General features: G+C 45.5%; 2 protein-coding genes across 2 annotated transcripts in view; both read left to right on the plus strand.

Annotated features, from left to right (window-relative positions):
• The first annotated feature begins 29284 nt into the window (after positions 1–29284).
• Positions 29285–57729, plus strand: LOC143288313 (solute carrier family 15 member 4-like). The gene is made up of 9 exons (XM_076596667.1): positions 29285–30058; positions 33973–34153; positions 35463–35604; positions 37487–37661; positions 40446–40583; positions 42344–42599; positions 48071–48166; positions 50336–50766; positions 54826–57729. Exons 1-9 carry the CDS (start codon positions 29426–29428, stop codon positions 54862–54864), a joined length of 2091 nt encoding a protein of 696 aa, XP_076452782.1. The 5' UTR covers positions 29285–29425; the 3' UTR covers positions 54865–57729.
• A 7462-nt stretch (positions 57730–65191) lies between these two features.
• The window catches only part of LOC143288314 (NADPH--cytochrome P450 reductase-like), a 51774-nt gene continuing 44876 nt past the window's right edge, over positions 65192–72089 (plus strand). Inside the window, exons 1-2 of the mRNA XM_076596668.1 lie at positions 65192–65290; positions 71929–72089. The exon at positions 71929–72089 is cut by the window's right edge and continues 7 nt beyond it. Coding sequence (XP_076452783.1) covers positions 71951–72089 — 139 coding nt within the window. The 5' untranslated portion in view covers positions 65192–65290; positions 71929–71950. The remainder of the gene's footprint in view (positions 65291–71928) is intronic.

Genomic DNA, 72089 nt, shown 5'->3' on the forward strand with positions numbered 1-72089 from the left:
CACTCTCACAACACACACACACACAAAAACACGCACACATTCACAATACACACACACGCACACCACACGCACACATAGAGCCACGCACACATAGAGCCACACACACACACACACACACACATACATCACATGTACACATTGAGCCACACACACACACATTACATGCACACATTCACAATACACACATGCACACACACCACACGCACACATTGAGCCACATACACACACACACACACAACAAACACATGCACACACTACAAAAACACACACACGCGCACGCACACACCACAAACACACACACACACACAGATGCCATCAGCTGACACGACACAGTTCAGACAGCGCACCTTGCCGGTCACCATGTTGTTGTTGCTGATGTCCAGGCGCTGCAGCTGGTCACAGTTCTTCATCAGCCACCACAACCTGCACACCGCCGTCATCATCATCATCATCATCATCATCATCATCATCATCATCATCGTCATCATCGTCATCATCATCGTCATCATCATCATCATCATCATCATCGTCATCATCGTCATCATCATCATCGTCATCATCATCATCATCATCTTCTTCATCAGCCACCACAACCTGCACACCGCCATCATCATCGTCATCATCATCATCATCATCGTCATCATCATCATCATCATCATCATCATCATCATCATCATCATCGTCATCATCGTCATCATCATCATCATCATTATCATCATCTTCTTCATCAGCCACCACAACCTGCACACCGCCATCGTCATCATCATCATCATCATCATCATCATCATCATCATCTTCATCATCAGCCACCACAACCTGCACACCGCCATCATCATCATCATCATCATCATCGTCATCATCATCATCATCTTCATCATCAGCCACCACAACCTGCACACCGCCATCATCATCATCGTCATCATCATCGTCATCATCATCATCATCATCATCATCATCATCATCCACAACCTGCACACCGCCATCATCATCATCATCATCGTCATCATCATCATCATCGTCAGCCACCAGCCCTGCTCATCTGTCTTTTCAACAGCCGACACAAACCATTATGTCGCTGAGGATATGTACCCTATCTCATAGAGGTCGCAGTTTTTCAGGTTTATGTCTTTTCAACAGCCGACACAAACCATTATGTCGCTGAGGATACGTACCCTTTCTCATAGACGTCGCAGTTTTTCAGGTTTATTTTCTGGAAAAGAAAGAAAAGAACGATACAAATATGATGGGCTGCACAACTTCAAAAAAAAAGATCAACAACAACAAAATACACAAATAAAAAAATAGAACTAAAACACTCTCAAACACACTGGCAGGCACACACAAACACACACGCAGACAGAGACACACACATACACAGACACACAAACACACACACACAGACACTTACAGACACACACACACATACATACACACAGACACATATACAGACACAGAAACACACACACACATACATACACACAGACACATATACAGACACAGAAACACACACACACACACACACACACACACGTACACACACTCACTCACACAGACACGTTCACACACACACACGCACAACACACCCATAACACACACACAACACACCCACCAACACACACACACACACAACACACCCACGAACACACACACACACACATAACACACCCACCAACACACACACACACATAACACACCCACCAACACACACACACACACAACACACCCACCAACACACACACACACATAACACACCAACCAACACACACACACACATAACACACCCACCAACACATACACACACACAACACACCCACTGACACACACACACAACACACCACCCACCAACACACACACACACAACTCACCCACCAACACACACACACAACACACACAACTCTTCCCCCAACAAATTTCCTCCCTCCTCACACATACCCCCACCCCCCAACAACTCCCCATTCACACACAACTCCCCCCCCCCCAATAACTCCCCTTCCCCCTCCATACACCTCCCTTTCCCCTCCCCACAACTCCCCCCACACACACCTCTCCTCCCTCCATACCCTCCACCGCAACCCAACTTTCCACCCCTCCCCACACCCACACCTTTCCCCCCTACCAACTCCGCCCCCCAACACACACACAACTTTCCCCCCTCCCCACAACTCCACCCCCCAACACACACACACAACTTTCCCCCCTTCCACCAACTCCGTCCCCCAACACACACACAACTTTCCCCCCTACCAACTCCACCCCCCAACACACACACACAACTTTCCCTCCTCCCCACAACTCCACCCCCCAACACACACACAACTTTCCCCCCTACCAACTCCACCCCCCACCACACACACAACTTTCCCTCCTCCCCACAACTCCACCCCCCAACACACACACACAACTTTCCCTCCTCCCCACAACTCCACCCCCCAACACACACACACAACTTTCCCTCCTCCCCACAACTCCACCCCCCAACACACACACAACTTTCCCCCCTTCCACCAACTCCGCCCCCCAACACACACAACTTTCCCCCCTTCCACCAACTCCACCCCCCAACACACACACAACTTTCCCCCCTTCCACCAACTCCACCCCCCAACACACACAACTTTCCCCCCTTCCACCAACTCCACCCCCCAACACACACACAACTTTCCCCCCTTCCACCAACTCCACCCCCCAACACACACAACTTTCCCCCCTTCCACCAACTCCACCCCCCAACACACACACAACTTTCCCCCCTTCCACCAACTCCACCCCCCAACACACACACACAACTTTCCCCCCTTCCACCAACTCCACCCCCCAACACACACACAACTTTCCCCCCTTCCACCAACTCCACCCCCCAACACACACAACTTTCCCCCTCCCCACCCCCACCACACACACACAACTTTCCCCCCTTCCACCAACTCCACCCCCCAACACACACACAACTTTCCCCCCTTCCCACAACTCCGCCCCCCAACACACACAACTTTCCCCCCTCCCACCAACTCCGCCCCCCACCACACACACAACTTTCCCCCCTCCCCACAACTCCGCCCCCCACCACACACACAACTTTCCCCCCTCCCACCAACTCCGCCCCCCACCACACACACAACTTTCCCCCCTCACCCCAACTCCGCCCCCCACCACACACACAACTTTCCCCCCCTTCCACCAACTCCGCCCCCCACCACACACACAACTTTCCCCCCTCCCACCAACTCCGCCCCCCACCACACACACAACTTTCCCCCCTCCCACCAACTCCGCCCCCCACCACACACACAACTTTCCCCCCTTCCACCAACTCCGCCCCCCACCACACACACAACTTTCCCCCCTCCCACCAACTCCGCCCCCCACCACACACAACTTTCCCCCCTTCCACCAACTCCGCCCCCCAACACACACACAACTTTCCCCCCTCCCACCAACTCCGCCCCCCACCACACACACAACTTTCCCCCCTTCCACCAACTCCGCCCCCCAACACACACACAACTCTCCCCCCTTCCACCAACTCCGCCCCCCCAACACACACACAACTCTCCCCACAACTCCACACACACACACACACACTTCTCTGCTCTCCCCTCAACTCCCCTTTCACCCCTCCCCTCCTCCCCGTCCCCCCACACAACTCCCCTCCTCCCCCGTCCCCCCACACAACTCCCCTCCTCCCCACCCCCCACACAACTCCCCTCCTCCCCGTCCCCCCACACAACTCCCCTCCTCCCCCCCCCACACAACTCCCCTCCTCTCCATCCCCCCACACAACTCCCCTCCTCCCCCCCCCACACAACTCCCCTCCTCCCCCCCCCACACAACTCCCCTCCTCCCCCCCCCCACAACTCCCCTCCTCTCCGTCCCCCCCCACAACTCCCCTCCTCTCCATCCCCCCACACAACTCCCCTCCTCCCCCCCCCACACAACTCCCCTCCTCCCCCCCCCACACAACTCCCCTCCTCCCCCCCCCCCACAACTCCCCTCCTCTCCGTCCCCCCCCACAACTCCCCTCCTCTCCATCCCCCCCCACAACTCCCCTCCTCTCCATCCCCCCACACAACTCCCCTCCTCCCCCCCCCCACAACTCCCCTCCTCTCCATCCCCCCACACAACTCCCCTCCTCTCCATCCCCCCACACAACTCCCCTCCTCTCCGTCCCCCACACACAACTCCCCTCCTCTCCGTCCCCCCACACAACTCCCCTCCTCTCCCCCCCCCCCCCCACACAACTCCCCTCCTCCCCCCCCCACACAACTCCCCTCCTCTCCGTCCCCCCACACAACTCCCCTCCTCTCTCCCCCCCCACACAACTCCCCTCCTCTCCCCCCCCCCCACACAACTCCCCTCCTCTCCCCGCCCCCCACACAACTCCCCTCCTCTCCCCCCCCCACACAACTCCCCTCCTCTCCCCCCCCCCACACAACTCCCCTCCTCTCCCCGCCCCCCACACAACTCCCCTCCTCTCCCCCCCCCACACAACTCCCCTCCTCTCCCCCCCCCCCACACAACTCCCCTCCTCTCCCCGCCCCCCACACAACTCCCCTCCTCCCCCCCCGCACACAACTCCCCTCCTCCCCGCCCCCCACACAACTCCCCTCCCCCACAGGCATTCAGCCCCACCTTGAGGTTCTTGACTCTGCGGGACAGGCTGGCCAGCTCTGCATTGGTCACCTTCACCTCGGCCACGTCCAGGCTGGTCAGCTGGGGGCAGTGCAGCCCTGGAACACCGTTGGCCCACCTGGTCACTCTCTCCTGTCCCTCAGGGAATGGGTTCCCACCCCTCCCCCCCTCTACCACACTCACTCTCCTGTCTCTCAGGGATTTGGTTCCATCCCCCCCCCTCCCATCATCACTCTCCTGTCTCTCAGGGACTGGGTTCCACCACCACCCCCCTCCCATCATCACTCTCCTGTCCGTCAGGGACTGGGTTCCACCCCACCCCCCCTCTCCCACCCTTCTCTCCTGTCCCTCAGGGACTGGGTTCCCACCTCACCCTCCCTCTCCCGTCATCACTCTCCTGTCCTTCAGTAACTGGGTTCCACCCTACCCCCCCTCTCCCACACTCACTCTCCTGAATCTGACTTTAAAGAACTGAACTGAGCGTCCAGTCGTTCGGATGAGGCGACAAACCAAGGTCCCGTGCGCGGCACACACTCGGCGCACTGGAAAAGAAGCCATGGCAAGGAGAGTGCTGTCCTTTGGCGGCATTCTGTAGAAGAACTGCACTCTGATTTGTATTTTGTATTTGTATTTCTCTTTTTATCACAACAGATTTCCCTGTGTGAAATTCGGGCTGCTCTCCCCAGGGAGAGCGCGTCGCTACACTACAGCGCCACCCTTTTTTTTGTATTTTTTCCTGCGTGCAGTTTTATTTGTTTTTCCTACCAAAGTGGATTTTTCAACAGAATTTTGCCAGGAACAACCCTTTTGTTGCCGTGGGTTCTTTTACGTGGGCTAAGTGCATGCTGCACACGGGACCTCGGTTTATCGTCTCATCCGAATGACAGGTACACAAGTACATACGCATGCACTCAAGGCCTGACTAAGTGTATGGGGTTATGCCACTGGTCAGGCATCTGCCTAGCAGATGTGGTGTAGCGTCCAGGGATTTGTCCAAACGCAGTGACGCCTCCAGGAGAAACTGAAACTGAAACTGAAGCTGAAAATGATACTCGCTGTTGCTGCTCACACAGAAAACTGAAAATGATACTCGTTGTTGCTGCTCACACAGAAAACTGAAAATGATACTCGCTGTTGCTGCTCACACAGAAAACTGTAAATGATACTCGTTGTTGCTGCTCACACAGAAAACTGTAAATGATACTCGTTGTTGCTGCTCACACAGAAAACTGTAAATGATACTCGTTGTTGCTGCTCACACAGAAAACTGAAAGCCAGCTTGCGGGCTTGGAAGAACGGTGTCTCCGTCAAATCCTCAGACTAGCCTGGGTACACCGTGTCACCGACAAGTCAGCAGACACACTGACATCAACAACACCGTGTCACCGACAAGTCAGTCAGCAGACACACTGACATCAACACCGTGTCACCGACAAGTCAGCCAGCAGACACACTGACATCAACAACACCGTGTCACCGACAAGTCAGCAGACACACTGACATCAACAACACCGTGTCACCGACAAGTCAGCAGACACACTGACATCAACAACACCGTGTCACCGACAAGTCAGCCAGCAGACACACTGACATCAACAACACCGTGTCACCGACAAGTCAGCAGACACACTGACATCAACAACACCGTGTCACCGACAAGTCAGCAGACACACTGACATCAACAACACCGTGTCACCGACAAGTCAGTCAGCAGACACACTGACATCAACAACACCGTGTCACCGACAAGTCAGCCAGCAGACACACTGACATCAACAACACCGTGTCACCGACAAGTCAGCAGACACACTGACATCAACAACACCGTGTCACCGACAAGTCAGCAGACACACCGACATCAACAACACCGTGTCACTGACAAGTCAGCAGACACACTGACATCAACAACACCGTGTCACCGACAAGTCAGCAGACACACTGACATCAACAACACCGTGTCACCGACAAGTCAGCAGACACACCGACATCAACAACACCGTGTCACCGACAAGTCAGCCAGCAGACACACTGACATCAACAACACCGTGTCACCGACAAGTCAGCAGACACACTGACATCAACAACACTGTGTCACCGACAAGTCAGCAGACACACTGACATCAACAACACCGTGTCACCGACAAGTCAGCAGACACACTGACATCAACAACACCGTGTCACCGACAAGTCAGCAGACACACTGACATCAACAACACCGTGTCACCGACAAGTCAGCAGACACACTGACATCAACAACACCGTGTCACCGACAAGTCAGCAGACACACTGTCATCAACAACACCGTGGCTTCAGTTTCTCAAGGAGGTGTCACTGCATTCCGACTGTGTGCTTCATGCGTTTCCAGTTCACAGGACAGATACAGGGAGGAGCTGTCTACTGATGGTTGATCTGATAAATGTCCACACATATCAAATGCTAAGCCCCCCCAAAAAACATATATTTTCTATTTGGATAAACAAAGATAGAACCTGGAAATAATGTCAACAAGAACTGACATCTCTCTAACAAGGGGAGGAAACAGTCAACTGTTTCTTTACATTTCCCATGATGTTTTCAAGATAATGACTAGAAAACACACATATATACACACTCACAAAAGTAAAACAACAACTTTGCATTTTCAAACCTCGTCGTCAATGTCTTGTGTAAACCTTTCGGTGCAAAATTCTGAGTACAAACATACCCTCACACACACACACACACAAGCATGCTCACACATACAAGCACCACACCACATACACAAGCACACACATACCAACACTCCCATTCCCAAGCACACACACACACAAACATACACACCCATCCACACACACAAACAATCACCCACACATATACACACACTACCCCCCCCCACCCACCCACACACAAACACCCAAACACTACCCCCCCCAGCCCACCCACCCCCCACCCCCACCCCCACAGGTACCTATGATGGTCAAAGGACAGATGTTCCTGTCGTAGAAAGGTCTCCACTGTCCCAGACACAGACTTTTCAAACTCTTTCCACAGTGACTCAGCACCCTCGTGAGCACCATCTGGGAGTACACTGAACACATCAAAACTGAAGGTTAACAAACCAACAAACAAACAAACAAACAAAAAAAAGAAAAAAAGATGAAACCAGAAAGGACCCAAACTTGTCAGTGTCAGGTGTCATTACCCAGGTCACAGTAAACAAACTGCCCCCCCCCCTCCCCCCCAGACCTGTCACATTGTCACAGTGTTAGCTGTTATAACTTTAGTCACAGTAAACAAACTGCCCCCCCCCCTCCCAAACCTATCACATTGTCACAGTGTTAGCTGTTATAACTTTAGTCACAGTAAACAAACTGCCCCCCCCCCCCCAAACCTATCACATTGTCACAGTGTTAGCTGTTGTAACCTAAATCACAGTAAACAAACTGCCCCCCCCCCTCCCAAACCTATCACATTGTCACATTGTTAGCTGTTATAACCTAAGTCACAGTAAACAAACTGCCCCCCCCCTCCCAGACCTATCACATTGTCACAGTGTTAGCTGTTGTAACCTAAGTCACAGTAAACAAACTGCCCCCCCCCCCCTCCCAAACCTATCACACTGTCACAGTGTTAGCTGTTATAACCTAAATCACAGTAAACAAAATGCCCCCCCCCCCCTCCCAAACCTGTCACATTGTCACAGTGTTAGCTGTTATAACCTAAGTCACAGTAAACAAACTGCCCCCCCCCCCCCCCAGACCTGTCACATTGTCACAGTGTTAGCTGTTATAACCTAAATCACAGTAAACAAAATGCCCCCCCCCCCCTCCCAAACCTATCACATTGTCACAGTGTTAGCTGTTATAACCTAGGTCACAGTAAACAAACTGCCCCTCCCCCCCCTCCCAAACCTATCACATTGTCACAGTGTTAGCTGTTATAACCTAGGTCACAGTAAACAAAATGCCCCCCCCCCCACTCCCAAACCTATCACATTGTCACAGTGTTAGCTGTTATAACCTAAGTCACAGTAAACAAACTGCCCCCCCCCTCCCCCCCAGACCTGTCACATTGTCACAGTGTTAGTTGTTATAACTTTAGTCACAGTAAACAAACTGCCCCCCCCCCCCCTCCCAAACCTGTCACATTGTCACAGTGTTAGCTGTTATAACCTAAATCACAGTAAACAAACTGCCCCCCCCCCTCCCAGACCTATCACATTGTCACAGTGTTAGCTGTTATAACTTTAGTCACAGCAAACAAACTGCCCCCCCCCCCCCCCCACTCCCAAACCTATCACATTGTCACAGTGTCAGCTGTTATAACCTAAGTCACAGTAAACAAAATGCCCCTCCCCCCGCCCTCCCAGACCTGTCACATTGTCACAGTGTTAGCTGTTATAACTTTAGTCACAGTAAACAAACTGCCCCCCCCCCCCTCCCAAACCTATCACATTGTCACATTGTTAGCTGTTATAACCTAAGTCACAGTAAACAAACTGCCCCCCCCCCCTCCCAAACCTGTCACATTGTCACAGTGTTAGCTGTTATAACCTAAGTCACAGTAAACAAACTGCACCCCCCCCCCCCCCAAACCTGTCACATTGTCACAGTGTTAGCTGTTATAACTTTAGTCACAGTAAACAAACTGCCCCCCCCCCCTCCCAAACCTATCACATTGTCACAGTGTTAGCTGTTATAACCTAGGTCACAGTAAACAAAATGCCCCCCCCCTCCCAAACCTATCACATTGTCACAGTGTTAGCTGTTGTAACCTAAGTCACAGTAAACAAACTGCCCCCCCCCCCTCCCAGACCTATCACATTGTCACAGTGTTAGCTGTTATAACTTTAGTCACAGCAAACAAACTGCCCCCCCCCCCCCCCACTCCCAAACCTATCACATTGTCACAGTGTCAGCTGTTATAACCTAAGTCACAGTAAACAAAATGCCCCTCCCCCCCCATCTCCCAGACCTGTCATATTGTCACAGTGTTGCTGTGTCTCTCCAGTCCATCTTTTGACTCTTCCTGACTTCAAAATTCACGGTGAAAGTGTGCTAGTGTTCACTGTTCATGTTTTTCCCCATCCAAAGTTCCCCATGGCCTCAACATACACGTACACGAAGCATTCATCTGATCGCACTTACTCAGATAACTTCCATCATGCCGGAAACAAAACCCAGTGCTTACAATGCAGCTTTCAAACTGAAGGCCATCAAACTGGCCATTGAGAATGGAAAATGAGCTGCTGCCCATGAATTTGGAGTTGGAGTCTGTGACTCATAAACCACCACACCTTAAGTGTGAATACATTCCCATTTAAATCTTTAAAAATAATTCAGGGGATGTGGCTTATATATAATGATGCACTCAACAACGCAGTTTTCATGGTGGTCAGCCCAGTCACTGTCAAGTTTCTCTGAAGCTCTGACCGGACACAAGAGCCAAACGGTCAAAGCGTTGAGCTTTCAATCTGAGGGTCCTGGGGTCGACACCGGTCTCAGCGCCTGGTGGACAGAGGGTGGACACCTCCCGTTGCTCAGTCCCTGCAGCTGTGGTCAACATCAGTGCTGTGGTCAGTGCTGTGGTCAACATCAGTGCTGTGGTCAGTGCTGTGGTCAACATCAGTGCTGTGGTCAACATCAGTGCTGTGGTCAGTGCTGTGGTCAACATCAGTGCTGTGGTCAGTGCTGTGGTCAACATCAGTGCTGTGGTCAGTGCTGTGGTCAACATCAGTGCTGTGGTCAACATCAGTGCTGTGGTCAACATCAGTGCTGTGGTCAGTGCTGTGGTCAACATCAGTGCTGTGGTCAACATCAGTGCTGTGGTCAACATCAGTGCTGTGGTCAGTGCTGTGGTCAACATCAGTGCTGTGGTCAACATCAGTGCTGTGGTCAGTGCTGTGGTCAACATCAGTGCTGTGGTCAGTGCTGTGGTCAACATCAGTGCTGTGGTCAGTGCTGTGGTCAGCATCAGTGCTGTGGTCAGTGCTGTGGTCAACATCAGTGCTGTGGTCAGTGCTGTGGTCAGCATCAGTGCTGTGGTCAGTGCTGTGGTCAACATCAGTGCTGTGGTCAGTGCTGTGGTCAGCATCAGTGCTGTGGTCAGTGCTGTGGTCAGCATCAGTGCTGTGGTCAGTGCTGTGGTCAGCATCAGTGCTGTGGTCAGTGCTGTGGTCAACATCAGTGCTGTGGTGGTCAACATCAGTGCTGTGGTCAACATCAGTGCTGTGGTCAACATCAGTGCTGTGGTGGTCAACATCAGTGCTGTGGTCAACATCAGTGCTGTGGTGGTCAACATCAGTGCTGTGGTGGTCAACATCAGTGCTGTGGTCAACATCAGTGCTGTGGTGGTCAACATCAGTGCTGTGGTCAACATCAGTGCTGTGGTCAACATCAGTGCTGTGGTGGTCAACATCAGTGCTGTGGTCAACATCAGTGCTGTGGTCAACATCAGTGCTGTGGTGGTCAACATCAGTACTGTGGTCAACATCAGTTCTGTGGTGGTCAACATCAGTGCTGTGGTGGTCAACATCAGTGCTGTGGTCAACATCAATGCTGTGGTCAACATCAGTGCTGTGGTCAACATCAGTGCAGACACAACCAAAGAGGAGAAAGTCCGGAAGGCACAGAAAGAAAAACAAGAAAAACACCACTCACACAGATATTTGCCTGTGGTGAACGTCAGCGATGTTCGCCTCTTCCATATCTGCAAAACTATGTCACGCCATCGCTTGCAAACTGTCACACACACACACACACACACACACACACACACACACACACACCATTATTCAGATTATCAGTTTACTTGTACAAAAAAGCAGTGGTGATACAGTAGCACTATTGGTATACTGACACTGTACATTCCAATCAGTATGACCAATACTGGAATACTGACACTGTACATTCCAATCAGTATGACCAATACTGGAATACTGACACTGTACATTCCAATCAGTATGACCAATACTGGAATACTGACACTGCACATTCCAATCAGTATGACCAATACTGGAATACTGACACTGTACATTCCAATCAGTATGACCAATACTGATATATTGTTACCATTTCATTTCAGTCAGAATGACTAATACAGGTATACTGTCATCGTACATTCCAATCAGTATGACTAGTTCTGGTGTGCTGTCATCGTACATTCCAATCAGTAGGACCAATGCTGGTACACTGTCACTGTTCATTCCAATCAGTATGACCAATGCTGGTGACTGTTATCATTCTTTCCAATCCCTATAACCGATACTGGTATAATATCACCATTTCATTTCAATCAGTATGACCAATACAGGTATACTGTCACTGCTCATTCCAATCAGTATTTTTTGTCATAATAATAGTAACTTTACAAATTATCATTTTCATTATCAAATTATCATTATCACTGTTATCATTTCATTATGACCAATACTGGTATATTGTTACCATTTATTCCAGTTAGTATGACCAATGCTGGTATACTGTTACCGTTCATTCCAATCAGTATAACCAGTAGTGGTATTCTGTCACCAATCCAATCGGTATGACCAATACTAGCATACTGTCATTGTACATTCCAATCAGTATGACACTAGTGGCATACTGTCAACCTTCATTCCAATCAGTATGACCAATATTGGTATACTGTTACTGTTCAATCCAATCAGTATGGCCCAAACTGGTATGCTGTAACCATTCATTCTAATCAGTATGGCCAATATTGATATACTGTTACTGTTCAATCCAATCATCAGTATGGCCAAAACTGGTATGCTGTAACCATTCATTCTAATCAGTATGGCCAATACTGGTATACTGTTGCCGTTCATTCCAATCAGTATGACCAATACTGGTATACTGTCACTGTTCAATCATACCTGTAGCCAGTATTTTGGTCTCAAACTGAAATTAATCCTGAATATTCCTATGCAGTGCATTATTATTCACTGACAGAAACCATGAATGTATAATTCTTTTAAACAAATAAATAGAGCTGGAAATTTAACCCCCTACCTCTGCCCCACCCCAAACAACAACATCTGACTTAAAAGTGGAGTCATTTTTTTCTAAATCATTTCTTAGGATCTTTTAAAAACCTGTGCAAACACTGAAAATACCACACACCTCTCTTCACGAGAAGCAGACGAGAGACAGACAGAAAGAGAGACAGAGAGAAAGAGAGACAGAGAGCTAGAGACAGACAGACAGACAGAAAGAGAGACAGAGAGAAAGAGAGACAGAGAGAAAGAGAGCTAGAGACAGACAGAGAGAAAGAGAGACAGAGAGAAAGAGAGACAGAGAGCTAGAGACAGACAGACAGATAGAAAGAGAGACAGAGAGAAAGAGAGACAGAGAGCTAGAGACAGACAGAGAGAAAGAGAGACAGAGAGAAAGAGAGACAGCGAGCTAGAGACAGACAGACAGACAGAAAGAGAGACAGAGAGAAAGAGAGACAGACAGAAAGAGAGACAGAGAGAAAGAGAGACAGAGAGACAGAGACAGACACACACCAGCAGGGGTGCAAGCAGAGAGACCTTCTCAAGCCTGAACATTTTTTTCTGCCCAGATAGAATCCTGAAATTTTTTCTTTCTGCCTGAACCGAAGCCTGAAAATGTTTTTTCTGAGCAGACCAAAGCCGGAAGATAATACACGGGATCAACAAAACAGAGTCAATTACAGTTTTATTCAAAGAAAAGACAAACCACAATTCTGTATCTCACTGTAAAGAAAATATGCCAGTGTTACTCTCAACTCAGTGTCCATAAGCAACACTTCTTGCAAACCTGGAGCTATCGAGGAATGAAATATACCTGAAGGAATGTGTTGCGTGCGTGCATGCATGGGTGTGTGTGTGCATGTGTGTGTGTGTGCGTGTGCGAGTGTGTATATTGAGTATGTGTGCATGCGAAAATTGTTTTCAATGCAAGCCTCTCTATGTGTGTGTGTGTGTGTGTGTGTGTGTGTGTGTGTGTGTGTGTGTGTGTGTGTGTGTGTGTACACCCATATAAGTGTGTGGATGGTGTGTGTGTATGTGTGTGCACGTGCGCACATGTATATGTGCATGTGTCTGTATATCCATGCGAGCAGTGGTGAAATGTGCGTTTGCGTGTTGATCTATGTATCATTATGTGTGGTGTCTGTCATTGCATGTGTGTGTACGTGTGTGTGTATGTGCGCGCATGTGTGTGTGTGTGTATGCCTGTGTAAATGTGTGGATGGTGTGTGCATGTGCATATATATAATGTGAGTGTGTGTGTGAGTGTGTGTGTGTGTGTGCACGTGCGTGTACATGTTTGCATGCACGTCTCTGTATGCAATAGTAAATGCGTGTGCACATCTATGCGTTTATCTGTGTGGCTGTGTTACGTGTGGTGTCTATCAATGTGCGCGTGCGCGGGTCTGTATGTGCATGATAAAAAACAACGCGGATAGTGACCTACGTCCAACATCAGCTATAGATCCCTGAATGGAACTTCAGCTATAGATCCCTGAACGGAATGTCAGCTATAGATCCCTGATCCAAGGAACATCAGCTGTAGATCCGGAACATCAGCTGTAGATCCCTGACCTAAGGAACATCAGCTGTAGATCCCTGAACGGAATGTCAGCTATAGATCCCTGAACGGAACGTCAGCTATAGATCCCTGATCTAAGGAACGTCAGCTATAGATACCTGATCTAAGGAACGTCAGCTATAGATCCCTGATCTAAGGAACATCTGCTATAGATCCCTGAACGGAATGTCAGCTATAGATCCCTGATCTAAGGAACGTTAGCTATAGATACCTGATCTAAGGAATGTCAGCTATAGATCCCTGAACGGAATGTCAGCTATATAGATCCCTGATCTAAGGAACGTCAGCTATAGATACCTGATCTAAGGAATGTCTGCTATAGATCCCTGATCTAAGGAACGTCTGCTATAGATCCCTGATCTAAGGAACGTCAGCGATAGATCCCTGATCTAAGGAACGTCTGCTATAGATCCCTGAACAGAATGTCAGCTATAGATCCCTGATCTAAGGAACGCATATAAACTGCAGCTGTGAAGTGCAGCTGCAACATCGACTGACCTAATCACATAAACAGCACCAAAAAAACAAAAAAAAAGTTGTCAAATGCAAGAAAGTTTTTCTTCAGTGACAATTCCTTCTGCTTCAGTGAGGACTATGTGCCAGGCTTCTTGGCATGTGTGTGTGTGTGTGTGTGTGTGTGTGTGTGTGTTTGGTTTAGTGGTCAGCACAGCAAAATCGTAGTTTTTCTTTACTCAGCGAAATAGTCTGGGGGCTTGAATACTCCCTGCCGGAAACTACAAAAAGTCAAGATGTTCTGTGCCGGATTTCCGGCATACGCTGGACGACTTGCACCCCTACATCTGTCTTCAGGTGCAAAAGAGAGACCGAGACAGAGAGAGACAGAGACACACCCCTCCAGGTGAAGAAGAGAGAGACAGAGTGACAGAGACAGAGACGGAGACAGAGACACAGACAGACACAGACAGAGAGATGGAGACAGAGAGACATAGAGACAGAGACACAGACATAGAAACAGAGACACAGACACAGACAGAAAGACAGAAACAGAGAGACAGAGAAAGAGACAGAATCAGAGAGACAGAGACAGAAACAGAGAGACATAGAGACAGAAACAGAGAAACAGAGACAGACAGAGAGACAGACAGACATAGAGACAAACCCCTCTTGAGGCGAATCTGCTCAGGCAGGGTGAGGTACTTGAAGAGGATGGTCCATTCATCCACCCCCAGCAGTTCACTCCTGTCCTGGCCCTGCCACACCACTCCTCATCATCATCGTCATCATCATCATCATCATCATCACTGTCATCATCATCATCGTCATCACTGTCCTGGCCCTGCCACACCACTCCTCCTCATCATCATCGTCATCATCATCATCACTGTCATCATCATCGTCATCATCGTCATCACTGTCCTGGCCCTGCCACACCACTCCATCATCGTCATCGTCATCATCGTCATCGTCATCATCGTCATCACTGTCCTGGCCCTGCCACACCACTCCATCATCGTCATCGTCATCATCACTGTCCTGGCCCTGCCACACCACTCCATCATCATCATCATCGTCATCGTCATCATCATCATCACTGTCCTGGCCCTGCCACACCACTCCATCATCGTCATCATCATCGTCATCATCGTCATCGTCATCATCATCATCACTGTCCTGGCCCTGCCACACCACTCCATCGTCATTGTCATCATCATCACTGTCATCATCGTCATCATCATCATCACTGTCCTCCTGGCCCTGCCACACCACTCCATCATCATCGTCATCATCATCACTGTCATCATCGTCATCATCATCATCACTGTCCTGGCCCTGCCACACCACTCCATCGTCATTGTCATCATCATCACTGTCATCATCGTCATCATCATCATCACTGTCCTGGCCCTGCCACACCACTCCATCATCATCGTCATCGTCATCATCATCATCATCACTGTCCTCCTGGCCCTGCCACACCACTCCATCATCACCATCATCATCGTCATCACTGTCATCATCATCATCATCGTCATCATCATCACTGTCCTGGCCCTGCCACACCACTCCATCATCATCATCGTCATCATCATCACTGTCATCGTCATCATCACTGTCATCATCGTCATCATCATCATCACTGTCCTCCTGGCCCTGCCAGACCACTCCTCATCATCACCATCATCATTGTCATCATCGTCATCACTGTCATCATCATCACTATCCTCCTGGCCCTGCCACACCACTCCTCACCATCATCATCGTCATCGTCATCATCATCATCACTGTCCTCCTGGCCCTGCCACACCACTCATCGTCATCACCATCATCATCGTCATCACTGTTATCATCATCATCACTGTCCTCCTGGCCCTGCCACACCACTCATCGTCATCACCATCATCATCGTCATCACTGTTATCATCATCATCACTGTCCTCCTGGCCCTGCCACACCACTCATCGTCATCACCATCATCATCGTCATCACTGTTATCATCATCATCACTGTCCTCCTGGCCCTGCCACACCACTCATCGTCATCACCATCATCATCGTCATCACTGTTATCATCATCATCACTGTCCTCCTGGCCCTGCCACACCACTCATCGTCATCACCATCATCATCGTCATCACTGTTATCATCATCATCACTGTCCTCCTGGCCCTGCCACACCACTCATCGTCATCACCATCATCATCGTCATCACTGTTATCATCATCATCACTGTCCTCCTGGCCCTGCCACACCACTCATCGTCATCACCATCATCATCGTCATCACTGTTATCATCATCATCACTGTCCTCCTGGCCCTGCCACATCACTCCTCACCATCATCATCGTCATCGTCATCATCATCATCATCATCACTGTCCTCCTGGCCCTGCCACACCACTCATCGTCATCACCATCATCATCGTCATCACTGTTATCATCATCATCACTGTCCTCCTGGCCCTGCCACACCACTCCTCACCATCATCATCGTCATTGTCATCATCATCATCATCATCACTGTCCTCCTGGCCCTGCCACACCACTCATCGTCATCACCATCATCATCGTCATCACTGTTATCATCATCATCACTGTCCTCCTGGCCCTGCCACACCACTCCTCACCATCATCATCGTCATCGTCATCATCATCATCATCATCACTGTCCTCCTGGCCCTACCACACCACTCATCGTCATCACCATCATCATCGTCATCACTGTTATCATCATCATCACTGTCCTCCTGGCCCTGCCACACCACTCATCGTCATCACCATCATCATCGTCATCACTGTTATCATCATCATCACTGTCCTCCTGGCCCTGCCACACCACTCATCGTCATCACCATCATCATCGTCATCACTGTTATCATCATCATCACTGTCCTCCTGGCCCTGCCACACCACTCATCGTCATCACCATCATCATCGTCATCACTGTTATCATCATCATCACTGTCCTCCTGGCCCTGCCACACCACTCATCGTCATCACCATCATCATCGTCATCACTGTTATCATCATCATCACTGTCCTCCTGGCCCTGCCACACCACTCATCGTCATCACCATCATCATCGTCATCACTGTTATCATCATCATCACTGTCCTCCTGGCCCTGCCACACCACTCATCGTCATCACCATCATCATCGTCATCACTGTTATCATCATCATCACTGTCCTCCTGGCCCTGCCACACCACTCATCGTCATCACCATCATCATCGTCATCACTGTTATCATCATCATCACTGTCCTCCTGGCCCTGCCACACCACTCATCGTCATCACCATCATCATCGTCATCACTGTTATCATCATCATCACTGTCCTCCTGGCCCTGCCACACCACTCATCGTCATCAGACGGGTGCAACAGCTGAGTGGTTAAAGCGTTGGACTTTCAATCTGAGGCTCCCAGGTTCGAATCTCGGTGACGGCACCTGGTGGGTAAAGGGTGGAGATTTATCCTATCTCCCAGGTCAACAGATGTGCAGACCTGCTTGTGCCTGAACCCCCTTCGCGTGTATACACAAGCAGAAGATCAAACACGCTCATTAAAGATCCTGTAATACAGGTCAGCGTTCGGTGGGTTATGGAAACAAGAACATACCCAGCATGCACTCCCTCAGAAACGGAGTATGGCTGCCTACATGGCGGGGCAAAAATGGTCATACACATAAAAGCCCACTCGTGAACATACCAGTGAATGTGGGAGTCGCAGCCCACAACAAAGAAGAAGATGAAGATCACTGTCCTCATCACAGTCGTCACCATCACTGTCATCATCATCATCATCACTGACCTTTGTAACATCACTGTCATCATCATCATCATCACTGTCATCATCATCATCATCACTGTCATCATCATGCGTACAGTTCAAATTACAATTTCCCATCCACCATATGGTCAGCCCACCTGTGAAAAAAGGCATTTTATATTTTGTATTTCTTTTCATCACAACAGATTTCTCTGTGTGAAATTTGGGCTGCTTTCCCCAGGGAGAGCGCGTCGCTATACTACAGCGCCACCCATTTTTTTGTATTTTTCCTGCGTGCAGTTTTATTTGTTTTTCCTATTGACGTGGATTTTTCTACAGAATTTTGCCAAAACAACCCTTTTGTTGCCGTGCACACGGGACCTCGGTTTACTGTCTCATCCGAATGACTAGCATCCAGACCACCACTCAAGGTCTAGTGGAGGGGGAGAAAGTATCGGCGGCTGAGCCGTGATTCAAACCAGCGCGCTCAGATTCTCTCGCTTCCTAGGCGGACGCGATACCTCCAGGCCATTACTCCACTGCAGACAGGGACAAAAAAACAAAGGGTGGGACGGCAGTGTGGCCATGCTCTCTCCCAGGAGACAGGAGTCTGAATTCCACACTGAGAAACCTGTTGTGACAAACAGTAACACAGCACAGCACAACACCATGCAACACAACACAACACAACACAACGCATCACATCACATCACATCACAATGCAACGCAACACAACACAACACCACGCAAGACAACACAATGCAACACGATGCAATACAACGCAACGCAACACTATGCAACACAATGCAATACAACACAACACAATGCAACAAATACAAATTCACATTACAACACAACACAACAAAATACAACACAACAAAATACAACAGATTGCAATACAACACAATGCAATGCAATACAACAAAATACAACACATTGAAACACAACACAATGCCATACAACACAATACATGTACAACAAAATACAACACATTACAACACAACACAACACAACGCCATACAACACAACAAAATACAACACATTACAACACAACAATAACACAATACAATGCAATACAACACAACACAGCATAGCACAACAGAAGACAACACATCACAACAAAATACAACACAGCACAACACAACAGAAGACACTGTAACACAACACAATGCAATACAATACAGCACAGCACAGCACAACAAAATACAACACAACACAGCACATCACAACAGAAGACAACACAACACAGCACAACATAATACAATACAATGCAACACAACACGATACAGCACAGCACAACAGAAGACAACACAACACAGTACAACACAACATAATACAATGCAATGCAACACAACACAGCACAGCACAGCACAACACAACAGAAGACAACACAACACAGTACAACACAACATAATACAATGCAATGCAACACAACACAGCACAGCACAGCACAACAGAAGACAACACAACACAGCACAACATAATACAACGCAATGCAACACAACACAGCACAGCACAGCACAACAGAACACACACAACACAACACAGCACAGCACAACAGAAGTCACACAACACAATACCTGTGCAGGTGTGTCTGCTGGCACTGGAGGGGCTTTGAGCTTGGCCAGCCTCTCTCTCCTCAAGCGCAGGGATCGGGGCGCCTCCAAGGCATACCCCACCCTCACCTGCCTGCGGGCAAAGTGTTTTCAAATATCTGGTTTAAACATTTTTTTAACATCAAGAAACAAGGCGCAATACAGCGTTCAATTAAGAAGACTTGAGCAACAACAAGCATGAGCTTATATCGTGCTCGTTCATATGTAACAAGCAATACACAAACGCAATGGCGAAAATACACACATTATTTGACAATGAAAAGAAGGTTGAAGTGCAAGACAAAACTAAACTAAACAAGAAAAACAACAACAGCAAAAACACCAAAAAAAAACCCCAACAAACTACTATTACCGCAACTACCACTGACAACAACAACAACGATAATATTAATGATAATACTAATACTAACATAGTAGCAACAATAGTAACACACTGGAAAGTGAACATCACCTAAGGAGTAATGTAATGGGGGAGGGAGAGGGAGAGACAGAAAGAGAGAGAGAGATAGATTACAGAGTGAAACCGGGGCCATTCGTCAAAATAAATGTTCAATATAACTGCAGAGAATATTTCAAATATCTGTCAGACGGGCGCAACAGCCGAGTGGTTAAAGTGTTGGACTTTCAATGTGAGGGTCCCAGGTTCGAATCTTGGGGACGGCGCTTGGTGAGTAAAGGCTGGAGATTATCCCGATCTCCCAGGTCAACATATGTGCAGACCTGCTTGTGCCTAAACCCCCTTCATGTGTATACGTAAGCAGAAGGTCAAATACACATGTTAAAGATCCTGTAATCCATGTCAGTGTTCGGTGGGTTATGGAAACAAGAACATACCCAGCATGCACCCCCCCACCCTGAAATACGGAGTATGGCTGCCTACATGGCAGGGTAAAAATGGTCATACACGAAAAAGCCCACTCCTGTATATATGAGGAAGTTACAGCCCATGAGCAAAAAAGAAGAAATTCTGTCAGCATCAATTCTTTCATCGCCAAGTTTCTGTGTGAAGAGCACTCCCTAGCGCCAAATATTTTCAGAAACCATACTCTTTGTCACAGGCTTCGGTTCATGTCAAAACAACGCAATGGACTTGTTCACTTCAAACTGGGTCAGGGGGCAAAGGTCAGTCATTGTTCTATTGGCAAGTAACTCGCTGCAGCTATCCAGCTTTGTCACAATGTGAAAAACGGTAACTCACTGCAGCTATCCAGCTTTGTCACAATGTGAAAAAAGGTCTTATCAACACGACCCCTTGATGTCGACAAAAGTCACCTACAGTGGTGCACTGTCCAGTCAACTAGTCCCCTAAGGTGGTGAAAGAGTTAAAGTATATCCAGAGGATTAAACACAGAGAGACACATGTCAGAAGATGATAAAACTAGTTGCAGTTGATACACTTTGTTGCCAAGCACACACACACACACACACACACACACAACAGTGACAAAGACGGCCAAACAATCAAAACTCTACACGTGTAAGTTCACTTTGCCAAGACACAAGTCAGCAATCAAGGGACAAACGATGGAAAACGTCACACAGTGACTTACCTGTCATCCAAAACAAGGCCTTTCTCACCGGATGCTACCAGGCAGGTCAAGGCATCTTTTTCGGAAGCAAACTCCACGAAACCAATCCTGTCAATAGATTTTCATATTTAAGTTTCAGTTTCTCAGGGTGTCACTGCATTCGGGCAAATCCATATACATCACGCCACAGCTGCTAGGCGGATGCCTGACCAGCAGAGTAACCCAATGCGCTTAGTCAGACCCTTAGTGCATGCATATATATATATATTTGTGTACCTATCAGAGTGGGTTTTGTCTACATAATTTTGCCAGAGGACAACGCTTTTGTTGCTTGGGTTCTTTTTCAGTGTGCCAAGAGCATGCTGCATATAGGACCTTGGTTTATCGTCTCATCCACATGACTAATCAGTTTGATTTTCCAGTCAAACATGGAGAGAAAGAGCAAGAACAGGAATCCACAAGGTGGAGGGGGTTACTGTGCCCCCCCTCCCCCTTCCCCCAGGAATGATGTAGACAAGTCTTTAAATGTTCTTTGGTGTCTGCTGAACTCATTTTTATATGTTCCCAAGAAAAAAACTGGGTCACAGAGTTACTGCCCTTGGCACAAGGGTACCCTCTCATGCCCTGGACAATAAATTAAGACATGCTCAACTTCAAGCCCTCATAAATCATATTTATGTAAAGGAAACCACTACATGTTAGATTATCTTTGTCAATAGGTTATTTTCTATTCAAATGAATATCCAGAACTGAAATGCCTTCATTCATTCTTTCACAATTAAGGTTTGTATTGGCATACTATCAAATCTTCAATGAATTAACGTAAAATTGTCCGGATGTTTTATTTTATGATTTTATCACTTCAATGTCACTCTTTCCGAAACTATTTTTATACTGAGACCCGCAGGGGTCTCCTAGGAATTATTTTAGTGTATTTGGATGAACATTTAACCCTTTGGGAAGTCACACTGATTGAGTTGCTTCCCCTACCACCAAATGCTGCTTTGCCAGGAATCCTCTTTTAGTCACAAAATCATGTGGTTTTTATGGCTAACGTTTCCATATGACATGATCACTTCTTCAGAATACAATCAATACAGATTTGATGAATTTTTGCTCAAAGTACACTGCGTATAACGTGCAAAAAAGCGATATTAACCCTTTGAGCCCTGAGTTCCTGAGCAATTTTAACCCTTTTGCCTGAGCTCCTGAGCCAAAATTTGCAAATAATTGGTATTTAATGTGTCACGGCAGATATAAAAAGAGTGCCCTGACCGCCGCTTTATCGTTGGTTGAGAAAAATGACATAATGCCTAGCCACCGGTTGAGCGGTGCGTAAACATTTGTGTCGTGTTTTGCTATTGGTTGACTTATATTGAAATCAATCTTTTTTATCCAAAGCACATGCACAAAACACCGTGAAAAGGCGTGGCCATGTTGGTACTACATGTTCGCTGACGTCAGATTACGGTTTTTCTGATTGGCTCTTCAATATAAGTCAACCAATAGCAAAACACAAGTATTTATGCACCGCTCAACCGGTGGCTAGGCATTATGTCATTTTTCTCTACCACCGGTAAAGCGGTGGTCAGGGCTCAAAGGGTTAATCAGGAAAAAGGAAGTTTACCCACCAAGCACCTATCACCCCCCACCCCCCCAATACATACAGGAATAAAGCAGACTCATTTTAAATGTATTTAGAATGTTCTGTGATGATTTTATATTTGATTTCCACATGAAGCCACAGGATTTAGCATTTTGAAGGTTATTGTGAGGCCACCTGATGTTTATATTTATGTAAGTTGTAACAAGATTTTGTCTAACTCTTCTATCCTCAAACAGCAAAGATTTCAAGAATGTGAATTTATGGGGGTGATAATTTTATAGTGTGCTCTTGTTTGCTGCTGATGATTAACTAGTGGACAGTTTGGGGTAACATGATTTCACATAATTTACATTTGTTTTGTGTATCTGCAGAAGTGAAGTTGGTGATGAAGGGGGTGAACAACGATCAATTACCTGTACAGCGTGGATTTAGAAAAGCAGGCAAATTTATCAACAATGCTCATCCCCCGCATTTAAACTAAAGTATATACTAATATGGACATGAATTATAAAACTGATGACTTAGTATAACAATTAACATTAACTTTCTCGGTCTCTCATACTTATCGTTTTCGTTACAGACATCATAATGATAATGACCTACTTTGTCCATCGTGTAAAGGTGTGAACGTGATTGAAGTTCACGATGTGTTTTGCCGTCCTGTGTTAAATGAACTTAGAAATCAGTTAATTCATCCAAACTGTTATAGGCAACCCTCCATGTTCGGATTACCAATGTTAATATCATCCACTAAGGAATCGTTTATCAAGCAATTAACAATTTACTAAATATATATATATTATAAAGCTTTCAAAATTATAAGTATAATATGTAGTTGAATGATGTATGCTTGTATATATGCATAAAAAAGTTGGTATTTGTGTTATTTATACTTCTGTATAACTTGTTTACATCACCCCTTCATGAGGGGCCATGGCCTATGTTGAATAAAACATCCGTATCCGTATTAATCTCTGATACTTATGCACACAAGAACCTTTCACAATTTCTAAAACAATGATGAAAAATCGGGGAGAAAGTGGTCATACATAAATTTCATAGGAAAAATAAATCTGATACTGTGATAATGATATTAATCACTATTCCCTACATCCTACAACCATCCTGATGCAGTCCCAGCTTCGCTGGGCTGGACACCTGGCGCACATGCCAGACCATCGGCTGCCCAAAAGGCTCTTCTATGGCGAGCTGCAACAAGGGAAGAGATCACACGGAGGTCAGAAGAAGCGCTTCAGAGATACTCTGAAAGTCTCTCTGAAAGCGTTTGATATCAACCCCGACTCCTGGGAGGAATCTGCAGTGGACCGTGACAAATGGCGCGCTGCTGTGCACAAAGGTGCCAAGTTGTGCGAGGCCAACAGGACTGCTGCAGCTGTTCAGAAGAGGCAGGCCAGAAAGTCACGGGCAAACAAGCTCCCTGACAATGATATGCCTGTCTTTGTCTGCCCCAACTGTCAGCGAACATTTCGTGCGCAGATTGGACTATTCAGCCATCTGTGCACTCACAGATAGATTCATGAGCATCCCCCCCCCCCACCACCACCCTCCCCCCATCCCCCAGCTGGATGACAACGATGGTCATCATCTATCTCGATGGACGCACACCCACCCACAACGTGATAACAGCATACACACCCTGTGGATCTCTTTCGGATGTGGTCACGCCCAAGCTGCACATACTCCACTTTCCCAAACTGGCTGAAGAAGGCTTTCACGTCTCGCCAATTCAGCTGAGGAGAGTCAAAGCATTGTCAACATCACTTCTGTCAGTGACTGGGTGTAGGAGGCAGGAGAGGGAAAGGCACGCGCGCGCACACACACACACACACACGCGCACACACACAGACACGCACATACACACACACACACAAAGAGACACACACAGACACACACAAAGAGACACACACACATGCACACACATAATGATACAGGGTTTTCTTTTGAAATACCCATATTAAACTTTTAAAGGGGGTATTGCAAGGGAACACACTCAGTCCCACTTTATTCAATATCTTTATAAATGATATCCCGAAATGTTTGGGAGTTACTGACTCACCATCCTTAGGCCATGACAAAAGTGACATTGTTTCATGCTTACTGTATGCTGATGACCTCGTAATATTGTCCACAACAAAGATAGGATTACAAAACAAATTAGATAAACTTAATCTATATTGTGAAAACTGGGATCTAAAAATCAACATAGAGAAAACTAAAGTAATACTAATAGCTTTCATGCACACCGATCCCAAAGAGCCTGCTATTTTCACATCAGGCAATGATATAATCCAGACAATTGATCGATACAAGTACTTGGGCATATTACTTCACAAAACTGGATCACTCTCTTATGCCCAAGTACACCTAGCCAAACAGGCATCAAAAGCAGCACATTCCCTCTGACAAATCATTAAAAAGCTTGACATTCATTTGGATTCTGTACTGCAGCTTTTTGATTCGCTTGTTTTACCTATTATTATCATTTGGAGCCGAGATTTGGTTCCCATGGGTTGAAACTAAATCTACCAGTTCATTCAATACAGGAATATAAGATTTGGTTGTACAAAAAATGTATAAAGACAGATAAAAGCTTACTAAGCTTTAGTTAGTAACTTAGACTTCATCCTATTAACTGCAAAATTCTTTATCCATAAGTGTAATGAACAAGGAACATCACCTACACTAGACCATTTTATTAACTATTTGAAAAGAAGATCCAGGTTCGAAAAATATTTGTCCTCCACTCTTGGGAAATACGAACAATTCTGTTCAGCATGGCAGGTATATATGCCCTTGATTACTAAAGTAATCAGCTGATATTTAGTGAGTGGGAACAGAATAGTATAGTCCATCTCTGTGCAATGCAACACGTAGTATCATATTTGATCTGTATGATAATGAATACACCTTTACTTGTAGCTGTAGTACACAGCAAGATTCAGCCAATTAGAAACAAACACATACACTTTCACTTGTGACTTTAATTCCGCAGGATGCTTAAGAAAACATATTAGTAGGTGATTATGTCAGTTTTGTTTTGTACTTGATGTTATCCAAGTGATCACAGTATCTGTGCACTCTTGATGGTATGTGCTGCAATGTCTTGTATTCTCAATATCTGTTCATTAAAAGAAAAAGAAAAAAAAAAGAATGAGGAACATTTCAAAATATTCCAAGAGAAGACAGATTATGTAATATATGTAAAGTTGTTGACGATGATTTACATTTCTTTGATACATGTATATTATTTCATAATTTGAGAAACCATCTAATTATGACCGTGCAACAATATAATCATATATCTGATGTGATCAATAGAAAGATACAAGATAATATCCTGAACCTTAGTGATTTATTCAAATGCGATGACTGTCAGAAAACACTTGGCAACTATGTTTATCATTGCAGGCATCTTAGATGGCTGTTTATACTTTCTTTGTTCATTATGTTCTTTTGTTGTGTCTATCAATTCCTTAAGGATTTTATGACAATAAATTAAGTCGAGTCGAATTGAGTCGAATCACACACACACTTCATGTATACATGAACTGTTACATTGTATACACACACACACACACACACACGCATGCACACACACACACACACACACACACACACAATGTGACAGTTCACACCCACATCCCACCCACACACTGACTCACATGCACACACAAGTGGACATACCTTATAGCTGACGTTTCCAACAAACAGTTTACGATAGTTTGTCCCGTCATCAGCAACAGAATCAAACATGTCGCTGCTCGTGTCAGCTCCCTCCTTCACATTCCAGTCACCAGTGGCAGTAACACTTTTCACTGCCGACCGACACATCTCTTTCACATTACATGTGGCACATCTGGCAGCACCAACCAAAGCATCTCCCACTTTTGACGCATCTGTTGTCTCATAGCTGCCGCATGCCACATCGCTCCCACTTCCTTGCTTGCTGGCACTGTCAGCCATGTCACCAACTTCTGACACACTGTCAGCCGTGTCACCAACTTCTGACACACCTGTTACTGACACTCTGTCACAACCAGCACCAGATTCCACACCACCGACAGGAACAACCTCAACTTCTGACAAGTCCACATCTCCCCTGCGACCGCTCCCTTCTTTACAGCCAGCAGGAACGTCCGTGAAATTTGACGAGTCTGTTGCGTCTGGTCTGCCGCACGATACGGTGCTGCTGCTACCTACGCCACTAACTGCAGAGGGTGATGCGTCTCTGGTTTCCCTTCGGACACACGTCACATTGTTGACGCATTCCGCATTGCTGGCCGTGGCGCCTCCTGCTTTCTCTGACAGGCGGGGTGATGATGTCATCCTGACGCATTCCGGACTGTCACTGATAGAAATATTCTCAACCTCTTCCAGCAGACCCTGCACTTTCCCTTGGTCTGCCATGGTTTTCCCGATGCCTGAAAACAGTAGGAAAAAAATGGTCATGAATCAATTATTCATTCTTCAGAGAAAAAGAGAGGGGGTAAAAAATGGCCCAGAGGATATAAGTTTGCCACATTAAAAAAACCACACAAAAACTCAACTTTAGCCATATCATGTTATGCAGAAATATATATGATACGCCCATGGATGCAACACAAAAATATGCATGTGAGCATGTGCACATACACAAGTCCAGACTCACCTCCTGCCTGTGACACAACAGAGTTGACTTACCTCACTCCACCCTCACCCCCCCCCCCCCCCCCCCCCCCCCCCCCCCCGACACTTCTGTTTAGTCCCCCCCCCCCCAACCCCCGCCCTGCCCCGCCCCCCATCTGCCAGCAAGTTCGACTGACTTCTCTCACAATCTCGCTCTCTCTTTGATTCTGGTGCATGCGCCTTGTGCGACTTTGTACCTGAACACTGAGTTCACTCTCTCACATTTGCACACACGTGCACACAGTCATGGCATACATCATTACATGAACAATAACAGTGTTCTTTCTTCCTTCGCCGGAAAACTACAGTGAACACTGTCGCCGTTGGCTATTCTGTCACCGGCTAATTACCGATATTACCTAAAACAAAAAGCTTTTCCTTCTTTTTTTTTCTCTTTTTTTTCTTAAATGTAGTTTGAGCTGAAAAGGTGGCTCACCTTTCACACTTGCTTGACCGACGTTTCAACTGGAGGCTTCGCACGCGATGTTGTTGTTGTTGAGTGCCTGGAGAGTTATGGTTCCTGGAGAGTTATGGTTCCTGAAAAGTTATTTTTGCGGGCATTTGCCAAAACTGTAAAAGTCAACAAAATTATCCAAAAGTCCCCGACATTTGCTGTCTCTTAAAGTGGAAATCCAGCACGATCTGCTTTTGATACGTGTACCACTGCGCGAGTTTTTTTTTTTTTTTCATTGATGATACAACTTCAAGCGACTGATGAAAACAACATCCTCACTGCCAGTCTTTCTTTGTAACACATCACACGGTGTCACACACACACGCGCACACACACACACACGCACACAGAGTTAGGCAGATGTCCCATTTCTCCAACCGCAGTGTGTCAGCTTGGTTATTTTTCTGGGCGCACATCACAGATTCAAAAGAAGCTAACTGAGGCTAGCACATGATGATATATGTTATCGATGGAATCACTGGAAAAAGTTTCTTTGATTAATTTTGTTGGAAAAAGATGCTGGTTTCAAACAGATTCTGCCACGTGTAGGAAAACCAGGGCACACTCAACATTAAATGACTAAAATATGGAGCGAGGACGTCACTGCAATTTAACCAGGAAAGATCGGCTTTGTAAAGCATGCTGTGGAAATGAATGCTTTAAATCTCGCAATCCAAAACTATGTCTCGTGGAAGATCCTGCATGTGCTCACTATTTATTGCTTTTATTCTTGTTGTGTATAGTTTTAGTGTTCATAATTCCTTGATGGGTTTTACGACTATTAAATGAGTTCACACATACACACAAACACGCGCGCCCGCACACACACACATACACACACACGCGCGCGCGCGGGGCCGGCCCCCGCTCATATTTGCAGCTTTTTTCTCTTTCCCTTTCTCAAATCCAAAGGTTTAATGAGAGCTCTTCGTGGATTGGACGAAAGGTTTTATGACTCGGATCACATGATCCAGCAGATCACATGGCCATCAACATGGCAAACAATAGCAGAACCTGATAACTGGCGATCCGACAACGACCTTTGATTGTACGATATTCGACAAAACCAACAACAAAGAGTCCTGTGTGTTTTGCTTTCGAAGAATAGTGCCTGCAATCCGTCCAAAATGTCGCTAAATATCGCAGAAAGGCAACCTTTGCTTCATAGAAATCCAAGCAGGAACCAACGTTCTGCCAGACTTGCTCCGCAACCAACTTTCCATTCCAGTTCGACTTCACCAAACAACAACAGTCGCCGACATGTGTACAGGACTCGAATCGCGAGTGCAGCTATTTTGCTGTCGTTGGTGTTTGAGCGCATTGCATTTTACGGACTTGCAGGAAATCTGGTGTTGTTTCTAAACAAGGACCCATTCAAATGGGAGTCTTACCATGCCATTAATGCTTCCTTGTACTTCTTCGGGTTGTGTTTCGCTACCAGTTTCATAGGTGGCTGGCTGGCGGACTCTTTTCTTGGACGGTTCAAAACGCTGGTCATTTCGTTCGTGATCTATGTGGCAGGTTACGTTCTCATGCCTGTAATGTCACCTAAGTCACCGCCAAGCATCACGATTTGGGACCAGAACAAGACGATTTCTCTTCCTGCCATTTGTAAAGTTGGGGACGACCATGATGGAGACAATGCTGACACTGATCCGTTTGATGAACGCTGTGCTTGGCTTGTGTTTGTGGCTCTGCTTATCATTGCTGTGGGCACAGGGTTTGTCAAGGCCAACATCGCTCCTTTCGGCAGTGACCAGGTAAGGGAACTCTCAGTGTTTGGGTGTTTACTATTCAAACTCCATTTGTAATGTTTGTATCTCTCTGTTCTGTATGCCTGTTTGCTTCACACACATGCACACAGACACAGACACACGCATGCGCACACACACACATACACACACACACACACACACACACACACACACACACACCTTGAGTACTGCTGCACAGTCTGGAATCCTCACAGTAAGGATGTAACCAAGAAGCTAAAGGCCATTCATTGATTCAGAGAAGAGCAGCAAGATATGTCACCAGTTGTTATGGCACCCCCAGTAGTGTATCAACTATGCTCAATGAATAAAAGTGGGAATAGCTTGAATCACGAAGGAAATGTCAACTATCCATGTTCTACAAAATCATGAACGGTTTGATTAACATCCCACCACAACAGTACCTTCTCCCTGGCACACCCACACTAGATGCAACCACTCCCTTAAGCTCAGACAAGTTGCTGCAAAAATAAACTCATACAAACAGCTTTTTCATAGGAACTATTCCAGCATGGAATTACCTGCCAGCATCAGTTGCCGAGGCCCCCGCCTTGATAATCAAGAGAGAGCTTAGTGCCCTAACCTTGTGCACCCTCTGGGTAGAGACCACAGTTCAAAGTAACAGTAAATGACAGGCTAGAGCTGTGCCAGTAGGTATGATTCCTGGGGACCGCTTTGCTAGCCGGAGAAGTTGTGCCTACATTCTGTGAAATAAAGGTCCATGGTCTGCCCATTCTCTCAGTCTGACTCTCTCTCTTTTTAAATTTTTTTTATTTCTATTTTATTTTATTTAGTGCTGTGTACACCCAAGTCACTTGAATGGTTTGATTTAATTTCAATCATGCTTTACTTAAAAGTCACGCTTGATCGCCATGCTCCTGTACATACTATACATCACTGACCATTCTTCAGCCCCTTGGATCACAGATGACATCAGAGCTGCGGAACAGTGAAACAGAAGCTGAGGCAGTTAGAGAGACGGTGGAGTCATTGTCCTTTGTCAACTCCTCAGTCATTAGTCATCCAGTGACCTCCTTGAGGTGTTCAGTCTGCTTACAGACAGAATCACAGTACACAGACAGCAGTGACCTCCTCGAGGTGTTTAGTCTGCTTACAGACAGAATCACTGTACAGAGACAGCAATGACCTCCTCGAGGTGTTTAGTCTGCTTACAGACAGAATCACAGTACAGAGACAGCAATGACCTTGAGGTGTTTAGTCTGCTTACAGACAGAATCACAGTACAGAGACAGCAGTGACCTCCTCGAGGTGTTTAGTCTGCTTACAGACAGAATCACAGTACAGAGACAGCAGTGACCTCCTTGAGGTGTTTAGTCTGCTTACAGACAGAATCACAGTACAGAGACAGCAATGACCTCCTTGAGGTGTTCAGTCTGCTTACAGACAGAATCACAGTACACAGACAGCAGTGACCTCCTTGAGGTGTTTAGTCTGCTTACAGACAGAATCACAGTACACAGACAGCAGTGACCTTGAGGTGTTTAGTCTGCTTACAGACAGAATCACAGTACAGAGACAGCAATGACCTCCTTGAGGTGTTCAGTCTGCTTACAGACAGAATCACAGTACACAGACAGCAATGACCTCCTTGAGGTGTTTAGTCTGCTTACAGACAGAATCACAGTACAGAGACAGCAGTGACCTTGAGGTGTTCAGTCTGCTTACAGACAGAATCACAGTACAGAGACAGCAATGACCTTGAGGTGTTTAGTCTGCTTACAGACAGAATCACAGTACAGAGACAGCAATGACCTTGAGGTGTTTAGTCTGCTTACAGACAGAATCACAGTACAGAGACAGCAGTGACCTCCTTGAGGTGTTTAGTCTGCTTACAGACAGAATCACAGTACACAGACAGCAGTGACCTCCTTGAGGTGTTTAGTCTGCTTACAGACAGAATCACAGTACACAGACAGCAGTGACCTTGAGGTGTTTAGTCTGCTTACAGACAGAATCACAGTACAGAGACAGCAATGACCTTGAGGTGTTTAGTCTGCTTACAGACAGAATCACAGTACACAGACAGCAGTGACCTCCTCGAGGTGTTTAGTCTGCTTACAGACAGAATCACTGTACAGAGACAGCAATGACCTCCTCGAGGTGTTTAGTCTGCTTACAGACAGAATCACAGTACAGAGACAGCAATGACCTTGAGGTGTTTAGTCTGCTTACAGACAGAATCACAGTACAGAGACAGCAGAGACCTCGAGGTGTTTAGTCTGCTTACAGACAGAATCACAGTACACAGATAGCAGTGACCTTGAGGTGTTTAGTCTGCTTACAGACAGAATCACAGTACACAGACAGCAGTGACCTCCTTGAGGTGTTTAGTCTGCTTACAGACAGAATCACTGTACAGAGACAGCAATGACCTCTTGAGGTGTTTAGTCTGCTTACAGACAGAATCACAGTACACAGACAGCAGTGACCTCCTTGAGGTGTTTAGTCTGCTTACAGACAGAATCACAGTACAGAGACAGCAATGACCTTGAGGTGTTTAGTCTGCTTACAGACAGAATCACAGTACACAGACAGCAATGACCTCCTTGAGGTGTTTAGTCTGCTTACAGACAGAATCACAGTACAGAGACAGCAGTGACCTTGAGGTGTTTAGTCTGCTTACAGACAGAATCACAGTACAGAGACAGCAGTGACCTCCTTGAGGTGTTTAGTCTGCTTACAGACAGAATCACAGTACAGAGACAGCAATGACCTTGAGGTGTTTAGTCTGCTTACAGACAGAATCACAGTACAGAGACAGCAATGACCTTGAGGTGTTTAGTCTGCTTACAGACAGAATCACAGTACAGAGACAGCAATGACCTTGAGGTGTTTAGTCTGCTTACAGACAGAATCACAGTACAGAGACAGCAGTGACCTCCTTGAGGTGTTTAGTCTGCTTACAGACAGAATCACAGTACACAGATAGCAGTGACCTTGAGGTGTTTAGTCTGCTTACAGACAGAATCACAGTACACAGACAGCAATGACCTTGAGGTGTTTAGTCTGCTTACAGACAGAATCACAGTACAGAGACAGCAGTGACCTCCTTGAGGTGTTCAGTCTGCTTACAGACAGAATCACAGTACACAGACAGCCCTCTTACACACATCCAACACATTATTGTCCTGCACATACAACAGAGATGTCTCAGTTTGTGCCTGCTTGATCTCTCTGCAGCTTTCGACACAATAGATCAATCGGATGCATGAAACGATGAACAGAGATCCCATGGTCAACACACACTTGGCACACTAAAAAAAGAACCCACGGCAACATGAGTATTGTCCTTCTGGCAAAATTCTGTAGAAAACATCCGCTCTGCTGGGTACTTCAATTTTATGTATTATGCATACAATCCCAGAATGGACGGGCTTGAGGTTGAGCGATACAATCAGGAGGTCAGAAAACCGAGAGGATTGGAGGATGCTGGTTGCCAGATCACCTGTGGCGCCCCAACGGTCCACAAGAATACGGGATAGGTGAAGGCCTAAGTGCATTAGATTATGCTGCTGATCAGGCATCTGCCTGGCAGATGTGGCATGAATAAATGGATTTTTTTTTTAATGCAGTGATGCACACACAGACACACAGACACACACACACACACACACACACACACACACTGAATGTCTTTCTTTTTACACAATAACTGGTGTATGCAGGGTGATCAGGGAAGGGTGTGCCAAATACTCATTCATTTTTTCACTTTGGAGTTTGATGTTTGTTGACAAGCATTTGATTGAGCCAAAAGGAAGTGTTCTGTGTTAATTGCTCGAAGCAGACAGTAACTGAGTAAGGAACATGTATTATAAATTTAAAGTGAAAGTGAAAAGAGCTGAGAAACTGAAAGTGAAAGGTAAGGTGAACACTGCGAGCAGGTGTCGGGGGAGGGGCAGCAAGCGACGCTGAGTTTCTTCAACTGGTTCTACTGGTCCATCAACCTGGGGGCCTTGCTGGGACTCTCCGTCATCACATACCTCCAGCAGCAACAGTCCTTCTTCGTCGGCTACCTCGTCTCCACCTCCTGTCTCGGCCTGGCCGCCATTCTCTTTGTTGCAGGTTTGTGTGCGTGAGAGTGTGTGTGCGTGTGTGTGCGTGTGCGCTTTTCACTGGTGATACGTATCAGGGCGAGGCATGTGTGTCAGAAATGTTACTGTGTTTGCGTTTGCGTTTCCCATTTATGATTTATGTTTGTACGCTTGATGTGCCATCTCTGACCCAACACTTCCTTGTGACCACCTGGTACACTCGCTTGTAATAAAGACATGTTCTGTTCTGTCCTGTATTCCATTTTATTCTGTCTTCTGTTAATGTTGTATTCTATATTCTGTTCTGTTTTAGTCTATATTCTGTTCTATTCTATGCTATATTTCATTTTGTTCTGTTTTTTTCTATTCTGTTATGTTATGTTCTGTTCTCTCTCTCTCTCTCTCTCTCTCTCTCTCTCTCTCTCTCTCTCTCTCTCTATATATATATATATATATATATATATATATATATTTGTGGAATCACTTTCAAGAAGTTGGCAAAGACTGAGGACTGATCCATATGTGCTGCCCCATCTGATGTTTGATAATAAAAATAAGGATAATAATGATGAATAAGAATGCTAATAATGATAATGATGATAATAATATTAGATGATAATAATGCTAATAAAGATACTTAATACTACTACTATATATATATATATATATATATATATATATATATATATATATATATATATATTATGTATAATGATAGTAATGTTGTTGTTATTATTACAATTAGAAGTAATAGTGGTGGTAGTAGTTGTAGTATTGATGTTTTTTTTGTGTTTTTTAAAAATCATTTATTGTTGTTATTATTATTATCATCATCAGTTATTATTATCCAAAACTGTTGTTGTTATTATTAATATTGTTATCTCTTTTTTATGATAATGATAATATGGAGAAGCAGATGCTTGACATGGCCATGAACCCAACACGCTGTTAAGCCTTGAGAGCCCGCCCTACGTTTATCTAAAATATTAACGTAGATAAAAGAAGTAGAAAACAATAACGAAAAAACAAGGAAATACAATAAACTATGATAAAGTTAATACCATATTTATTTAAACATACTTAACCATGACTCAACTGGTGCAGACTCCGGCAGGGGTCTGACATTCCTGTCCTGTGCAAACTACTATCCGCCTATGCGGAGAGTGACCCAACTAGTGCAGACTCCGGCAGGGGTCTGACATTCCTGTCCTGTGCAAACTACTATCCGCCTATGCGGAGAAAATGAAAGCAACTACGGCCGATAACCTCCACCATAATTGTACAGGTTGTTACTCATACCAATTGCAGCAAACACCGACTTAAATGGCAGAATTTTGCAGGCCGTTGCTTTTACCAAGTTCGGCAGCCTGATGGGAGCGTGCTGTCAAATGTTTTCCGCATCATCTGCGAAGCGTATCGGCAGAAACGGCGGCACCAGCAGGCAGTGAAGCGACGGGCTGCAAACCTGCTGAGAGGGGGCAGGTTGGTTCTCAGGCTGCTGGACAGAAAGTGTGGAGGGCTTTGGGGGTGTTTTTTGTTGTTGTTTTTTTTCTTTGTTGATAGACGTGGAAGGATCCCATGCTGAAAGGGCAGCTGGTTCCATGTGGACACAGGCACACATGTCAGGCACACAGCTTTCTGGATTATCTGCATGCTTCATCTTTTTTTCTTTTCTTTTTTTCCATTTGTGGGTTTCGACTCCCACATTCATTCATATGTACATGAGTGGCCTTTTACATGTGTGGCTGTTTTCACCCCACCATATAGGCCATCATACTGTTTTCGAGGGGTGTTGGGGGTGTGCATGCTGGATATGTTATTGTTTCCATAACCCACCGAACGCTGATATGGATTACAGAATCTTTAACGTGCATATTTGATCTTCTGCACATGCGTACATACAAAGGGAGTTCAGGCACTAGTTGGTCTGCACATATGTTGACCTGGGAGATCGAAAAAATCTCCACCCTTCACCCACCTGGTGCCATAACCATGAGTCGAACCTGGGACCCTCAGATTGAAAGTCCAGTACTTTAACCCCTCGGCTATTGCACCCATTGTGTGCTTCAGTGAAGTGACTGGAACATACAGAGCTGGTATTGATGAGAAATAACACAGCCATCTCTACATCTCTACAAGACATTTCTTTTTTTACTTTTTTTTTTTTTTTTTTTTTTTTGGATTCCTTCTCTTTTCAATTGTTTTTTTTTTTTTTTTCCATTCCAGTACTGTATGCATGAATGTTTTTACTATTCAAGTAAGTGAAATTGTCAACCAAGTGGGTATCTTTCTAGGCTTTCAGCTCTGATAAGTTTCACTGCCCAAAAAGCTCTGATAAGTTCCAAAACATAAAATGAAGACAGTATGGGAACCAGGCTTCAGTTCCACTGCCCAAAAAGCTCTGATAAGTTCCAAAACATAAAATGAAGACAGTATCGGGACAAGGTTTTAAGTTTCACTGCCCAAAAAGCTCTGATAAGTTCCAAAACATAAAATGAAGATAGTATCGGGACAAGGTTTAAGTTCCACTGCCCAAAAAGCTCTGATAAGTTCCAAAACATAAAATGAAGACAGTATGGGAACCAGGCTTCAGTTCCACTGCCCAAAAAGCTCTTATAAGTTCCAAAACATAAAATGAAGACAGTATCGGGACAAGGTTTAAGTTCCACTGCCCAAAAAGCTCTGATAAGTTCCAAAAACATAAAATGAAGACAGTATGGGAACCAGGCTTCAGTTCCACTGCCCAAAAAGCTCTGATAAGTTCCAAAACATAAAATGAAGACAGTATGGGAACCAGGCTTCAGTTTCACTGCCCAAAAAGCTCTGATAAGTTCCAAAAACATAAAATGAAGACAGTATGGGAACCAGGCTTCAGTTTCACTGCCCAAAACTCTGGATCTCACTGCCATCCACACACTTCAACTCTTCAGTGAACTCAAAATCAATCTCCAGACATGCTTAATTTGCCAAGCATTCCCTGTTATTCTCTGATATTGAACAAGTTGCATTTTCTCCCCCTTTGATAGACCTTGAGTGGTGGTCTGGACGCTAGTCATTCGATTGAGATGATAAACAGAGGTCTCACGTGCAGCATGCACTTACCGCATGTAAAAGAACCCATGGCAACAAAAGGGTTTTTCCTGACAAAATTCTGTAGAAAAATCCACTTGATCAGAAAACAAATAAAATTGCAGGCAGGAAAAAAAGAACAAAAACAGCTGGTGCTCTCATTGTAGTGACGCGCTCTCCCTGGGTAGAGCAGCCCAAACTTCACACAGAGAAATCTGTTGTGAGAAAAAGAGTAATACGGTACAAAATATATCAAGCGGCTCTGTCTGATACCAGCGACCTTTCCCTCCCTCAGGTCCAGAGAGATCGACGAGGCGGACCCACTGGAGAACAGACGGAATTTCCTGGACAACGCCAAACATCGCTACGGAGGAATCTTCCACGACAGTATTGTGGAGGATGTGAGGCAGCTGAAGAAAATCCTGGCTGTGTTTGCCGTGCTGATCCCATACTGGCTGGTCTACTTTCAGGTGCTCTGTCTACAAAGATTCTTTCCTTGGAAATCCGCTTCACAGCTAATAGTGTGGTGAATCATCATCATTCTGTCATCCGCTTTGACATTGTTTTAAATAATCATCTTTCTGTCATCCACAACTAATAGTGTGTTGAAACATCATCATTCTGTTGTCTGCTTTGACATTGTTTTAAATAATCATCATTCTGTCATTCACAGCAGATAGTGTGTTTGATAATCATAGATCTGTCATCCACAGTTGATATTATTTGATAATCATTACTTTGTCATCCACATTGATATTTGTGTTTAATAATCATCACTTTGCATTATCAGAGCACTATATGAATAAACTAATGATGTGATTTGAGCACTATATGAATAAGATTTCGATGATGTGATCAGAGCATTGTACAAAAAAATTATGATGGCGTTATCAGAGCACTATTAGAATAAAGTTTAAGTGGTGTGATCAGAGCACTCTTTAAATAAAGTTTCGATGACATGATCAGAGCCCTATGAAAATAGTTATCGGTGACGTGATCATGACACTGTTTCGCTAAAGTTAACGGTGATGTGATCATGACACTGTATCACTAAAATTAATGATGACGTGATCATGACACAGTATCACTAAAGTTAACAGTGACGTGATCATGACACTGTATCACTAAAGTTACCGGTGACGTGACCATGACACTGTATCACTAAAGTTAACGGTGACGTGATCATGACACTATATCACTAAAGTTAACAATGATATTGTCAGAACGCTGTATCACTAAAGTTAACGATATTATCAGAGCGCTGTATCACTAAAGTTAAAAGTAACGTGATCATGACACTGTATCACTGAAGTTAATGATGATATTATCAGAGCGCTGTATCACTAAAGTTAATGATGATATTATCAGAGCGCTGTATCACTAAAGTTAATGATGATATTATCAGAGCACTATATCACTAAAGTTAACGATGATATTATCAGAGCGCTGTATCACTAAAGTTAACAGTGATGTGATCAGGGCACTGTATCACTAAAGTTAACGATGATATTATCAGAGCACTGTAGCACTAAAGTTAATGACGATATTATCAGAGCGCTGTATCACTAAAGTTAATGATGATATTATCAGAGCACTATATCACTAAAGTTAACGATGATATTATCAGAGCGCTGTATCACTAAAGTTAACAGTGATGTGATCAGGGCACTGTATCACTAAAGTTAACGATGATATTATCAGAGCCTTCACCTTCACCTTCACCTCTCCCGTAGTCTGGGTTCAGACCGTTGGGGCACCGCTGCTGACCTGGCCACCACCCCTCTCCACTCTTCACGGTTTTCTGATTTCCTCAGGGCGTCACCGAGCGTCAAGCCTGTCCACCCCCGGATGTTGTCTTCCCATCTCTTCTTCTGCCGTCCTCTCCTTCTGCCTCCTTGTACGGTGCCTTGCAGGAACGTTTTGGCAAGACCAGATGATCGGGAGATGTGTCCATACCACCTAAGTTTGCGTTTTTTCACTATGGACAGAAGGTCTTCGTAGGGTCCAATACTTTGCTTGATTCTGTTCTTCACTTCCGTGTTAGTGATGTGGTCTCTGTAGGAGATGCCAAGTAGTCTACGAAAGCATCTCATCTCGACAGCTTGGATTCTTCTCTCGATGTCTGCAGTCAGGGTCCAAGTCTCGCAGGCGTAGAGCAATATTGATATAACCAGGGAACGCATCAGTCTGATTTTTGAGCTGAGAGCGATGTTTTTGTTGTTCCAGATGGTGTTCAGCTTGTTGAGTGCCATTGTTGTTTGGGCAATTCTCGAGAGTACTTCTGGTTTAGATCCTTCATCTGACACGATTGCTCCCAGATATTTGAAGCTGTGGACTGTTTTAAGCTTTTCGTCGTTGACTTTGATGTCAATGCTGATGCCGTTGGTGTTGTTAGTCATCAGTTTGGTTTTCTCCGCACTGATTTGCATTCCATACGATGTGGAGGCTTTGTCTAGATGTTTGACCAGGCTTGCAGTGACCAGTGACTGTATGACTACAGTTTAACAGTGACGTGAGTGGCATGGTCATAACACTGTAGCACTAAAGTTAATGATGATATTATCAGAGCGCTGTATCACTAAAATTAACGGTGATGTGATCAGGGCGCTGTATCACTAAAGTTAACGGTGATGTGAACAGGGCGCTGTATCACTAAAGTTAATGGTGACATGATTATGACACTGTATCACTAAAGTTAACGATGATATTGTCAGAGTGCTGTATCACTAAAGTTAACGGCGATGTGATCAGAGCATTCACTGTATCACTAAAGTTAACAGTGATGTGAGTGACATGATCATAACGCTGTATCACTAAAGTTAACAGTGACATGAGTGACATGATCATAACGCTGTATCACTAAAGTTAACAGTGACATGAGTGACATGATCAGAGCGCTGTATCACTAAAGTTAATGGTGATGTGAGTGACGTGATCATAACACTGTATCACTAAAGTTAATGGTGACATGAATGACATGATCATAACGCTGTATCACTAAAGTTAACGGTGACATGAGTGACGTGATCATAACACTGTATGACTACAGTTTAACAGTGACGTGAGTGGCATGGTCATAACACTGTATCACTAAAGTTAACAGTGACGTGAGTGACATGATCATAACGCTGTATCACTAAAGTTAACGGTGACATGAGTGACGTGATCATAACACTGTATGACTACAGTTTAACAGTGACGTGAGTGACATGGTCCTAACGCTGTACCACTAAAGTGAATGGTAATGTGATCAGATGCAGACAACCTTCCTGATTCAAGGCCTGCACATGCGGCTGATGATGACGCCCTCAGCCCGCGACCCTATGCCCACCATGCTCCCCATCAACGGCTCCACCTTCAACAACGTCACCACGGAGAAGGACCACCCCCAGGTGAGGCGGCCCACTGCACGGCTGTAGTGTGGGGCCTCTGCACCGTTGTTTGGACTGTCGTGTTTGTTAGGCTGCGTGTTTGTTGTGTATTTGGTGGGTGGGTGGGAGGGTGGGCATGTGTGTGTGTGTGTGTGTGTGTGTGTGTGTGTGTGTGTATGCATGTTTATTTACATTTATTTTCTTATTGTTATTCATATTATTATTCATTTCATGGAGTTATACTCTACTTTCCTCTGCTCTGCTCTACTCTACTCTACTATACTATATCACACCACACCACACCACACGGTACTATTCTAATTACTGTGCTGTACTGTACTATATTATACTATACTTACAACATGCTTGGAGCACTACCACTCAAAGATGTTTTGACTGACATGACAAGGCACAGCTGATATTGTGTTTGATAATCATCATTCTGTCATCCACAGCTGATAGTGTGTCTGATAATCATCATTCTGTCATCCACAGCTGATAGTGTGTTTGATAATCATCAATCTGTCATCCACAGCTGATAGTGTGTTTGATAATCATCTTTCTGTCATCCACAGCTGATAGTGTGTTTGATAATCATCATTCTGTCATCCACAGCTGATAGTGTGTTTGATAATCATCATTCTGTCATTCACAGCTGATAGTGTGTTTGATAATCATCAATCTGTCATCCACAGCTGATAGTGTGTTTGATAATCATCATTCTGTCATCCACAGCTGATAGTGTGTCTGATAATCATCATTCTGTCATTCACAGCTGATAGTGTGTTTGATAATCATCAATCTGTCATCCACAGCTGATAGTGTGTTTGATAATCATCTTTCTGTCATCCACAGCTGATAGTGTGTTTGAGAATCATCATTCTGTCATCCACAGCTGATAGTGTGTTTGAGAATCATCATTCTGTCATTCACAGCTGATAGTGTGTCTGATAATCATCATTCTGTCATTCACAGCTGATAGTGTGTTTGATAATCATCAATCTGTCATCCACAGCTGATAGTGTGTTTGATAATCATCTTTCTGTCATCCACAGCTGATAGTGTGTTTGAGAATCATCATTCTGTCATCCACAGCTGATAGTGTGTTTGATAATCATCATTCTGTCATTCACAGCTGATAGTGTGTTTGATAATCATCAATCTGTCATCCACAGCTGATAGTGTGTTTGATAATCATCATTCTGTCATCCACAGCTGATAGTGTGTCTGATAATCATCATTCTGTCATTCACAGCTGATAGTGTGTTTGATAATCATCAATCTGTCATCCACAGCTGATAGTGTGTTTGATAATCATCTTTCTGTCATCCACAGCTGATAGTGTGTTTGAGAATCATCATTCTGTCATCCACAGCTGATAGTGTGTTTGATAATCATCAATCTGTCATTCACAGCTGATAGTGTGTTTGATAATCATCTTTCTGTCATCCACAGCTGATAGTGTGTTTGATAATCATCATTCTGTCATCCACAGCTGATAGTGTGTTTGATAATCATCTTTCTGTCATTCACAGCTGATAGTGTGTTTGATAATCATCAATCTGTCATCCACAGCTGATAGTGTGTTTGATAATCATCTTTCTGTCATCCACAGCTGATAGTGTGTTTGATAATCATCATCTTTCTGTCATCCACAGCTGATAGTGTGTTTGATAATCATCTTTCTGTCATCCACAGCTGATAGTGTGTTTGATAATCATCATCTTTCTGTCATCCACAGCTGACAGTGTGTTTGATAATCATCTTTCTGTCATCCACAGTTGGTGGCGGCCTGGTTTGCGCTGTTCGATGTCGTCATCCTGGTCTTCCTCCTGCCCCTGTTTGACAGAGTGATCTACCCTTGGATTGAGCGCCGCAGCGGCCACCCGGTGGGCATTTCCTGGCGGATCTTGCTGGGGATGGTGTTCGCAGCGGTGGCCATGGTGGTGGCGGGGGTGCTGGAACACTACCGTCTGAAGACGTTTTGGCCTTTCCCCAAAGAACCATGTCGGAATGCTTCCATTAACCAGATGATTGGTAAGATGATTAGAACACTACCGTTTGAAGACGTTTTGGCCGTTCCCTAACAAACCATGTCGAAATGCTTCCATTTACCAAATGATTGGTAAGATGATTAGAACACTATCGTTTGAATACGTTTTGGCCGTTCCCTGACAAACCATGTCGGAATGCTTCCATTAACCAGATGATTGGTAAGATGATTAGAACACTACCGTTTGAATACGTTTTGGCCGTTCCCTGACAAACCATGTCGGAATGCTTCCATTAACCAGATGATTGGTAAGATGATTAGAACACTACCGTTTGAAGACGTTTTGGCCGTTCCCTAACAAACCATGTTGGAATGCTTCCATTAACCAGATGATTGGAACACTACCGTTTGAAGACGTTTTGGCTGTTCCCTGACAAACCATGTCAGAACACTTCCGTGAACTCTTCCGCTGCCATAGGCAACTGAAGATGGCATCAAGGGGTGATGTTAACTCACTCAGTACGGCCAGTCCTCTCTTCTCCACTACACAGACCCCTCGGATGTCCAGTGGGTGTCTGAATGACCCAACCTTTAGCTTTCGTCGTCAGAATTATGGTATTCTTTGTCAACATTCACCTCTTCAGTATATTTGTCAACATTCACCTCTTCAGTATAAGAGCCTTCCACTTGCAATATTTTGATGGTGGTAATTGGGGTGAAACGCTGTTAACGTCGTCTCTTTTGCCGTTCGTATGGAGAGAGATAAAAGGACATTGTATCAAAGCTTGACAGCTGCAGCCAGTTTCCCACACAATAGAACAATGATGAACGTTCACCCCTTGAGAAAGTTTGAAGGGAACAAGTCCATTGTGTTGTTTTGACATGAACCTATTGTGTGACTGAGAGCGTTGAGTCTACATTATTTGGTGCGGGGGACTGTTTTTCACACAGAAACTTTGCAGTGAAAGAGTTGAGAGAGATGGTTGGTAAGATGATTACCAGTAACAAGAGGGGAGGGTGATGAACTAACCAGATGGTAAGATGATTACCAGTAACAAGAGGGGATGGTGATGAACTAACCAGATGGTAAGATGATTACCAATAACAAGAGGGCAGGGTGATGAATTAACCAGATGGTCAGATGATTACCAGTAACAAGAGGGCAGGGTGATGAACGAACCAGATGGTAAGATGATTACCAATAACAAGAGGGGAGGGTGATGAACGAACCAGATGGTAAGATGATTACCAATAATAAGAGGGGAGCGTGATGAATGAACCAGATGGTCAGATGATTACCAGTAACAAGAGGGCAGGGTGATGAACTAACCAGATGGTAAATGATTACCAGTAACAAGAGGGGAGGGTGATGAATGAACCAGATGGTAAGATGATTACCAGTAACAAGAGGGCAGGGTGATGAACTAACCAGATGGTAAGATGATTACCAATAACAAGAGGGGAGGGTGATGAATTAACCAGATGGTAAGATGATTACCAGTAACAAGAGGGGAGGGTGATGAATTAACCAGATGGTAAGATGATTACCAGTAACAAGAGGGCAGGGTGATGAACTAACCAGATGGTAAGATGATTACCAGTAACAAGAGGGGAGGGTGATGAACGAACCAGATGGTAAGATGATTACCAGTAACAAGAGGGGAGGGTGATGAATTAACCAGATGGTAAATGATTACCAGTAACAAGAGGGCAGGGTGATGAATTAACCAGATGGTAAATGATTACCAGTAACAAGAGGGGAGGGTGATGAATGAACCAGATGGTAAGATGATTACCAGTAACAAGAGGGGAGGGTGATGAATGAACCAGATGGTAAGATGATTACCAGTAACAAGAGGGGAGGGTGATGAATGAACCAGATGGTAAATGATTACCAGTAACAAGAGGGGAGGGTGATGAATGAACCAGATGGTAAGATGATTACCAGTAACAAGAGGGGAGGGTGATGAATTAACCAGATGGTAAATGATTACCAGTATGTGTGGAAGACCGAGAGATATGAACTAGTACAATTGTGGGATGTGTGGAAGACAGAGATAAAAACTAGTACCATTGTGGGGATGTGTGGAAGACAGAGAGATAGGAACTAGTACCATTGTGGGGACGTGTGGAAGACAGAGAGATAGGAACTAGTACCATTGTGGGGATGTGTGGAAGACAGAGATAGGAACTAGTACCACTGTGGGGATGTGTGGAAGACAGAGATAGGAACTAGTACCATTGTGGGGATGTGTGGAAGACAGAGATAGGAACTAGTACCATTGTGGGATGTGTGGAAGACAGAGATAGGAACTAGTACCATTGTGGGGATGTGTGGAAGACAGAGAGATAGGAACTAGTACCATTGTGGGGATGTGTGGAAGACAGAGAGATAGGAACTAGTACCATTGTGGGGATGTGTGGAAGACAGAGATAGGAACTAGTACCATTGTGGGGATGTGTGGAAGACAGAGATAGGAACTAGTACCATTGTGGGATGTGTGGAAGACAGAGATAGGAACTAGTACGGTTGTGGGGATGTGTGGAAGACAGAGAGATAGGAACTAGTACCATTGTGGGGATGTGTGGAAGACAGAGATAGGAACTAGTACCACTGTGGGGATGTGTGGAAGACAGAGAGATAGGAACTAGTACCATTGTTGGATGTGTGGAAGACAGAGATAGGAACTAGTACCATTGTGGGGATGTGTGGAAGACAGAGAGATAGGAACTAGTACCATTGTGGGGATGTGTGGAAGACAGAGATAGGAACTAGTACCATTGTGGGGATGTGTGGAAGACAGAGATAGGAACTAGTACCATTGTGGGGATGTGTGGAAGACAGAGAGATAGGAACTAGTGGTGGTGTGTCCATCGAGAGATCGATGATGACCATCGTTGTCATCCAGATGGGGGATGGGGAGAGGGTGGTGGTGGGGTGGGGGGAAGGATGCTCATGAGTCTATCTGTGAGTGCGCAGATGGCTGAATAGTCCAATCTGCGCACGAAATGTTCGCTGACAGTTGGGGCAGACAAAGACAGGCATATCATTGTCAGGGAGCTTGTTTGCCCGTGACTTTCTGGCCTGCCTCTTCTGAACAGCTGCAGCAGTCCTGTTGGCCTCGCACAACTTGGCGCCTTTGTGCACAGCAGCGCGCCATTTGTTACGGTCCACTGCAGATTCCTCCCAGGAGTCAGGGTTGATATCAAACGCTTTCAGAGAGACTTTCAGAGTATCTCTGAAGCGCTTTTTCTGACCTCCGTGTGATCTCTTCCCTTGTTGCAGCTCGCCATAGAAGAGCCTTTTGGGCAGCCGATGGTCTGGCATGCGCGCCACGTGTCCAGCCCAGCGAAGCTGGGACTGCATCAGGATGGTGAAGATGCTGGGAAGGGTGGCTTTTGCGAGCACCTCTGTGTCTGGGGTCCTGTCTTGCCACTTGATGTTCAGTAGCTTCCTGAGGCATGTTGTGTGGAAGTGGTTCAGCTTCTTGGCATGTCGTTGGTACACTGTCCAAGTTTCGCAGCCGTACAGTAGTGTGGGGAGAACTACTGCTCTGTAGACCTTTAGCTTGGTCTCAAGACTAATGCCTCTTCTGTTCCAGACATTTGCCCTGAGTCTACCAAAAGTTGCACTTGCTCTTGCAATCCTGATATTCACTTCATCGTCGATGGTCGCATTTCGTGACAGTGTGCTGCCAAGGTATGTGAACCGCTCCACCGCACTGAGTCTCTGACCGTTGACTGTGATGTTGGGCTCAACGTAGGGTTTCCCTGGGGCTGGCTGATGGAGAACTTCAGTTTTCCTCGTGCTGATGGTAAGGCCGAAGTTCCTGCTGGCAGTGGCAAACTTGTCGACGCTGAGTTGCATGTCAGCTTCAGATCCAGCGTTGAGGGCACAGTCATCAGCAAACAAAAAGTCTCTGATGATGTCTGTCATGACCTTCGTTTTTGCTTGAAGCCTTCTGAGGTTAAACAGCTTGCCATCTGTTAGGTACTTTAGGCCGATTCCAACATCGCCATCTCTGAAGGCATCAGTAAGCATTGCAGAGAACATGAGGCTGAACAGCGTTGGAGCCAGGACGCAGCCTTGCTTGACACCATTTGTGACAGCAAAAGGAGCAGATGTTTCGCCATTGTCCTGGACTCGAGCCTGCATGCCTTCATGGAATTGGCTGACCAAGGAAATAAATTTCCGAGGGCATCCGTACTTGGCCATGATCTTCCACAGTCCCTCTCTACTCACGGTGTCAAAGGCCTTAGTGAGGTCGACATAGGTGGAGAACAGATCAGCATTTAACTAGTACCATTGTGGGGATGTGTGGAAGACAGAGAGATAGGAACTGGTACCATTGTGGGATGTGTGGAAGACAGAGATAGGAACTAGTACCATTGTGGGATGTGTGGAAGACAGAGAGATAGGAACTGGTACCATTGTGGGATGTGTGGAAGACAGAGATAGGAACTAGTACCATTGTGGGATGTGTGGAAGACAGAGATTGGAACTAGTACCATTGTGGGATGTGTGGAAGACAGAGAAATTTTGAGTGAGTGTGTGTGTGTGAAATTTTACGCAAGTGAATGAACGAACAAATTTGTGTGGGTGTGTGGATGTCAAGTTGTATGCGTCGAATGCCTTCATCCCTGTGCTTGATGGTAGTTCTAGGCCACAAAAAGAGCAAAACAGACTGTCGTTCACTCACACACATCATATGTGTGTGTGTGATCGAGTGTGTGTGTGTGTGTGTGATCGAGTGTGTGTGTGTGTGTGTGTGTGATCGAGTGAGTTGGATGAGTTGTGTGTCATGATGTCTGTTCAAAAGTTGTGTAAATTGATTCATCTTATTGTAGCTAATGAGTTTTTGTTCTGTAAAGAGCTTTGAGCTCTGTTTTAGAAAAGGCGCTGAATAAGTTGTTTTCATAAGTTATTATTATTGTTGTTGTTGTTGTATTAGTTGTTGTTATTATTGTTATTATTTTTATTGTTTTTGTTCTTGTTGTTTTTATTATTATTATTTTTACTATTGTTGTTGATGTTGTTAATGTCATCATCATCATCATTATTATCATTATCTATTATTATTGTTGTTAAAGTATGTCGCTGTTTTTCTGACAGGTTACACAGTGTTTGAAGCAGCTGACGTGAGATATCGTCATTAGTGTTATCATTATCGATTATTGTTGTTGTGATGCTAGAATGTCGTTTTTCTGACAGGTTACACAGTGTTTGAAGCAGCTGACATGAGATATCGTCATTAGTGTTATCATTATCGATTATTGTTGTTGTGATGCTAGAATGTCGTTTTTCTGACAGGTTACACAGTGTTTGAAGCAGCTGACATGAGATATCGTCATTAGTGTTATCATTATCGATTATCGTTGTTGTTATGCTAGAATGTCATCGTTTTTCTGACAGGTTACACAGTGTTTGAAGCAGCTGACGTGAGATATTGTCATTAGTGTTATCATTATCGATTATCGTTGTTGTGATGCTAGAATGTCGTCGTTTTTCTGACAGGTTACACAGTGTTTGAAGCAGCTGACATGAGCATCCTGTGGCAGATTCCCCAGTACGCCCTGATAGGGCTGAGTGAGGTCTTCACCAGTGTTGCTGGTCAGTGGGGGCGTGTGTGTGTGGGGAGGGTGGGTTTGGGGGGAGAGGAGAGGGTGGGGGGTGATGTGGGTGTGTGTGTGTGTGTGTGTAGGGATGTGTGGGTGTGAGACTGACTGAAGCCTGACAGGAAACAAATGATGAGCACGTAAAGGCAGCTTTCAGTTGGCTCTACGCAGAGAGGTGGGCTGTCCTTCCGTATAAAACTTGATGCGATGCGCTGAAGACAAAAGTATTGTAAAAATTGTTACATGCAGCATCTGTATGAGTGTTCAGCTGTGCAGTTTACAGTGTGTGTGTGTGTGTGTCTTCAGCTGTGCGGTTTACTGTGTGTGTGTGTGTGTGTGTGTGTTCAGGTGTGCAGTTTACTCTGTGTGTGTGTGTGTTCAGCTGTGCAGTTTACAGTATTTGTGTGTGTGTGTGTTCAGCTGTGCAGTTTACTCTGTGTGTGTGTGTGTTCAGCTGTGCAGTTTACTGTGTGTGTGTGTGTGTTCAGCTGTGCAGTTTACTCTGTGTGTGTGTGTGTTCAGCTGTGCAGTTTACTGTGTGTGTGTGTGTGTTCAGCTGTGCAGTTTACTCTGTGTGTGTGTGTGTTCAGCTGTGCAGTTTACTGTGTGTGTGTGTGTTCAGCTGTGCAGTTTACTCTGTGTGTGTGTGTGTTCAGCTGTGCAGTTTACTGTGTGTGTGTGTGTGTTCAGGTGTGCAGTTTACTCTGTGTGTGTGTGTGTTCAGCTGTGCAGTTTACTGTGTGTGTGTGTGTGTGTTCAGGTGTGCAGTTTACAGTGTGTGTGTGTGTGTTCAGCTGTGCAGTTTACAGTGTGTGTGTGTGTGTGTTCAGGTGTGCAGTTTACTCTGTGTGTGTGTGTGTTCAGCTGTGCAGTTTACAGTGTGTGTGTGTGTGTTCAGGTGTGCAGTTTACAGTATTTGTGTGTGTGTGTTCAGCTGTGCAGTTTACTGTGTGTGTGTGTGTGTGTTCAGGTGTGCAGTTTACAGTGTGTGTGTGTGTGTTCAGCTGTGCAGTTTACAGTGTGTGTGTGTGTGTGTTCAGGTGTGCAGTTTACTCTGTGTGTGTGTGTGTTCAGCTGTGCAGTTTACAGTGTGTGTGTGTGTGTTCAGGTGTGCAGTTTACAGTATTTGTGTGTGTGTGTTCAGCTGTGCAGTTTACAGTGTGTGTGTGTGTGTTCAGGTGTGCAGTTTACAGTATTTGTGTGTGTGTGTTCAGCTGTGCAGTTTACTGTGTGTGTGTGTGTGTTCAGCTGTGCAGTTTACAGTGTCTGTGTGTGAGTGTTCAGCTGTGCAGTTTACAGTGTGTGTGTGTGTTCAGCTGTGCAGTTTACAGTGTGTGTGTGTGTGTTCAACTGTGCAGTTTACAGTGTGTGTGTGTGTGTGTTCAGCTGTGCAGTTTACTGTGTCTGTGTGTATGTGTGCAGTTTACAGTATCTGTGTGTGTGTGTTCAGGTGTGCAGTTTGCAGCATGTGTGTGTGTGTGTGTTCAGGTGTGCAGTTTACAGTGTCTGTGTGTGTGTGTTCAGTTTACAGTGTTTGTAGGTGTGTTCAGGTGTGCAGTTTGCAGTGTGTGTGTGTGTGTGTGTGTTCAGGTGTGCAGTTTGCAGCATGTGTGTGTGTGTGTGTGTGTTCAGGTGTGCAGTTTGCAGCATGTGTGTGTGTGTGTGTGTGTTCAGGTGTGCAGTTTGCAGTGTGTGTGTGTGTGTGTGTGTGTGTGTGTGTGTGTGAGTGTGTTCAGGTGTGCAGTTTACAGTGTGTGTGTGTGTGTGTGTGTGTGTGTGTGTGTGTGTGTTCAGGTGTGTTGTTTACAGTGTGTGTGTGTGTGTGTGTTTAGGTACGCAGTTTGCATTGTGTGTGTGTTTGTGTGTTCAGGTGTGTTCAGGTGTGCAGTTTTCAGTGTGTGTGTGTGTGTGTGTCTGTGTGTGTGTGTTCAGGTGTGCAGTTTGCAGTGTCTGTGTGTGTCTGTGTGTTCAGGTGTGCAGTTTGCAGTGTCTGTGTGTGTCTGTGTGTTCAGGTGTGCAGTTTGCAGTGTGTGTGTGTGTGTGTGTGTCTGTGTGTGTGTTTAGGTGTGCAGTTTGCAGTGTCTGTGTGTGTCTGTGTGTTCAGGTGTGCAGTTTGCAGTGTCTGTGTGTTCAGGTGTGCAGTTTGCAATGTCTGTGTGTTCAGGTCTGCAGTTTGCGGTGTCGGTGGCCCCACGGTCCATGAAGGGCATCATCATGGGCCTCTTCTACCTGTTCTCCGGCATCGGCAGCTTCCTGGGCACCACCATCATCATCTCCCTCAGTACCTCCAACGTCTGGTTCCACTCCCTTGACTACGGCAACATTAACTGTCGTCTACCCTGCAAGACAAAGGAAGGCACTGTCAAGCAGAGCTGTCACCTGGACTACTATTTCTTCCTGCTGGCTGGAATCGAAGCCATGGGAGCGCTGCTGTTTCTGCTGGTGGCCAGAGCATACCGCTTGGACGAGCTGCACCGACAGAGTCGCGGGTCCCGGCCTGCGCCAGAGGCTTCAGGCGACAGCTCCTCTCTTCTGCTTCCAGCGCCCAACCACCCCTTCCAGTCTGGGTCCATTCAGCGTGACCAGCATGGGCAGGTATCGTCCTGAGTGTGGGGTTACTGAGAGTAGGTGTGGGGTTATTGAGTGTAGGTGTGGGGTTACTGAGTGTGCAGGTGTGGGGTTACTGAGCGTGTAGGTGTGGGGTTACTGAGTGTGTAGGTGTGAGTGTGTAGGTGTGGGGTTACTGAGTGTGCAGGTGTGGGGTTACTGAGTGTGTAGGTGTGGGGTTACTGAGTGTGCAGGTGTGAGTGTGTAGGTGTGGGGTTACTGAGTGTGTAGGTGTGGGGTTACTGAGTGTGCAGGTGTGGGGTTACTAAGTGTGCAGGTGTGGGGTTACTGAGTGTGTAGGTGTGGGGTTACTGAGTGTGTAGGTGTGGGGTTACTTAGCGTGCAGGTGTGAGTGTGTAGGTGTGGGGTTAGTGAGTGTAGGTGTGGGGTTACTGAGCGTGCAGGTGTGAGTGTGTAGGTGTGGGGTTGCTGAGTGTGCAGGTGTGAGTGTGTAGGTGTGGGGTTACTGAGTGTGCAGGTGTGAGTGTGTAGGTGTGGGGCTACTAAGTGTGCAGGTGTGGGGTTACTGAGTGTGTAGGTGTGGGGTTACTAAGTGTGCAGGTGTGGGTTTACTGAGTGTGTAGGTGTGGGGTTACTAAGTGTGCAGGTGTGGGTTTACTAAGTGTGCAGGTGTGGGTTTACTAAGTGTGCAGGTGTGGGTTTACTGAGTGTGTAGGTGTTGGGTTACTGAGTGTGTAGGTGTGGGTTTACTGAGCGTGTAGGTGTGGGGTTACTGAGTGTGCAGGTGTGGGTTTACTGAGTGTGTAGGTGTGGGGTTACTAAGTGTGCAGGTGTGGGTTTACTAAGTGTGCAGGTGTGGGTTTACTGAGTGTGTAGGTGTTGGGTTACTGAGTGTGTAGGTGTGGGTTTACTGAGCGTGTAGGTGTGGGGTTACTGAGTGTGCAGGTGTGGGGTTACTGAGCGTGTAGGTGTGGGGTTACTGAGTGTGCAGGTGTGAGTGTGTAGGTGTGGGGTTACTGAGTGTGTAGGTGTGGGGTTACTGAGTGTGTAGGTGTGGGGTTACTGAGTGTGCAGGTGTGGGGTTACTAAGTGTGCAGGTGTGGGGTTACTGAGTGTGTAGGTGTGGGGTTACTGAGTGTGTAGGTGTGGGGTTACTGAGTGTGTAGGTGTGGGGTTACTTAGCGTGCAGGTGTGAGTGTGTAGGTGTGGGGTTAGTGAGTGTAGGTGTGGGGTTACTGAGCGTGCAGGTGTGAGTGTGTAGGTGTGGGGTTGCTGAGTGTGCAGGTGTGAGTGTGTAGGTGTGGGGTTACTGAGTGTGCAGGTGTGAGTGTGTAGGTGTGGGGCTACTAAGTGTGCAGGTGTGGGGTTACTGAGTGTGTAGGTGTGGGGTTACTAAGTGTGCAGGTGTGGGGTTACTGAGTGAGTGTGTAGGTGTGGGTTTACTGAGTGTGTAGGTGTTGGGTTACTGAGTGTGTAGGTGTGGGGTTACTGAGCGTGTAGGTGTGGGGTTACTGAGCGTGTAGGTGTGGGTTTACTGAGCGTGTAGGTGTGGGGTTACTGAGCATGTAGGTGTGGGTTTACTGAGTGTGTAGGTGTGGGGTTACTAAGTGTGCAGGTGTGGGTTTACTGAGTGTGTAGGTGTGGGGGTACTGAGTGTGCAGGTGTGAGTGTGTAGGTGTGGGGTTACTAAGTGTGCAGGTGTGGGTTTACTGAGTGTGTAGGTGTGGGGTTACTGAGCGTGTAGGTGTGGGGTTACTAAGCGTGCAGGTGTGAGTGTGTAGGTGTGGGGTTACTGAGTGTAGGTGTGGGATTACTGAGTGTGCAGGTGTGAGTGTGTAGGTGTGGGGTTACTGAGCGTGCAGGTGTGGGGTTACTGAGTGAGTGTGTAGGTGTGGGGTTACTGAGTGTGCAGGTGTGAGTGTGTAGGTGTGGGGTTACTGAGCGTGCAGGTGTGAGTGTGTAGGTGTGGGGTTACTGAGCGTGTAGGTGTGGGGTTACTGAGTGTGCAGGTGTGGGGTTATTGAGTGTAGGTGTGGGGTTATTGAGTGTGTAGGTGTGGGGTTACTGAGTGTAAATGTGGGGTTATTGAGTGTGTAGGTTTGGGGTTACTGAGAGTAGGTGTGGGGTTATTGAGTGTAGGTGTGGGGTTACTGAGTGTGCAGGTGTGGGGTTACTGAGTGAGTGTGTAGGTGTGGGGTTACTGAGTGTGCAGGTGTGGGGTTACTGAGTGTAGGTGTGGGGTTACTGAGAGTGTAGGTGTGGGGTTACTGAGTGTGCAGGTGTGGGGTTACTGAGTGTAGGTGTGGGGTTACTGAGTGTGTAGGTGTGGGGTTACTGAGTGAGTGTGTAGGTGTGGGGTTACTGAGTGTGCAGGTGTGGGGTTACTGAGTGTGTAGGTGTGGGGTTACTGAGTGTGTAGGTGTGGGGTTACTGAGTGTGTAGGTGTGGGGTTACTGAGTGTGCAGGTGTGGGGTTACTAAGTGTGCAGGTGTGGGGTTACTGAGTGTGTAGGTGTGGGGTTACTGAGTGTGTAGGTGTGGGGTTACTGAGTGTGCAGGTGTGGGGTTACTGAGTGTGTAGGTGTGGGGTTACTGAGTGAGTGTGTAGGTGTGGGGTTACTGAGTGTGCAGGTGTGAGTGTGCAGGTGTGGGGTTACTGAGTGTGTAGGTGTGGGGTTACTGAGTGTGTAGGTGTGGGGTTACTGAGTGTGCAGGTGTGAGTGTGTAGGTGTGGGGTTACTAAGTGTGCAGGTGTGGGTTTACTGAGTGTGTAGGTGTGGGGTTACTGAGTGTGTAGGTGTGGGGTTACTGAGTGTGTAGGTGTGGGGTTACTAAGTGTGCAGGTGTGGGTTTACTGAGTGTGTAGGTGTGGGGTTACTGAGTGTGTAGGTGTGGGGTTACTAAGTGTGCAGGTGTGGGTTTACTGAGTGTGTAGGTGTGGGGTTACTGAGTGTGTAGGTGTGGGGTTACTGAGTGTGTAGGTGTGGGGTTACTGAGTGTGTAGGTGTGGGGTTACTAAGTGTGCAGGTGTGGGGTTACTGAGTGTGTAGGTGTGGGGTTACTGAGTGTGCAGGTGTGAGTGTGTAGGTGTGGGGTTACTGAGTGTGCAGGTGTGGGGTTACTGAGTGTGTAGGTGTGGGGTTACTGAGTGTGTAGGTGTGGGGTTACTGAGTGTGTAGGTGTGGGGTTACTGAGTGTGTAGGTGTGGGGTTGCTGAGTGTAGGTGTGGGGTTACTGAGTGTAGGTGTGGGGTTACTGAGTGTGTAGGTGTGGGGTTGCTGAGTGTAGGTGTGGGGTTACTGAGTGTGCAGGTGTGGGGTTACTGAGTGTGCAGGTGTGGGGTTACTGAGTGTGTAGGTGTGGGGTTACTGAGTGTAGGTGTGGGGTTACTGAGTGTGTAGGTGTGGGGTTGCTGAGTGCAGTGTGTAGGGTTGTTAAGATAATGTCACTGGGTGTAGGGTTGCCAAGGTGGATAATCTCATCAAACAGGCATCATTTTAAGAAGTATTAAGTTGTAAGTAACTGGTATTTCAAGCGAGAAATATTATTTGTATGTGTTCATGGTCTCACAAATTTGGATGATCTTTTGATATGCGTCATTTTAAGAAGTGTTAAGCTGTAAGCAGCCGTTATTTCAACTTCAAGTGGGAAATGTGATTTTTAGAATTCATGGTCTCACAGATTTGGATAATCTCATCAAATATGCATCATCTTAAGAAGTTTTAAGTTGTAAATAGCCATTATCTCAACGAAGAAATGTGATCTTTCAGTGTTCATAGCATCATTTTGAGAGGTTTTAAATTGTAAATAGCCATTATCTCAATAAAGAAATGTGGTCGTAAATAGTCATTATCTCAATGAAGAAATGTGGTCGTAAATAGTCATTATCTCAATGAAGAAATGTGGTCGTAAATAGTCATTATCTCAATGAAGAAATGCGGTCGTAAATAGCCATTATCTCAACGAAGAAATGTGGTTTTTCAGCGTTCACAGCATTGTTTTGAGAGAGCAGTGTAACATTACTAACAAGGTGTAAGTTGGTGGCATTATTTCAGAAACATTATCTGAATGTGTTCTTGGTGCGCAGGCTTTGGATAATCTCCTCACATGTGTGATGTTACGATGAAGGGAGTGACATCTCCTCATATGTGTGATGTTACGATGAAGGGAGTGACATCTCATATGTGTGATGTTACGATGAAGGGAGTGACATCTCCTCACATGTGTGATGTTACGATGAAGGGAGTGACATCTCCTCATATGTGTGGTGTTACGATGAAGGGAGTGACATCTCCTCATATGTGTGGTGTTACGATGAAGGGAGTGACATCTCATATGTGTGGTGTTACGATGAAGGGAGTGACATCTCCTCATGTGTGTGGTGTTACGATGAAGGGAGTGACATCTCCTCACATGTGTGGTGTTACGATGAAGGGAGTGACATCTCATATGTGTGGTGTTACGATGAAGGGAGTGACATCTCCTCATGTGTGATGTTATGATGAAGGGAGTGACATCTCCTCATGTGTGATGTTACGATGAAGGAAGTGACATCTCATATGTGTGATGTTACGATGAAGGGAGTGACGTCTCCTCATGTGTGTGATGTTACGATGAAGGGAGTGACATCTCATATGTGTGGTGTTACGATGAAGGGAGTGACATCTCCTCATATGTGTGATGTTACGATGAAGGGAGTGACATCTCCTCACATGTGTGATGTTACGATGAAGGGAGTGACATCTCCTCACATGTGTGATGTTACGATGAAGGGAGTGACATCTCCTCATATGTGTGGTGTTACGATGAAGGGAGTGACATCTCCTCATATGTGTGGTGTTACGATGAAGGGAGTGACATCTCATATGTGTGGTGTTACGATGAAGGGAGTGACATCTCCTCATGTGTGTGGTGTTACGATGAAGGGAGTGACATCTCCTCACATGTGTGGTGTTACGATGAAGGGAGTGACATCTCATATGTGTGGTGTTACGATGAAGGGAGTGACATCTCCTCATGTGTGATGTTATGATGAAGGGAGTGACATCTCCTCATGTGTGATGTTACGATGAAGGAAGTGACATCTCATATGTGTGATGTTACGATGAAGGGAGTGACGTCTCCTCATGTGTGTGATGTTACGATGAAGGGAGTGACATCTCATATGTGTGGTGTTACGATGAAGGAAGTGACATCTCCTCACATGTGTGATGTTACGATGAAGGGAGTGACATCTCCTCACATGTGTGATGTTACGATGAAGGGAGTGACATCTCCTCATGTGTGATGTTATGTTGAAGGGAGTGACATCTCCTCATGTGTGATGTTACGATGAAGGAAGTGACATCTCCTCACATGTGTGATGTTATGATGAAGGGAGTGACATCTCCTCATGTGTGATGTTATGTTGAAGGGAGTGACATCTCCTCATGTGTGATGTTACGATGAAGGGAGTGACATCTCCTCATATGTGTGATGTTACGATGAAGGAAGTGACATCTCATATGTGTGATGTTACGATGAAGGGAGTGACGTCTCCTCATGTGTGTGATGTTACGATGAAGGGAGTGACATCTCATATGTGTGATGTTACGATGAAGGGAGTGACATCTCCTCACATGTGTGATGTTACGATGAAGGGAGTGACATCTCCTCATATGTGTGATGTTACGATGAAGGGAGTGACGTCTCCTCATGTGTGTGATGTTACGATGAAGGAAGTGACATCTCATATGTGTGATGTTACGATGAAGGGAGTGACATCTCCTCATATGTGTGATGTTACGATGAAGGGAGTGACATCTCATGTGTGTGATGTTACGATGAAGGGAGTGACATCTCATATGTGTGATGTTACGATGAAGGGAGTGACATCTCCTCATATGTGTGATGTTATGATGAAGGGCGTGACATCTCATATGTGTGATCTTACGATGAAGGGAGTGACATCTCATATGTGTGATCTTACGATGAAGGGCGTGACATCTCATATGTGTGATGTTATGATGAAGGGAGTGACGTCTCCTCATATGTGTGATGTTACGATGAAGGGAGTGACATCTCCTCATATGTGTGATGTTACGATGAAGGGAGTGACATCTCATATGTGTAATGTTATGATGAAGGGAGTGACATCTCCTCATATGTGTGATGTTACGATGAAGGGAGTGACATCTCATATGTGTGATCTTACGATGAAGGGCGTGACATCTCATATGTGTGATGTTATGATGAAGGGAGTGACGTCTCCTCATATGTGTGATGTTACGATGAAGGGAGTGACATCTCCTCATATGTGTGATGTTACGATGAAGGGAGTGACATCTCATATGTGTAATGTTACGATGAAGGGAGTGACATCTCCTCATATGTGTGATGTTACGATGAAGGGAGTGACATCTCATATGTGTAATGTTATGATGAAGGGAGTGACATCTCATATGTGTGATCTTACGATGAAGGGAGTGACATCTCCTCATGTGTGATGTTACGATGAAGGGAGTGACATCTCCTCATATGTGATGTTACGATGAAGGGAGTGACGTCTCCTCATGTGTGTGATGTTACGATGAAGGAAGTGACATCTCATATGTGTGATGTTATGATGAAGGGAGTGACATATGTGTGATGTTATGATGAAGGGAGTGACATCTCCTATGTGTGATGTTACGATGAAGGGAGTGACATCTCCTCATATGTGTGATGTTATGATGAAGGGAGTGACATCTCATATGTGTGATGTTACGATGAAGGGCGTGACATCTCATATGTGTGATCTTACGATGAAGGGAGTGACATCTCATATGTGTGATCTTACGATGAAGGGCGTGACATCTCATATGTGTGATGTTATGATGAAGGGAGTGACGTCTCCTCATATGTGTGATGTTACGATGAAGGGAGTGACGTCTCCTCATGTGTGTGATGTTACGATGAAGGGAGTGACATCTCATATGTGTGATGTTATGATGAAGGGAGTGACATCTCCTATGTGTGATGTTACGATGAAGGGAGTGACATCTCATATGTGTGATGTTACGATGAAGGGAGTGACATCTCATATGTGTGATGTTATGATGAAGGGAGTGACATCTCCTCATATGTGTGATGTTACGATGAAGGGAGTGACATCTCATATGTGTGATGTTATGATGAAGGGAGTGACATCTCCTCATATGTGTGATGTTATGATGAAGGGAGTGACGTCTCCTCATGTGTGTGATGTTACGATGAAGGGAGTGACATCTCCTCACATGTGTGATGTTACGATGAAGGGAGTGACATCTCATATGTGTGATCTTACGATGAAGGGAGTGACATCTCATATGTGTGATGTTACGATGAAGGGCGTGACATCTCATATGTGTGATCTTACGATGAAGGGAGTGACATCTCATATGTGTGATCTTACGATGAAGGGCGTGACATCTCATATGTGTGATCTTACAATGAAGGGAGTGACGTCTCCTCATGTGTGTGACATCTCTTGTCTTTCTTTTAAGTTGTACATGTATTTTACTTGTGTTCGGTATTAGATTATTGTCTTTTGATTTATTGGCTTTTAAATGTATGCAGCATATTATTTTAAAAGCATTATTGCTTTCTATTTTCAGTTAAGCAATTTTTGTATTATTTGGTTTTTAAATAGATTTTGATTTTTACATATATCTGGGTGTGTGCATATAGTTAGATATGTCCATGCAGTGCTGTTTCATTTTGGTTTTACTTTTAAAGCCATCAGCTGACTTTTTTGTTGTTTTGTGTGGGTGTGTATGTGAGTACATGTGTGTGTGTGTGTGTGTGTGCGTGTTGTATTGAAAATAAACAATTGTTGATGGTTTAATGTTTATGGTGTGTGTGTAACAGTTTGGTTTTCCATTGATATTCACTGATTAGAGGGTTCATTTTCTCTGTGTGTGGTGGTGGTGATGGTGGTGGTGGTTAGGAGTTCATTTACTGTATATTCATATAGCAGATCGCCAGCCTGCTGGTAATGCACCCAGCTAGAAAGGGTTTGAATTCCACATACAGACCACGATTTTCACTCCCTCCCACTACACCTTGAGAGGTGGTCTGGGTTCTAGTCATTCGGACGAAGTGATAAACCGAGGTTCCCGTGTGCAGCATGCGCTTAGCGCATGTGAAACAACCCACGGCAACACAAAGGTTTGCCCATGGCAAAATTCTGTAAGGAAAATCCACTGTGACAGTAAAACAAACTTTTGGAGGGGGGGGGGGGGGAGAAGGGAGGGGGGGCTTTCCAGCATGGCAATGTGCCTTTCCTGGGGAGAGCAGCCTGAATTTCCTACAGAGAAATCTGTTGTGACAAAAAAGTACAAACATAATTATGCAATAGTTGGCAGGTGGGGGGAGAAGGGGAATAAGATGCATGTGGATGGATTGCGGTGCTGAGTTTTGCTATGTCTTTCTTTTTTTCTTTTTTTCAAATTCCCCCCAAGGCCTGTGTAAGCGCGATGGGTTACGCTGCTGTTCAGGCGTTTGCTCAGTGGATGTGATGTAGCTTGTATTGCTTTTGTCCAAACACAGTGTCACATTTGTGGGAAACTGAAAGTGAAACTGGGGCAGTGAGCGGTTTCTTTGTTGTAGGACGCTGAAAACTGCAAGTCCTGGTGATTGTTGTAGGACGTGGTGATTGTTGTAGGACGCGGTGATTGTTGTAGGACGCTGAAAACTGCAAGTCCTGGTGATTGTTGTAGGACGCGGTGATTGTTGTAGGACGCAGTGATTGTTGTAGGACGCTGAAAACTGCAAGTCCTGGTGATTGTTGTAGGACGCGGTGATTGTTGTAGGACGCTGAAAACTGCATGTCCTGGTGAATGTTGTAGGACGCTGAAAACTGCATGTCCTAGTGAATGTTGTAGGACGCTGAAAACTGCATGTCCTGGTGATTGTTGTAGGACGCTGAACACTGCATGTCCTGGTGAATGTTGTAGGACGCTGAACACTGCATGTCCTGGTGATTGTTGTAGGACGCTGAAAACTGCATAATAATAATAATAATGGTATTTATATAGCGCTGGATCTTGTGCAGAGACAAATCAAAGCGCTTTCGCACCAGTCATTCACACGCATGCATAACTCTAAAACTGTAGAAACAAAAGACAAGGAAGGGCAGGCAAGGGAGGCTATTTTGGGAGGAGGTGGGTTTTAAGGCCAGACTTGAAAGAGCTGAGTGAAAGACTTGAAAGAACTGCTTGTCCTGGTGAATGTTGTAGGACGCTGAACACTGCATGTCCTGGTGATTGTTGTAGGACGCTGAACACTGCATGTCCTGGTGATTGTTGTAGGACGCTGAACACTGCATGTCCTGGTGAATGTTGTAGGACGCTGAACACTGCATGTCCTGGTGATTGTTGTAGGACGCTGAAAACTGCATGTCCTGGTGAATGTTGTAGGACGCTGAACACTGCATGTCCTGGTGATTGTTGTAGGACGCTGAACACTGCATGTCCTGGTGATTGTTGTAGGACGCTGAACACTGCATGTACTGGTGATTGTTGTAGGACGCTGAACACTGCATGTCCTGGTGAGTGTTGTAGGACGCTGAACACTGCATGTACTGGTGATTGTTGTAGGACGCTGAACACTGCATGTCCTGGTGATTGTTGTAGGACGCTGAACACTGCATGTCCTGGTGATTGTTGTAGGACGCTGAACACTGCATGTCCTGGTGATTGTTGTAGGACGCTGAACACTGCATGTCCTGGTGAATGTTGTAGGACGCTGAACACTGCATGTCCTGGTGATTGTTGTAGGACGCTGAACACTGCATGTCCTGGTGATTGTTGTAGGACGCTGAACACTGCATGTCCTGGTGATTGTTGTAGGACGCTGAACACTGCATGTCCTGGTGAATGTTGTAGGACGCTGAACACTGCATGTCCTGGTGAATGTTGTAGGACGCTGAACACTGCATGTCCTGGTGATTGTTGTAGGACGCTGAACACTGCATGTCCTGGTGATTGTTGTAGGACGCTGAACACTGTATGTACTGGTGAATGTTGTAGGACGCTGAACACTGCATGTCCTGGTGAGTGTTGTAGGACGCTGAACACTGCATGTCCTGGTGAGTGTTGTAGGACGCTGAACACTGCATGTCCTGGTGAATGTGTGAATGCACATGTACTTGTTGCCAAGAAAGGTTTGCTCCTTTGTTGTAACCATGCAGAATAAAATCAGAATTTATCTGTGCACCTTTCCTGTGGAAGTGATAATGATAAGACATTGAATCTCTCTGCATTTACCTTCATCAGCAAGATCTGGTCATCAGACTTTCAGCCTGCAGATTTTTTTTTCTTTCTGGCAATAGACCAGATGTTTTTTTTCTTAAGGTAAGGTTGTGTTTTTTATGCATTGTATTCCATGCCTGAAAATTGTAGTACTTAACACATTGCTGAATGATAGAGCTTCAGCAGACTGAGAATGTGCTGTTTGTAATGGCTTCATTTTGAGCGGGTGATGAACACTTTGTTTGAATTTAAATTGTCCGTAATTTTATGATATTTAAGTTGACTTTTTTGTCTTTTTACACACTCAGATCCACACACAGAGAGACATATATGTATACTTGTACATACTTGTACACACACTCCCACTCTCTCTCACACACACACACACACACAAATTCTTACACATGCTCATGTCAAAATTTTTTAAAATTTTCAACATGGATGATTTTGTACATCAAACACTGTGCATTGAGTATCTGGGATGTAAAAACAAAACAGAATAAAAGTATTTTTCAGTACTGGTACTTGTGTATCTTGAATGTTATCACATACAATGAGTGTATGTATCATGTGTGTGTGTGTGTGTGTGTGTGTGTGTGTGTGTGTGTGTGTGTGTTCATGTTGTGCACATGTTTGCATTGTGTTACATATGATTATGTAAAATATATATTTGTGAAATAAAGTTGATCAGTACTCAATAATAATAACAGTACATTCACTCTCTCTGTCTCTCTCTCTGAGGTCAGTGACCACTGGTCATGTGCATTGTACAAGGTAGAAAAGTACACAGGAGACACTAATAAGCTGTTGAATAGTCAAAACCTGTAATTTACATCAAAGTGACCACTGGTCAATGGCACTAACCACTGGTCATCTGCATTTTACAAGGTGCAGAAATTTTCTGGTTACAGAAATAATCAAGAGTCAAAATTTGTTTTTTTTTTAAAGTCAAAGTAACCTGTGGTCATTGTCACTGACCACTGGTCATCTATATTTACAAGGTACAGTGGTACTCACGACACACAAATAAGCTGTTGGACAGTCAAAATTTGTTTAAGTCAAAGTAACCTGTGGTCATTGTCACTGACCACTGGTCATCTACAAGGTACAGTGGTACTCTCGACACACAAATAAGCTGTTCGACAGTCAAAATTTGTTTTTTTAAGTCAAAGTAACCTGTAGTCATTATCACTGACCACTGGTCATCTACACTGTACAAGATACAGTGGTACTCACGACACACAAATAAGCTGTTAGTCAAAATTTGCAACTTACGTCAAAGTGACTTCTGTGTGTGTGTGTGTGTCCCTCCCTCCCTTAGTCTCCCTATCTATATGTTCTCTACTATGTACACATGTCTGTACTCCTACCTCTGTGAGTACACCTGTTTGTATACACAGCCGATGGGCGCAATAGCCGAGTAGTTAAAGTGTTGGACTTTCAATCTGAGGGCCCCGGGTTCGAATCTCGGTAACAGTGCGTGCTGGGTAAAAGGTGGGGATTTTTCCGATCTCCCAGGTCAACATAATTATGTGGAGACCTACTAGTGCCTGAACCCCTTTTGTGTGTATACGCAAGCAGAAGATCAAATACGTGTAAAAATCCTGTAATCCATGTCAGCGTTCGGTGACAAAACATACCCAGCATACACACCCCTGAAAACGGAGTATGGCAGCCTACATGGCGGGGTAAAAACGGTCATACACATAAAAGCCGGCTCCTGTACATTCGAGTGAACGTGCCAGTGGGAGCTGCAACCCAGGAACGCTGAAGAAGTATACACAGCCGCAGGTATGGTCCCTTCAGTATCAGGGACCCTCCAGCAGGACATGTGTCTCTTTGCACAAGTGACCTATTTTGCCGCTGGCGGCAGTTTTAGCCGAATGGGAATCAGGTTGTCGATGTCAGTTTCAGATTTTAACTTTGTAGTAAACTTTAGGCTTTCTTCCATCTCACATTGAAGTATATCCATCCCCCCAAATCCCCCCCCACACACACACACACACACGCACACACAACCACACACTCACACACACACACACACACACGCACACACACAACCACACACTCACACACACACACACACACACACACGCACACACACAACCACACACTCACACACACACACACACACACACGCACACACACAACCACACACACACACACACACACACACACAACCACACACACACACGCACACACACAACCACACACTCACACACACACACACACACACGCACACACACAACCACACACACACACACACACACGCACACACAACCACACACTCACACACACACACACACACACACGCACACACACAACCACACACACACACACACACACAACCACACACACACACGCACACACACAACCACACACTCACACACACACACACGCACACACACAACCACACACACACACACACACACGCACACACAACCACACACACACACGCACACACACAACCACACACTCACACACACACACACGCACACACACAACCACACACACACACACACACACGCACACACAACCACACACACACACGCACACACAACCACACACACACACGCACACACAACCACACACACACACGCACACACAACCACACACACACACACACACACACAACCACACACACACACACACACACACACACAACCACACACACACACGCACACACAACCACACACACACACGCACACACAACCACACACACACACACACACACACAACCACACACACACACACACACACACAACCACACACACACACACACACACACAACCACACACACACACTCACACACACACACACACACACACACACAGGGGAGCAAAGAGAGAGACAGACAGAAAGAAGCACACTGAGAGACAGAGAGAGACAGACAGAAAGAAGCACACTGAGAGACAGAGAGACAGAGACAGAAAGAAGCACACTGAGAGACAGAGAGAGAAAGACAGAAAGAAGCACACTGAGAGACAGAGAGAGACAGACAGAAAGAAGCACACTGAGAGACAGAGAGAGACAGACAGAAAGAAGCACACTGAGAGACAGAGAGAGACAGACAGAAAGAAGCACACTGAGAGACAGAGAGAGACAGACAGAAAGAAGCACACTGAGAGACAGAGAGACAGAGACAGAAAGAAGCACACTGAGAGACAGAGAGAGACAGACAGAAAGAAGCACACTGAGAGACAGAGAGAGACAGACAGAAAGAAGCACACACAGAGACAGAGAGAGAAAGTCGGAAAGAGACAGACACACGGGGTGGACCTGAGGGAAGAAGACAGACAGACAGACAAGCAGGCAGACAAGAATGTATGTAGGCAACCACAATCACACAGACAGACATACAAACAGCAGCGGAGGACTGGGAAAAAAAAAAAAAAAAGATGAAAAGGAAAAGTGAAACAAGCACATCAAACACACAACAATAAAAATAGAAATGAAAAAAAAAACCGCCCAAAGAATGGGCACAAAAGAAAACAGAAGAAATGAAATAAAAGCAATATCAAATGGATAAAACAGGGTGCCTACATGTCTGTACTATAACAGAAGAAAATAATACGCAGAAAATAATGCGCGCGCACACACTGCACACGGCACACACACACGCGCGCGTACGGCGGACGGAGTGTCGGGCCGGGGGAGTATCGACACTCTCCCGAAGCAGACAATAAAAAGTGGCCGGACTGAATGTTGCTAAGGATTAGGCAACGTTACTAAGGAGAAGGTAACGACCTATAAACCCAATGCACTGGTCACTGAGGTTTTGACAGCTGACCAAAGTTTGCGATTTTAAGCAGCAACACCAGTTTCCCCCAACCCTCCATTCGTTCACATCTCCCACCCCTTCTAACCGATAATGCTCAAATGTATTCATAAATACTTTGACAAAATGTCTTCCATCACCGATAGGTGTGACGGGACATGAAACAAAATTCCTCCTCCTACACCACAACGGATGGACAAAGATGCATTGTAGCGCATTCAGCATAATTCTGTTGATCTAATCATCGGCAGCACCGTCACATGTATTTTAATTTCATTATTCCTGGCGACATTCTTTTGCAGGTGGCTGAAGAAACGGATTGTCAGTGAGAGAGTAAATTGTAAACTAACGCGCTGCAGTATTGCCTCGAATTTGTGATCTTTTTTGGTATTCAGACATGTCACGTGAACCACGGGAGGTCAGTACCACTATCATTGAACTCTTCGTGGGGTCACAAAGCAGACTGCTGACCCAACCTGAGGTTATTCTTACTGGGGGACCTCATTTCTTTGTAGTAGTTGCAGGTAAACATTTGTTTTGTGTGTGCATGTGCTTTTGTTAACGTTTCTTATAGACTTGATTTTTTTCATGTGTCGTCTTTATCATGCAAATCGCTCAGTCATCGTTCTATTGACTGAAGTTACACAGCACACATGCTTATTACGAAACGAGAGAAGTGTTATACAATTATTCATCATAAAATTATTTGTTACTCGTGTGAAAATGTTTTGTCATAATTATGATAGATGAACATTGGGGCTGAGACTCAGAGATTGATCAACACTTTTCCCCGCAGCTGGGCCTGACACAGTGATTGGAAACGTGACAACGTGTTCGTTGATAATGGCATCCACCTCTCTCTGTCTCTCTCTCTGTGTCTCTGTCTCTCTCTGTCTCTCTGTCTCTGTCTCTGTCTGTCTCTGTCTGTCTGTCTGTCTGTCTGTCTGTCTCTCTCTCTCTCTCTCTCTCTCTCTCTCACACACACACACTCTGTCTGTCTGTCTGCCTGTCTGTCTGTTTCTCGCTCTATGTCTGTCTGTCTCACTTTGTGCACGCACGCACGCACGTGTGTGTGTGACTCTCTCTCTCTCTGTGATATGAGATATACAATTTCAGCTCAGACTCCAACCCTAGCCACATCTGGTACCAAATCCAAAAGTATTCTGTTGTGGCTTATCTAGATCTGTTGGTAAATATAATGTCATGCAGTCACTGAGTCAGTAACCATATTTTTAATGGTAAATTAATATACTACTGTAAAAAAAAAAAAAAAAAAAAAAAAGAAAGAGAAAAAAAAAAAGAAAAAAAGAAGAAAACGTGTACATTTGTATGAAAATATACATAAAAAAACAAAACATTTGCAATATGATTCTCTCTCTCTCTCTCTCTCTCTCTCTCTCTCTCACACACACACTCACTCACACATAAAGATATAAATATATTTTATTTGTATATTTTGAATTTTTGATATATAGATACTATGAAATGTATGTATGATTGATTCTTATCCTTTCCAACAATATTTGGAGATTTGAACGTCATAGGTAAATATGGGTTTTGTGTTTCATCAGTCTCATGATACTGGCAGCCCTGGAGGTGGTAGGTGCTGATGACATGTTGCCTGTGCTGGTGTGTCAGATGAATGTCATCACACTGTGATGAACAGATAGTGAGGCCAGGAGAACAATTGAAAAAAGAAAAAAAAATTTTTTTTGAATGATTAACAGGTATAGTAAAGAGTGATAACTCTCCAATCATTAGGAGAGAGTTACCACTCTTGACAATTTGTTTATTATTAACATTTTTGTTCACCTGCCCTTACTGTTTATTCGTTTAAAATTGAAGTAAAAACATCGAGGCAGCCATGTGCATGTTGTACATTAGCCGTATATTCTGTGTAGGTTATTGAGGATTAAACAGGCTATGCTAGTCTTGAACAAAAGCTGATTTGTGTTTGCACATTTCTTCTGTCATTGGTACTGTTTGCACATGCCATATTACTGGTATGATGACAAGCCCAGAGCTTTCTTTTTGAGGAAGTGTATGTGGTTGTTTCAATGTATCTCTTATTTACCTCTTAGTCTTAGCTAGCTGACCTCTGAACACCAAGACTTGAAGTTGTGTACCTTGTGTATAGAGTTACCACTCTTTGCTATTTGTCAACTGTTTGCTATTTGTTGATTAATCATCCCATTGTGGTTTAAGATATAAGAAAGGAAAACAACCCATGGATGAGGTTGACAGTAGCATAGCCTTGTCAGGTTGTCCTAAACCTATGTGCTCTCCATATATACAGCAACATTGTTATCACTCCTATCATCGTCAGTATCATATTTAGAAAACAAACAAATGAGAACAAAGAAAACCCACGAAACTACATCAAAAAGAGGTAAATTCGGAATGAAATTTTTTTTTTTTAAGACAGCTTAAAGCTGTAAAAAAAAAAAGAAAAAAAAAAAGGCAAAGCCTGCAAGTTTTCCTGTTCAGAATCTGTCAGCACTGTTGATTGGTGTGTGTGTGTGTGTGTGTGTGTGTGTGTGTGTTTGTGAGGGGTTGGCTTTGGTATATGTGAGACTGCAAAGGTTGCATGTGTATTGTGTATCTGTGTGTGGGTGTGGGTGTTCTGTGTGTGTTGGCCCATGTTTGTTGTTTCAATGATTTGCCTTGTTAGTGTCTTTCACTTATATTTTGATGTTTTTACTTCTTTGAAAGTTTGTTTATTTTGTTTCATTCTTTGATATGAATGTCTTACACGAATGTAGGGTAGACCTTCAAGGCCTGGGCAGTGTGTTGGGGCTTTGGGCAGTGTGTTGGGGCTTTGAGCAGTGTGTTGGGGCTTGCAGTATGTGTGTGTTGGGGCTTTGGGCAGTGTGTTGGGGCTTTGGGCAGTGTGTTGGGGCTTGCAGTGTGTTGGGGCTTTGAGCAGTGTGTTGGGGCTTGCAGTGTGTTGGGGCTTTGGGCAGTGTGTTGGGGCTTGCAGTGTGTTGGGGCTTTGGGCAGCAGTGTGTTGGGGTTTTGGGCAGTGTGTTGGGACTTTGTGCAGGGTGTTGGGGCTTTGGGCAGCAGTGTGTTGGGGCTTTGGGCAGTGTGTTGGGGCTTTGGGCAGTGTGTTGGGGCTTTGGGCAGTGTGTTGGGGCTTTGAGCAGGGTGTTGGGGCGTTGAGCAGTGTGTTGGGGCTTTGAGCAGGGTGTTGGGGCGTTGAGCAGTGTGTTGGGGCTTTGAGCAGGGTGTTGGGGCGTTGAGCAGGGTGTTGGGGCTTTGAGCAGTGTGTTGGGGCTTTGAGCAGGGTGTTGGGGCGTTGAGCAGGGTGTTGGGGCGTTGAGCAGTGTGTTGGGGCTTTGAGCAGGGTGTTGGGGCTTTGGGCAGTAGAGTGTTGGGGCTTTGGGCAGGGTGTTGGGGCTTTGGGCAGTAGAGTGTTGGGGCTTTGGGCAGGGTGTTGGCCAGTGTGTTGGGGCTTTGGGCAGCAGTGTGTTGGGGCTTTGAGCAGGGTGTTGGGGCGTTGAGCAGTGTGTTGGGGCTTTGAGCAGTGTGTTGGGGCTTTGAGCAGGGTGTTGGGGCTTTGAGCAGTGTGTTGGGGCTTTGGGCAGTAGAGTGTTGGGGCTTTGGGCAGGGTGTTGGCCAGTGTGTTGGGGCTTTGGGCAGCAGTGTGTTGGGGCTTTGAGCAGGGTGTTGGGGCTTTGGGCAGCAGTGTGTTGGGGCTTTGGGACAGCAGTGTGTTGGGGCTTTGGGACAGCAGTGTGTTGGGGCTTTGGGCAGCAGTGTGGGCAGCAGTGTGTTGGGGCTTTGGGACAGCAGTGTGTTGGGGCTTTGGGACAGCAGTGTGTTGGGGCTTTGGGCAGCAATGTGTTGGGGCTTTGGGCAGCAGGGTGTTGGGGCTTTGGGCAACAGTGTGTTGGGGCTTTGGGCAGGGTGTTGGGCAGTGTGTTGGGGCTTTGGTCAGGGTGTTGGGGCTTTGGTCAGGGTGTTGGGCAGTGTGTTGGGGCTTTGGGCAGTGTGTTGTGTTGGAGCTTTGGGCAGTGTGTTGGGCAGTGTGTTGGGGCTTTGGGCAGTGTGTTGGGCAGTGTGTTGGGGCTTTGGGCAGTGTGTTGGGCAGTGTGTTGGGGCTTTGGGCAGTGTGTTGGGCAGTGTGTTGGGGCTTTGGGCAGTGTGTTGGGCAGTGTGTTGGGGCTTTGGGCAGTGTGTTCGGCAGTGTGTTGGGGCTTTGGGCAGTGTGTTGGGGCTTTGGGCAGGGTGTTGGGGCTTTGGGTAGTGTGTTGGGCAGTGTGTTGGGGCTTTGGGCAGTGTGTTGGGGCTTTGGGCAGTGTGTTGGGGCTTTGGGCAGTGTGTTGGGCAGTGTGTTGGGGCTTTGGGCAGTGTGTTAGGGCTTTGGGCAGTGTGTTGGGGCTTTGGGCAGTGTGTTGGGGCTTTGGGCAGTGTGTTGGGCAGTGTGTTAGGGCTTTGGGCAGTGTGTTGGGGCTTTGGGCAGTGTGTTGGGGCTTTGGGCAGTGTGTTGGGCAGGGTGTTGGGGCTTTGCAACAGTCAGGCTCTTTTCCTTTTTCAGTTAAAAAAAAAAAAAGATTTAACTTTTTTTTTTTCAGCTGGTGTTGAGTAGAATATATCATATGGATCAGTTAGCATGCTTTGACACCTTCAAACTGAAACTGTTTCTGGTGTGATGCCTTAAAACTGATTTTTTGGGGAAAAGGTTTCCACACCTTCAAACTGAAACTGATTGGTTTGGGAACATGCTTTGACATCTTAAAACTGATTGGTTGGGGAACATGCTTTGACATCTTAAAACTGATTGGTTGGGGAACGGGCTTTGACATCTTAAAACTGATTGGTTTGGGAACAGGTTTTGACATCTTAAAACTGAAACTGACTGGTTGGGGAACAGGCTTTGACATCTTAAAACTGAAACTGACTGGTTTGGGAACAGGTTTTGACATCTTAAAACTGAAATTGATTGGTTGGGGAACAGGTTTTGACATCTTAAAACTGAAACTGATTGGTTTGGGAACAGGTTTTGACATCTTAAAACTGAAATTGATTGGTTGGGGAACAGGTTTTGACATCTTAAAACTGAAATTGATTGGTTTGGGAACAGGTTTTGACATCTTAAAACTGAAACTGACTGGTTTGGGAACAGGTTTTGACGTCTTAAAACTGAAACTGATTGCTTGGGGAACAGGCTTTGACATCTTAAAACTGAAACTGATTGGTTGGGGAACATGCTTTGACATCTTAAGACTGATTGGTTGGGGAACAGGTTTTGACATCTTAAAACTGAAATTGATTGGTTTGGGAACAGGTTTTGACATCTTAAAACTGAAACTGACTGGTTTGGGAACAGGTTTTGATGTCTTAAAACTGAAACTGATTGGTTGGGGAACAGGTTTTGACGTCTTAAAACTGAAACTGATTGGTTGGGGAACAGGCTTTGACATCTTAAAACTGATTGGTTGGGGAACATGCTTTGACATCTTAAGACTGATTGGTTGGGGAACATGTTTTGACATCTTAAAACTGAAACTGATTGCTTGGGGAACAGGTTTTGACGTCTTAAAACTGAAACTGATTGGTTGGGGAACAGGCTTTGACATCTTAAAACTGAAACTGACAGGTTTGGGAACAGGTTTTGACGTCTTAAAACTGAAACTGATTGCTTGGGGAACAGGTTTTGACGTCTTAAAACTGAAACTGATTGGTTTGGGAACAGGTTTTGACGTCTTAAAACTGAAACTGATTGCTTGGGGAACAGGTTTTGACATCTTAAAACTGAAACTGATTGGTTGGGGAACATGCTTTGACATCTTAAGACTGATTGCTTGGGGAACAGGTTTTGACATCTTAAAACTGAAACTGATTGGTTGGGGAACATGTTTTGACATCTTAAGACTGATTGCTTGGGGAACATGTTTTGACATCTTAAAACTGAAACTGATTGGTTGGGGAAAATGCTTTGACATCTTAAGACTGATTGCTTGGGGAACATGTTTTGACATCTTAAAACTGAAACTGATTGGTTGGGGAACATGCTTTGACATCTTCAAACTGATTGGTTGGGGAACATGTTTTGACATCTTCAAACTGATTGGTTGGGGAACATGTTTTGACATCTTAAAACTGACTGGTTTGGGAACAGGTTTTGACGTCTTAAAACTGAAACTGATTGCTTGGGGAACAGGCTTTGACATCTTAAAACTGAAACTGATTGGTTGGGGAACATGCTTTGACATCTTAAGACTGATTGGTTGGGGAACAGGTTTTGACGTCTTAAAACTGAAATTGATTGGTTTGGGAACAGGTTTTGACATCTTAAAACTGAAACTGACTGGTTTGGGAACAGGTTTTGACGTCTTAAAACTGAAACTGATTGCTTGGGGAACAGGTTTTGACATCTTAAAACTGAAACTGATCGATTGGGGAACAGGCTTTGACATCTTAAAACTGAAACTGACAGGTTTGGGAACAGGTTTTGACGTCTTAAAACTGAAACTGATTGGTTGGGGAAGAGGTTTTGACATCTTAAAACTGAAACTGATTGGTTGGGGAACAGGTTTTGACATCTTAAAACTGATTGGTTGGGGAACAGGTTTTGACGTCTTAAAACTGAAACTGATTGGTTGGGGAACAGGTTTTGACGTCTTAAAACTGAAACTGATTGGTTGGGGAACAGGTTTTGACGTCTTAAAACTGAAACTGATTGCTTGGGGAACAGGTTTTGACGTCTTCAAACTGAAACTGATTGCTTGGGGAACAGGTTTTGACGTCTTCAAACTGAAACTGATTGCTTGGGGAACAGGTTTTGACGTCTTCAAACTGAAACTGATTGGTTGGGGAACAGGTTTTGACGTCTTAAAACTGAAACTGATTGGTTGGGGAACAGGTTTTGACGTCTTCAAACTGAAACTGATTGGTTGGGGAACAGGTTTTAACGTCTTCAAACTGAAACTGATTGGTTGGGGAACAGGTTTTGACGTCTTCAAACTGAAACTGATTGGTTGGGGAACAGGTTTTGACGTCTTCAAACTGAAACTGATTGGTTGGGGAACAGGTTTTGACATCTTAAAACTGAAACTGATTGGTTGGGGAACAGGTTTTGACGTCTTAAAACTGAAACTGATTGGTTTGGGAACAGGTTTTGACATCTTAAAACTGAAACTGATTGCTTGGGGAACAGGGTGAGGCCAGAGAGAATCATCATGGCTGACGACGCAGCAGGGAACGACAGCTTCATCTCCCTGTTCGATCTCTTCATCCTGGCGGCGGCGGGGGGCTTCGCCGTCTACTGGTTCTTCTTCCGCAACAAGAAGCAGGAGCAGCCCACCTTCAAGAAACTGA

The sequence above is a fragment of the Babylonia areolata genome, chromosome 12 (assembly GCF_041734735.1).
Source record: "Babylonia areolata isolate BAREFJ2019XMU chromosome 12, ASM4173473v1, whole genome shotgun sequence".
NCBI classification, from domain to species: Eukaryota; Metazoa; Mollusca; class Gastropoda; order Neogastropoda; family Buccinidae; genus Babylonia; species Babylonia areolata.

Excerpts from the sequence above, each read along its gene's own strand:
- LOC143288313 (XM_076596667.1), top strand. The coding sequence starts at position 29,426 with ATGTCGCTAAATATCGCAGAAAGGCAACCTTTGCTTCATAGAAATCCA. Across the intron at positions 40,584-42,343 it reads CGGAGAAGGACCACCCCCAG|TTGGTGGCGGCCTGGTTTGC; the intron begins GTGAGGCGGCCC and ends TGTCATCCACAG. Across the intron at positions 50,767-54,825 it reads AGCGTGACCAGCATGGGCAG|GCTTTGGATAATCTCCTCAC; the intron begins GTATCGTCCTGA and ends CTTGGTGCGCAG.